General features: G+C 46.9%; 2 protein-coding genes and 1 pseudogene across 2 annotated transcripts; 1 reads left to right on the top strand and 2 right to left on the bottom strand.

The window, feature by feature from the left end:
• Nucleotides 1-18002: 18002 nt before the first annotated feature.
• On the top strand, nt 18003-35402 carry OXTR (oxytocin receptor). The gene is made up of 2 exons (XM_063115151.1): nt 18003-18930; nt 35155-35402. Exons 1-2 carry the CDS (start codon nt 18003-18005, stop codon nt 35400-35402), a joined length of 1176 nt encoding a protein of 391 aa, XP_062971221.1.
• A 6534-nt stretch (nt 35403-41936) lies between these two features.
• On the bottom strand, nt 41937-52345 carry CAV3 (caveolin 3). The gene is made up of 2 exons (XM_063114594.1): nt 52091-52345; nt 41937-42682 (listed from the first exon to the last, which is right to left on the bottom strand). The coding sequence occupies exons 1-2, from the start codon at nt 52202-52204 to the stop codon at nt 42341-42343; spliced, it is 456 nt and encodes a 151-aa protein (XP_062970664.1). The 5' UTR covers nt 52205-52345; the 3' UTR covers nt 41937-42340.
• Nucleotides 52346-59414: 7069 nt separating this feature from the next.
• LOC134391282 (large ribosomal subunit protein uL6-like) lies at nt 59415-59917 on the bottom strand (annotated as a pseudogene).
• Between the last annotated feature and the right edge of the window lie 10868 nt (nt 59918-70785).

Raw genomic sequence — 70785 nt, 5'->3', positions numbered from 1 at the left:
GAGAGTGGGCACTCTCATTTGTTCCTGATCTTATAGAAAAAACTTTCAGCTTTTCACCATTGGGTATGATGTTAGCTGTGGACTTGTTATATATATGGCCTTTATTATGTTGAGGGACATTTCATCTATACCTAATTTGTTGAGAGTTTGTTTTTTTTTTCTCATGAAAGGATGTTAAATTTTGTCAAATGCTTTTTCTGTATATATTGAGACGATCTTACAATTTTTGCAATTAATCCTGTTAATGAGGTGTATCATGTTTATTGATTTGCATATTGTGACACTTTGATATTTACATACTAGTTTTCATCCACATTTCCAGGCTCATGCTTCTCTCCAACCTTCTCCAGCCCTCTTTTTATCTGCTTCTTTTTCTCCATGAGGCAGGAAATTCTCTGACCTACCTTAGCTGATTGTAGGTCATAAGACCCCCATTCCAGAAGGGGCCCTGACTCATGCCCAGGAGGAAGGAATACTGCACAGAGAGGCCAAGAAGAATCTGAACACATAGGCCTTGCTGGGTTTCCCTGTTAGTGTTAGATCATGCCCTTTGTGCCCAATCACATTTCTACACGATTGTCCATGCTTCAATCATGCCTACATAATGAAGCTTCCATAAAAACCCGAGAGCACAGGTTTCAGAGAGCTTTTGGACAACTGAACTTATCCATGTGCTAGAAGGGTATCACACCCCAACCGCACAGGAGTGGAAGCTCCTGTGCTGGCGACCCTTTCAGACCTTGCCCTATGTATCTCTTCATCTGGGTGTTTCTTTGTATACTTTAAAATATCCTTTATAATAAACCAGTAAACATAAGTACATGTTTCCTGAGTTCTGTGAGCTGCTGTAGCAAACTAATCAAACCCAAGGAGTGGGTTGTGGGAACCCTGACTTACAACTGGTTGGTCAGAAGTTCCAGAGGCCTGGGCTTGTGATTGGCATCTGAAGTGAGGGGCAGTCTTGGGGACTGAACTCTTAACCTGTGGGATCTAATACTATCTCCAGGTAGGTAGTATCAGAATTGAATTGGAGGGCATCCAGCTGGTGCCTGCTGTGGAATTGGTTGCTTGATGTGCTGTGAGTGTGGAGGAAAGATGGTATTTTTCCCACTCGTACACTAGTTTGTGTTTCAGTATTTCACATATATTGAACCATTCTAGCATCCCATGGATAAATCCCACTTGATTATAGCGTGTGATTCATTTAATGTGCTGTTGAATTAGTTTTGCTAATATTTTGTGGAGGATTTTTGCATCTATATTTATCGGGAATATTGGACTATAATTTTCTTTTTTTATAGTGTCCTTACCTGGCTGTGGTATGAGGGTAATTATCTGAGTGTGAGCTAACAGTATAATGCTCACTAAACTAACAAGGTATCTGGAGACCAAAGAACAAAGCAGGCAGCTCCATATGGTGTACAAGGAGTCTATTATTATTATTATTATGATGATTACTATTGAGGGTGGTTACTTACAGGGATTGGGTGGAGTATTGATTCATCTGAGTGTGGTGCAGCTTCTTTCTCTGCACCCTGGGAATGGCGGTGGGTAGTAGAACTGAAACTTAAGGGACTTACAGACAAAAGTGGAGCTATGACAAATAGAAAGGCTGCCGAAGTGGAAGATTCTGCAGTCTCCTGTTGCTTATCTTTGGGGTTGCCTGTGTGGCTCCCCTTATCTTACAAGCATGGCATTCTTTTTCTGTCCCTCCCTCAGTTGCTAAGCAACTTGTGCAGGGGAAAAATTGTAACTATTGAAGCCATAGCCCTGAAGGCCACGACCATGGAGTGAGTTCTCACCAGCATTCTTACAGTAATGGAGGCCTTGTAAAATGCGTTTGGAAGTGTCCCTCCTCTTCTACTCTTTGGAAGAGTTTGAGAAGAATAGCCAATCATTTTTCTTCAAATGTTTTGTAGAATTTATTTGTTAAACTATCTGGTTTTGGACTTTCTCTATTGAGAGGTTTTTAATTATTGCTTCAATCTTTGTACTTATTATTGGTCTGTTCAGACTTTCTATTTCTTCATGATTCGGTCTTGGTAGGTTGTATATTTCTAGGAATTTATCCATTTCTTCTTGGTTTCCAATTTGTTGGCATATAATTTTTCATAGCAGTCTCTTATGACCCTTTGTATTTTTGTGATATGTGTTGTAATGTCTCCTCTTTCATTATTTTTTCATTTGAGTCTTCAAGCATTTTTCTTGGTTAGTCTAGCTACAGGTTTGTCAATTTTGTTTACCTTTTAAAAAAGCCAACTCAGTTTTGTTGATTTTTTCAATTGTCTTTTTAGTCTCTGTTTTATTTGTTTCTGCTCTAATCTTTATTATTTCCTTCCTCCTGCTAACTTTGGGCTTAATTTGTTGCTATTCTTCTGGTTTCTTGATGTGTAATGTTAAGTTGTTTTTGGAGATTTTTTTCTTTATGTAGGCATTTTTTTTTTTCCTATAAACTTCCCTCTTAGAACTGCTTTTGCTGCATCCCATAAGTTTTGGTATGTTGTGTCCATTTTTGTCTCAAGACACTTTGTGATTTCTTTCTTGAATTCTTCTTTGACCTACTGGTTGTTCAGAAGTATGTTGTTCAATTTTCACATATTTGTGAATATTCCAGTCTTCCTCTTATTATTTCTAGTTTCATACCATGGTGGTTGGAAACGATACTTGATATGATTTCAATTTTCTTAAATTTGTTAAGACTTGTTTTATGGCCTAATTATGATTTATCTTGGAGAATGTTCTATGTGTGCTTGAGAAGAATACATATTCTGCTGCTGTTGGATGAAATGTTCTGTATATGTCTGTTAGGTCCATTTGGTCTATAATCTTATTCAAATATGCTGTTTCCTTATTTTCTGTCTGTACATATATCCATTGATAAAAGTGGGTTATCAAGGTCCCCTGCTATTATTGTGTTGCTATGTATTTTCCCCTTCAGTTCTGTTAATATTTGCTTTATATATTTAGGTGCTCCAATGTTGAGTGCACACATATTTATAATTATTACATCCTCTTAATGAATTAACCTTTTATCATTATATATTTACTCTCTGTGTCTTGTGACAGATTTTGACTGAAAGTCTATTTCATCTGATATAAGTATAGCCACCCCTGCTCTCTTTTGGTTATCATTTGCATGGTTTTCTTTCTCTGTCTCTTTATTTTCAGCCTGTGTGTGTCCTTAAATATAAAGTGAGCCCCTTGCTGGATCTCGTTTTTCAATCCATTCATCCACTCTCTGTTTTTGATTGGAGAATTTAATACATTTACATATTTAAAGTAATTATTGATAGGTAGGAACTTACTATTGCCATTTTGTTAATTGTTTATGTCTGTCTTATAGCTCTTCTGTCCCTCTTCCCCCCTCGGGTGTCTTCTACTGTAAATTGTTTTTTGTTGTTGTTGTTGTTTTTGTAGTGATGTGCTTTGATTCCTTTCTCTTTACCTTTTTTGTATGTATAAGGGGTTTTTTCTTTGTGGTTACCATGGGGCTAACATAAAACATCTTTTAGTTAGGAGAGATGGAGAATCAATATGGTGGAATAGATGGTCCCCAGTGTCACTCTCTTTCACAATCAACCAATTTACAACTATTAAAAAGCAAAGACTGCCAAGCCGGGGCTGCTAGAGCTCAGAGGAAGAGGAAGAGAGATCTACACAGTTCATGAAGGCAGGAAAAACTGCGATGAGAGAAAGCAATTGCCACTCTGACCGTTTTGAGACCTGGCCATTTCAAGGATGGCCCTGGTGAGCACACAGAGCAAGAGCTGACAAAAACCACAGCTGTGCCCTTTGTGTGAAGTTGCTTGGAGACTGCAGGGGAGAAGAGAGCCTTTGGTGGCCCCCAGGCCAGCAGGACCACTGACAGAGTTCCCATGGACTGACATACAAGCAAGGGGCCACAAACAACTGAAAAAAGGAGCCACTCACAGGCCAGTGGGTCATTGCAAGGGACTGGTGCATGGCCCACCCCATGGGAAGTGTTTGGAGTGTGGGGTGGGGGAGACTGGCCCCCTGGGGGAACATTGACGCACAGCATGGACAGTTGACCTGCCCCTCCAGGCAGCACAGGCCTACACAGTGGAGATTTGTCAGGAATATAGAACTGCAGCAGGTGCAGTTTGCTGAAAAGACTCAGGCCCAGACCAAAGTTACCACACAATCCAGGTATACCAGACTTCACAAGACCCAGAAGTGCTTAAAAGGTCAGCAATTAAGACCCAAGCTACACAAAAAGCCTTCCCCAGAGAAGCAGCAGCAAAGCAGCAATTTAGTTCAACCACAAGGCTCAAGAGCTGGTTCCCACAGGAAGTTCCCCCGTTTTAGAAGTAAGAAAGGACAGCAAATTAGTTCCAGTGTAGAATTTAAGTGGTGTGGGTAGCTAATAATCCAATGCATAACTGAAAGAAAACACAAAAACCCACAGATCAGAGACAAAGTTCTGATATTAACCAGTAAAGGTCTAACACCAGCAAAGAACACCTATAAAACCTAGAGGAGCTGGAAGCCCCTTGGGCTCCTGAGCCAGGGTGGGAGAGGGTCTGAGGGCTTCAGCCATGCCTCCCTGAAATCCACATCCAACCCAGAAATGACCGAGCCTCCTCAGAAGCCTCAACTAAGCCCCCTGATGTTCGCATCCAGAAAGCCCCTGAGCTCCCCAGCCAAAGTAGGGGGGGCCCACAGGCCTCAGCCACATACTCCCACCCTCCACAACCAGGCCAGCAAAGGAGCCAGCCATGGGCCAGTCCCACCCCACATCCCACCTCTGTCCTTCCACCCCCCCCCTTTCCCCCTCCTACTGCTCCACGACAACATCTTAGAACATATAATAATAATAATAGTAATAAATACATAAATTTAAAAAAATAAAATAAATAAAACATCTTAGAATTATAACAGTCTGTTTTAAGTTAGTAACAATTTAACTTCAACTCTATAGAAAAATTCTACACTTGTACTCCTTCCCCTCACATTTTAAGCTATTGGTGACACATTTTACATCTTTTCATATTTTGTATCCATTAATAGATTATTGTAGCTATAGTTATTTTTAATACTTTTGTATTTTAACTTTTATACTAGAGTTAAAAGTGATTTACCCATAAACTTTACAGTATTAGAGAATTTGGAATTTGACTATCTATTTACCTTTACCAGTGAGTTTTATATTTTCATGTTGTTACTTAGCATCCTTTCATTTCAACTTTAAGAGCTCCTTTTAGCATTTCTTGTAAGGTAAGTCTAGTAGTGATAACTTCCCTTAGTTTTTGTTTGTCTGGGAATGTCTATCTCTTCTTTATTTATGAAAGACATCTTTGACTGGTTTAATATTCTTGGTTGGCATTTTTTTTTCTTTCAGCATTTTAAATATATCAATCCCCCTCCTTCCTGGCCTGCAAGGTTTCTGCTGAGTAATTCACCAATAGCCTTATAGAGGTTCCCTTGTATGTGACAAGTGGCTTTTCTCTTGTTGATTTCAGTATTCTTTCTTTGTCTTTGACTTTTGACAATTTGATTATAATGTGTCTTAGGGTAACCTTCTTGGGGTTGATCTTCCTTAGGAAATTTGAGCTTCATGAATCTGGATGTTCATATCCCTCCCAAAATTTGGGAAGGTTTTAGTCATTATTTCTTTAAATAAGCTTTCTGCCTTTCTCTTTCTCTTCTTGTATGACTCCCATGATGCATACATTCATTCATTAGATGGTGTCCCATAGGCCCTAAATGCTCTGTTCACTCTTTTTCATTTTTAAAAAATTTTTAGTTTTGTTTCTCCAACTGGCTAATTTCAAATAATCTGTATTTGAATTTGCTGATTCTTTCTTCTGCATGAGTTAGACTACTGTTAAATTTGAAGTTCTCTATTAAAATTTTCAGCTCTGCCATTGTGTTATTCAGCTCAGGATTTCTGTTTGATTCTTTTTTATGTTTTTAATTTATTAAGCTTATTTTATTCATGCATTGTTTTCTTGATTTCATTTAGTTGTTTATCTGTTCTATTACATCTCACTAAGCTTATTTAAGATGACTATTTTGAATTCTTTGTTAGGTAATCCATAAATCTCCATTTATTGAAAGTTAAATACTGGAGCTTTATTAGTTTCCTTTGGTGTGTCATGTTTGCCTAATTCTTCATGATCTGTGCAGCATTGTGTTGGTGACTGTGCATTTGAAGGAGCAAACATCTTTTCCAGGCCTTACAATCTGGTTTCATAAGATAATAACCTTTTCTTGTCTGGTCTCTAGGCTGATGAGATTGTCTTTGGGGTCATAGTGGAGCTGGGTTGGAGCTGGGTCATAGGGCTGTTGCTGAGCATGCAGTGGGGTCTGCAGTTGGTGGGCATGTTACCAGGGTCTTGGGCAGGCGTGGCTCCTTCCTGGTCCCTGCGTGGATTGGACAGTCTCTAGGACCTTGGTCAGTAGGGCTGGTTTCAGTTACAGGATCTGCTTCAGGACCTGCAGATAGAGTCACAGTTGGTGCCACATGCCTGCAGAGGTGTGGCTCCTGCTGGGTCACTGGGTGAGCTCATGGGCAGAATGGACTGACCCTGAGCTGTGGACGAGAGGGGCTAGAACAGAGTCAAAGTCTTCTTCGGGGTTCACAGCCAGGACCAAGGTCAGTGGGTCTGTTACCTGAGGTACAGATAGGCATGGCTTCTGCTGGTTCCTTGGTGGAGGCGCTGGTGGCAGGACCAAGGACAAACAGGGTTATAGTCAAGTTCACAGGGTTTTCCAGGTCTATGGCTGAGATCATGGTTGGTGAGCCTGCCACCCAGATGTTGGCCTGCCTGCTTTCTCAAAATGGTTCTTCTTGGTCTTGGGCTCCACTGGGATTTCAAAAACCTCCAACAAAATAACTTTTGTCTGTGGATGGCTGCAAAATTATTGTCATTGTTGAGGAATATGAGAAGAATGACTCCTGCTCCTCCATTTTGCTCCAAAAAAAATTTAGTTTAATGCTCTTCTGTCATTGTTTAGAAATTATTAATAGTGTTTGAGCAAGGAGTTCTGTATTTTCAATTTACACTGGGATCTGCAAATTATGAAGCCATCTTTGCCCTTGGGGATGAAACCAGGGATCTCAGCCACCATCCCAGTTCCAAGCTGTCCCTCAACCAACTCCTGAAGAGCGGGTGGCCCAGGCCCAGGAACCAGAGGGCTCATTGCCCAGAGTCCTCAAGCTGGGGACAGGCTGAACTTCAGCCATAGTGTCATGGCCCTCCAAGGAAAAACCAGGGCCAGTCTCAATCCCTTCTGGATCTCACTTTTATTTTCTGAGAAACAAAGGAATTGTAATATATGATTTCTGGAGACCTTTCTGGCCCCAACATCTAATGCCTTTATGGTTCTTTTGCTATCTTTGTTCCAGCTCTCTGTGGCCCCTCCTGTGCTATGTTAGGAGCTTAGGACTACTGGGATGTCCAGATGCTAGCTTGGAGTGGCTTGGGCAGAGCCATTGCTTGTCTTCTCTGTCATAGCACCTTGTTTTCCACTATTAGAGGGAAATTCACCACAAGGTCCCTGGTCAAAATATAAATACATCTGGGAGAAGTGATATTTGTGGCTACTTTAAGCTAAAATTGTAATAGCATGGTCTTCATGGGGGTTGGGAGGAGGAGACTCATTAAGGGAAGACAAACCTCCAATCATAGGCCTGGGGCTGGGCAGCCCATGTCCCCTAGGGTGGGCCAGAAGCACCATGGACTGCTGGGGAACATTTTTGCTGGCCAGGAGACATCTGACCTTCTCTTTCCAGGAGCCATATTGTGTTTCCACTGGCACCACAGTTTGCAAAAGTTTTTGTCCTCATTTTCAAGATGTTTGCTCAGTACTTCATGTCTTGTTTCTTTAGGACAAACACCCTTAGGTGTGGGACATTGGGCAATACTGTTGGGGTGGGGTGGGTATGTAGGGTGGGGGAGCACATGTGAGAAACTCACTAACATGGCTCTCTAGAGCCATGGGCCCCTGGTTCACTCAAATCGGTGTGACCATGAGGTGGACCTTGAGATTTTTTTGCTTGACACATAGAGGACAAACTCTAGCTTGATCTACTGGGCCTGGCCATTGGTTCCTAACCTGTGGCCCCCAGATTCTTGGGCCTTCTTATAGGCAGTGACTGCATAATAGCTACTATTTATTGGGTGCGCACAGTGTACCACACATCATTCTAGCTCTTATTTCATAGAATCAACCTGAACAGTGAAGTGACACGGTGTGATTGTGTATTTTCTAAAAATGGCATGGCAATGCTTTTGGTACACATGCGTCCAGCATCTTGCCACTCCCCTCAAGAGCTGGGGCCTATTTCTCCTCCTCCTGAAGCTGATGGGACTTTGTGACTATCTTTTTGAGTAGAATGTCGTAGAAGTGATGCTAGTAGGACTTCTGAGGCTGTCAGAAAAGGTGATATGGCTTCTTCCTGCATCTCTCTCTCTCTATTTCTTCTCTTTCTCTCTTGATGTTTGCCTTTGGAATCCAGCCGCCACCTTCTGAGGCAGCCTAGGAACTCTGTTTAGGCATTCTGACCCACAGCCCCAGCTAAGGTCCCAGCTGACAGCCAGAATTGGCTGCCACCTAGGCAAGAGATCAAGCCTTCACAAGCTGTAGGAAGATTCCAACCCCCAGCCCTTGCATTGCTCCAGCTGAAGTTGGACGGAGCAGAGATGAGCTGTCCTTGTCAAGTCCTACCCCAAATCATAGTTTCATGAGCAAGATAAATGTTTTTATTTGAAAACACTACACTTTTGGGCAATTTGTTATGCGGCCATAGTAACTGAGACACGTGGGTGTTGTTATCATCCCCACTTGTTGGCTGTGTTAACTGAAGCACAGCAAGACTGGTGCTGCCACTCCAGGCAGCACCACCAGTATGTGGCAGCACCAAGATTTTAAATCCAGGCCTGTGTGACTCCTCCGTGCAATGCTGATTCCAGGGGCTGTGCCATTTATCCAAGGTCAGCCTGAAAGAGCCAATTCACTGACTCTTCCTCTGTTGTCCTTAAACTTTAAGGGGTCCCTAAAGGCAGGAACAAAGAGGCCCTAAGGTGAGTGAGAGTTTCAGGAATTGACCATTTTGGAGGGAGCACAGAGAATGTCCACTTTTTAGCACCCTATTCCAAAGTTCCAGAAAGCACAGTTCTCAGAAAAAGGGTAACAGGCAAGGAGGGAGTCAGAGATCTGGTCTGACAGCGATTAGCTGAGAAATCTTAGGCAAATTGTGAGCCTCAGTCTCTCTGTCTGTAAAGTGGGTGAGGTATGGAATTTGATTGGGGAATGAGCAGGGTGGGCATTCCCAGCAAGGGGATGGGTTGAGTGTGGGTGTGGAGATGGAATGCGCAGGAGCGTTAGGGAGATTGCCCACAGAGCCCAGCCTGGTGCAGGAGGGAGAGCGGAGTCGGTGGAAAGGAGCCAGGGCTGTGCAGTGGAATTAAGAAGACTCGACTAAGGACTGGGAGCTTGGGCTTGTGCCTGATCGGAGAGACAGTTCAGTCAGTGGGGAGCTCCATCAGCACCCTGAGGCTGCGTTCGCCTCACATTTGTCAGGTGTGGAAAGAATGTAGCCCTAATGTTCTAGAATCCTGGGGTCTGTGCCCTTCAGGTTGTATGGCAAAGTGTGCCTTGCTCCCTCGGGAATCCCAGGCCAGCTCTTGTCGGTGGGAAGAGTTCCTGCACTGGAAACTGTCCCAAGCACACAGGCTGGGGCCCTTGGCTGTTCTGCCCTTATTTGGTACATCTTTCTTGTGAGGACATGTTGCTCGAGCTGGATACCTTTAAGAAACTATTTATGAAGTCCCATGAGCACCATATACGTGGAGGAGGGAAAACTCTGTGTGCGTGGCAGCCCCAGGAGGAGGGGGGGACGAGGAAGTAGCAGTTCTCTGAGTGGCCTTTGGAAGGGGGTGTCCTGGATCCCCATCCTTCACAGGTGGGAAGCCACCTCTCACTGGCTGCTCCTCCCCAGTGATCAAAGGTACTTTTTGACACTCAAGCCCTGGCTGGCTGAAAACACTTAAAGGGCACCCACTTTCCCAGCATCCTGGGGGACAGCGGGTTCCACAGTGAAGGCAGAGCAGGAAGGGGAGCTAGGGATACACATGCTGGTCTGTGATGAGGCTTTTTGGAAATAGATTCTCTTTTCATATTGCAAAAATTATCCATATGCATTGTGAAGCATCAGAAAATAGAGATAATACAAACATTTAAATCACCCATAACCCTACCATGTAGAGATCACTGCTGTTAATTTGTTTGTAATATCCTTTTTAGACCCCCCTCTGACTGCGTGGATTTACAAAAATGGCATCATTCTACCTATCCTGTTCTGTAGCTGCCCTCTTCGTTTCCTCCTCCTCCTCCTCCTCCTCTCTCTCTGACACACACACACACACACACACACACACACACACACACACACACACAACTTGTCCATGTCAATTAGCACAGAGCCATCCCATCCTATTTAACTTCTATAGCTTTCCACTGGATGTACATAATAAACACTCTTGTTCTTCTAATGCTTTTTCATGGTATCAACAATGCTTGATGAACATTTGTATACATACCTCTCTGCATTTTTGCCCAGTTATATTCTTCATCATTAGAAGGGTTAATTGATGTGTCAAAAGGTACTTACGTGTTTAAGGCTTTTGATACACCTCATCAAATTGTCTCCTTCCAAGGAGGCTTTTCCAAAATACATTTCCATCAGCAACGTTTGAGAGCACAGATGCCCGCAAGGCAGTTTCCTTTTTCATTTTCATCTGTCTGAGGGTAAAAAATTATGTTTCAGTTGTTTAAAACTTTCTCTCAGCAGAGAGCTTTAGACTTTCCCATATAGTCCATATTCATTCTTCCTACTAGTGTCTATCGAGCACCTACTATGTGCTGTGCATGCTCGATGTTGGGGATGCTTCATCAGACAGTCTGTTCTGCCCAGACTTAGAGAGTTGTAGAAGTTAGAGCTGCCAGGGATCTTAGAGATTGTCCAATTCCCTCATTTTAAGGAGAGGAAACTGAGGCCCAGAGAGGTGTGGGGATTTGCCCACAGTCACACAGGGAAGCAATTTCATGGTGAAATTTTAACTCTAAAGCAAAGATTCTGAACTTTCTGCTTGTTTTGATTTTCTCACTCTCTTAGGAGTACTGGTTGGTCAAATTCAACTCTGAACTGGTAGCACAGCCTCTCTGTGCTGAATTCAGGCGGTAACCTGATTGGGCGCACAGTAAGTGCTTTAGAATATATTTATTGAATGGATGTTGGTGCATATCAGAGCAGAAGAAATAGTACATTCTGTCAAATTGTGCTCAATATCCCAGGAAGAAAGGCAGACTTCTGTTGGGTCCCCTTCTGGGAAGAAATGCCTTTTCTTTCTTTTTTAATGAAAGAGGAAAATGAATGGGCTGTTGGAATTGATGGAGGAGGAGAGATGGGGCTGCCTGAGGCTTGGGACAATGTTTGTGCTTGGAGCTGTCAGGTCACTGGAATTTCCCTTAGGTTCCCTCACCCTACCAGAGATGGACTGATAGAAAAGGGACAGTGGCTAACAAGAGAAGAGAGCTTTGTTTTCTTTGAGTGATCCTGTATGAACCTAGACTGACCTCTCAAAACATTCCAGGGGACTGGCTCAAGTCATTGCTATTCTTCTCTTTGCTCGGCTCCCTCCCCTTTCCTCTACTGCACCCAAGGGTCTTTCCAGCTTTTACCTCCAGAACCTGTTCAATGCTGCTCAGGCCTTTCATGACACAGGAGGTGGCTGGGTCAATGGAAAGATGGCAGATACTTCTGGCTTTACTCTGGTGGTGGTGGGACTTTGGGCAAGTCTCCCGTCCTAGCAGGATCAACCCTAGCACCGCCCTGTTCTGACATGCCTGGATGCTGCCACAGAATTTTGATCGATTTGCCTGCTGCCTCCTTCCAGTCTGTGAGCCAGCAAACCCATTATCATGGAGCACATCATTCCTCCACTTAAAACCCCTCAAAGCTCCCCAGCCCTCTTAGAAGAGAGAGCAAAGTCCTTTAATGCTTCTACCAGGTCTGTGTGGTTCGGTTCCTGCTGACCTCTCCAGGCTCCTCCTGTGCTTTGCTCCAGCCACACTGGCTTCTTTAACCAGTTGTGGGGCCTTGGGCAAGTGCCTTCCCCTCTCCGAACCTCAGTTTCCTCATTGGTAGAACAGACATCATAAATAATCCCAATCATTCTGCTTGTTATGAGGATTACAACCACCTTTTACTTACTCTTAACTATTCTAGGCCCTGCTTCTCTGAAAGAAGCTACAAATTCCAAAGACCCTGATTCTCAGTAAACCTTTTCTTCTGCAAAAGAAGAGACTGTTTTATTCCAAGCTCTGTTATTCCTGAAGGAAGCTTTTTCTCTCTAGTTATGTCATGTTACGTCTTAACCTAGGCCAACAGTATCTACACATGGAGAATGAAATTATTTAAGCCAATTCATTAATAGGGATTGTGTTGTCACATCCACTGTCAATTGAAAACATGTTTATGGAATTAGGAGCCTCATGCTCTACCTCTGTAATCACTTCCTCTCAGAAAGAATGGCACACATGTAAGAATAATATACTTTGTCACAAAGAGCCCTCCTTCAGCTTGATTTCCACAAAGATATTGTTCCAGGAAGCAAGGGTCTGACCCTTGTGATTAATTTGCCAAAGGGTGTTCTTGGGTAATCCATCAACCATTTTCTCAGCACATTTTTATTGATAGGCATGTGTGATAGGAAAGATTGTGGGTAAATACATAAAGGGCCAAGTTACATGGGACTGATTCTAGGCACTTATAATTGGATTGGGGAGACCGAGTACATTCATATGATAAGTGCAGTCTTCGGATATGCTGTAGAGTCTCCGAAAATGATGAATTCAGTGGGCCGAGGTGGTCAAGAAAGGCTTCCTGGAAGAGGTGATGATTGAGTATTCCCATCACACCAGTTAGGGTTTGAAGGAGTTCCTTTCTTTGCCTGGCACAGTGACACACACACAGCCCACAAACAAACACAGTTTGTCTAATTAAATTGAAAAGACATATGAGCTTGATCTGGAAAGATTAATAGGATGAAGCCTGATTGGATGAGACAATATTGTCACGGGGTGGGGATTGTCAGCATGGGAAAAAAAAAATCCGTTTGTATGGTACTTAGCTGTTTGCAAATCACTCCTCATGTGCATTAAGTCTGGTTTATTCACATAGTCCTATGAGCTCAGCACCTGGAGAAACTGAGTCTCAGAGAGGTTTAGTAATGTGGCCATACAGGCAAAAACCCCTTACCACTGTGAGTTCAGAGCTCTCTCCAATATGAAAGCTTGTTTTTCTCTCTTTCTCCACTCTCCATGGAACACAGGAATGAAAACACAGGCTGAGAAGGAGTCCAAAATAACGCAGGCTGGAAGAAATACGTGAGTTATAACAATAAGCTGGCATCCTCATGAACTTGCTGGGTCACCACTCCACGTGCCCTGAATCCTGCATCTGGACAGCAACAGTAAATGTGAGATGGCCAGGCAGCAAGTTGCTACACTGTGTTCTCAGCCTTTATGCACAAGCGTGTCATGGACCCCCTCCTGGAGCTAGAAGCTCAAGCAGAGACTGGGAGGTCACCTGGGGGAGTGGTATTAGGGAGGGAGCAGACCTCAACAATAGAGCGAGTCCACCTGGGCTTGGATCCAAGTCTAAATGAATGTACCAGAACTGGAAAACTCCTGAGATGCTAAAACTCAGGACCCAGTTCCCAGATGTAGCAGTGGGTACTGGACAGGTCATTCCCTGGGCAGGACACCTTCCTCAGGTGGCTCTGTCCTGCTCTCAAGAGAGCAAAACTGGCCATGGAGACATTTATTTATTTCCTTCCTCCTTCCCACCTCCTCTCCTTCCTTATTTAATAAATATCTGTAAATGCCTATTTTACAGTGTCCTGGGCCTTTTGATGTGTATGTATGAACACTAGTCCTAGCTTCAAGATGCTTGGATGCTCAGACAGATGGGGAAATTTGTAAAGCAAGGATTGCTAAGACACCTGTGTGATGGTTAATTTTATGTGTTAACTTGGGCCATGGTTTGTGGCCAAACACTATTCTGGATGTTTCTGTGAGGGCGTTATTTAAATGGGTGGACTTTGAGAAAAGCGTATTGCCCTCAAAACATGGGCGGGCCTCATCCAATCAGCTGAAGGCCTATATAAAATGAAAGACCGACCTCCCCTGAACAAGAAGGACTTCTCTAGCAGATGGCCTTTGGATCTGAACTGTAACACTGGCTCTTCTCTGGGTCTCCAGCCTCCCAGCTCACCCTGCAGATTTTGGACTTGTCAGCCTTCATAATGCATGAGCCAATTCCTTAAGTAAATCTTTCTTTAAGTATATACACTGTAATGGTTCTGTCTCTTTGGAGGATTCTGCGAGGTCTCTCCCCTTGTCCATGCCTACAGAATTTCTTGCCTGCACCTCCAAGGGTCTCCCAATGCCGTTATCTCCTTCCCCATCTTCTCTGTGGCTACCAGAATTCTCCCACTAAAGGACGGAGCTGCATAGTTGTTCTGCTTACAGTCCTTCCATGTGCCCACCTTCCTCACCACTGTCCCCAAACCTCAGACATCCTCACACTACCACCTTCATGATTTTTGTTATATCAGACTTTCTTCTTGCTGAAATCAAAAGGAGAGAAATTGAACTGAAAAGAACAAAATTTCCTCACCTTATTATTCAGTACCATTCAATACTCAATCCACATCTTGGGTACCATCAGGAAAAGTATTCCATCCCAAATCTTGGGTTACAGAATAAAATCAATTCTCCTTTGCATGGCCTTCAAGGTCCTTCAGCATCAATAAGCATTTGTTGATGCTGAATAAATAAATGCTGGCAGTATGCGAGGCACCACGCACTTTATCCCAGCTACAGTGAATTCTTAGTCCCCTAACATGCCACCTATACCCTTGACCAGTCTCTGAGAAGTATTTTTTTTTTTTCTATGTTTCCTGGAAAACTCATTCTGGAGTGTCAAAATCCAGCTACCTTCTTTGTGAAATGTCCCCCAGGCACCCTCTCATCTCCCCAGCACTTTGCCCCATCCTGTATTAATATTTACAGTGGTCACACCGCAGATATGCAAGTGCTTTTCTCCCTGGCTAGAGCTCAGGGGGGTGGAAGCAGGTCTTATTCATTTTTACAGGTTTTCAAGAAAACCCCTCTTCCCCCCCCAGTAAATAGCACCTATCTTTCCTGCTTGGTTTTTGCACACATTGAGAAATAAAACAAAAGAGAGAAATGGGGATTACATTATCACCTTTATTTTTTTTAGATGAAGGCTAAGTTAGATAACATAGCTTTTGCATGAGACCAGATGGTCCTGCTAAGTGAATCCAGAATTAGGTGGTCTCACCTGCCACGCAAAAACTACATAGACTGGGCAGGCCTCCCCACATGGAATATAAGAGCCATCCCTGGAGAAGGGGCCCAGTAAACTTGCTCTCTGAAGACAGCTCTCTTCCAGGAGAAAGAGGGGCAGCTGAGTTCTGCAGGCCCAGTGTTTTCCTTCCCAAATTTACCAATTAGAGGTGCTTCAGGAAAATCCCTCCTCATGTAGCCATGAAGTGGGGCAGGGGTGTTTTACCTTCCAGGATTAAGCTCTCAGATGGCACAGACCATAAAATTTCAGAAAACCAGGATGCTACTTTGGACATTAGCTATCTTAACAAACTCTCTAATTTTACATATGAGGAATCAGAGGCCCAGGGAGAAGATGGGACTTGCTCAAGGTCACTTAATTCTCACCCAAGTGTTTTGTGACTTTAATTTGTAGTTCGCATGACAGATACTATTGATTAATATTGTGACACAACTCCCACGGAAAAGAAAAAGACAACTCTTTCCTCTTGACCCTTGACAATGCTGCCAGAACTCCCAGTACCATCCTGGAATAGAAACATGGGATCAGGGCAGCCCTGAGGGGTCTGCCCCTGGGATATCTTGGCTCAGGGCTGCAGTTGTGAATTCAGGAAACCCGGTCCTTGGCTAACTCAATTCTCTGCTCATAATTAAAAGAGAGAAATAAAATGTCAGGAGGAAATATGCATTTAATACATTTTAAAGAGCCCTGTTCATCTTTGAATTTTGGCTTTTTTCCCCCCTCTAATTCTTGGCCACTGTAAATTACTCCATAAACCGATTTTAGAACTTCAACAGTTCATCTTCCTTTGGCATCATTTAGGATTTTAATTTTGAAGGACGCCAAGGAGGCAGAAACGACTTCAGGCCACAGACAAGCAGAATCATTTTCGTTTAAAATAAGATAAATTTTTTTGTTTGAGAATTTCCCCTAAAACTACCTAAAGAATGAAGACCTCTGCCAGTGCTGCTTCGGATAGAAGGCATTTCTGATTCCTCATTAACGGGAATACGAACAAAAGTATTCCAAAGCGAGGACTGACGAGTCCTCGTCCAGTCCATCGAGCTGGGAGGTGGGGGAGAAGCGCTGGAATTAACCCCACGTTTGGGAAGCATCAGTTAAATGCTTTTGTAACTTCATCACTCAGCGAAGAACATTGCTATTCACGCCTCCTATTTGCCTGAGAGTCGGGAGCTTCTAAACCAAGAAAGGAAGAAACCAGGCGGGTTATTTACGAGTTCCTTCCCTCTCTCGGTTGTAAACCCCTGAGAAATTAGCCTGTTTGTTACCGCTCTGGGACCAGTACTGGGAGCGTTAATCCCGCTCCGCAGGGGTCGGCGCGACCGGCCTCCCCCGTCCCCTAGCGGGCGTATGCGGCAGTGCCGCCCCGGTCCCCAGCTGCGGAAAAGGCGGCCACCAGCAGACACCGCCGCATCCTGACGCTGTCGGCTCGCACAGCCTCGGTGGCGCTCCTCGCAACCCTGTCCCCATCCAGCGACCAGCAAGTCTGCGGGCGAGGGGATTCCAACCGAGGACCCATAGTCCCACATCTCAGCGGAGTGTCAGCCTGGGTGCCGCCTGCAACCATCCCAACCCGGGCCGGGAGCGCACACGTCCTGGGGGCCCTTGGCGGTGGCGCTACACCCCCTGGAGCTAACTTTCCGCCAACCTGCGGACCTGTGCAGGTAACTGGGGCCTGCTCGCGGGTGGACGGGAGGCTAGGGCTAGTGGGGCCGTCGGGACCCGAGTGCTGCTCGTTCCCGGAGGCTTTTGGGGTGTTCCGAGAAATTGTAAAGTGACTTCTCGGCACTGAGACGCGGGCTCTTGACTGCTGGGGGCCAAGACGTGCGTCGGGTTCCCGAACCTTCGCGGCTGCTGCTCCCCGTGGGAGGTGTCGAAGTCGGGGGTCCTGGGGTCCGGGGTCCTGGGGGTAGGCTTTGAGGCAGGGGTTCCTCCGTCTACGAGACGGGACTGGAGTTCCACGGAAGCCGCTGTTACTGAAGTGCAGGGAGTGACGCCTGAGCGTCCTGGAAACAGGTTGAGGGGGACGGTCCTGAGCTGGGGTTTCCCAGGCAAGCGGCTGCTTAGGGATCTCCGAGGAAGTACCCGGAGTGAGGTTTAGGAAAGGGGCCGGTTTGCGGGTCCCTCGGGATGTGGCTGTGCGGAGGGTCCTGGGGGTGGGTAGACAGTTTTGGGATCCCTGGGGGAGGTGGCTGGGTTGGTCCCAGTCCCTCGGGAAAGTGGCTTATTATGACCGTCTCCACCAGTGGAAGCGGCTGGACATCTCAAGGAAGTGGCGCTGGGGTAGAGCATCCTCGCTCATTTGCAGTGGCACAAAGGACGTACTTCAGACGGGGATCTCGGGGTGGGCGGGTGAGCAACTCCGGGGTCCCAGATGACTTGGGGGACGTGCGCGCCCCACGTGCGTCGTTAGAGGAATGCGTTGGTCTCCTCACCGAGCTCCCGGTCTGTTTCAGGTGGGACCCGGCAGCTCGGCCCGCGGGATCTCCGGGAGCGCAGCCACAAGCGCCCCCAGGCACGCCCCGCCGCGCCCCGCCTTAGAAGGCTCCAGGACCCGGGGCGCACGGCGGCCGCCGCGGTCATGGAGGGCGCGCTCGCAGCCAACTGGAGCGCCGAGGAGGTCAACGCGAGCGCAGTGTTGCCGGGGGTGGAGGGCAACGGCACCGCCGGGCCGCCGCGGCGCAACGAGGCCCTGGCGCGCGTGGAGGTGGCGGTGCTGTGTGTCATCCTCTTCCTGGCACTGAGCGGCAACGTCTGCGTGCTGCTGGCGCTGCGCACCACGCGCCACCAGCACTCGCGCCTCTTCTTCTTCATGAAGCACCTGAGCATCGCCGATCTGGTGGTGGCCGTGTTCCAGGTGCTGCCGCAGCTGCTGTGGGACATCACCTTTCGCTTCTACGGGCCCGACCTGCTGTGCCGCCTGGTCAAGTACCTGCAGGTGGTAGGCATGTTCGCCTCCACCTACCTGCTGCTGCTCATGTCGCTCGACCGCTGCCTGGCCATCTGCCAGCCGCTGCGCTCGCTGAGCCGCCGCACCGACCGCCTGGCCGTGCTCGCCACGTGGCTGGGCTGCCTGGTGGCCAGCGCGCCGCAGGTGCACATCTTCGCGCTGCGCGAGGTGGCCGACGGCGTCTTCGACTGCTGGGCGGTCTTCATCCAGCCCTGGGGACCTAAGGCCTACATCACGTGGATCACGCTCGCTGTCTACGTCGTACCTGTGATCGTGCTCGCTGCCTGCTACGGCCTCATTAGCTTCAAGATCTGGCAGAACCTGCGGCTCAAGACGGCGGCGGCGGCGGCGGCGGCGGCCCAGGGGCCTGGGGACGCGGCGGCCGGCGGCGGGGCGCGCGCGGCCCTGGCGCGTGTCAGCAGTGTCAAGCTCATCTCTAAGGCTAAGATCCGCACGGTCAAGATGACTTTCATCATCGTGCTGGCCTTCGTCGTCTGCTGGACGCCATTCTTCTTCGTGCAGATGTGGAGCGTCTGGGATGACAACGCTCCCAAGGAAGGTAGCGCTGGGTGGGGACACGGGATGGGGGTGGCGTGGCCGGGCGAGGCCCCAGTCCTGCTGTCTTCGAGCTTCCAGGGTTCCGGGGGCGAGTCTGAGTCACGGCTCTATCATCCCCTGGCCAATTGACCTTGGGCAAGCAACCTCCCTGATCTTCACTTCTTCCATAAAATGGCAATAATGATAAAAGTAAATGAGAAAACGTGCATAAAGCCCTCGGCTCCATCCTTGGGTTACACGTGGGGTGTATGGTTCCTTATTATGGAGGAGGAAAATGAAGTTCAGGTGACTTGTCTTTGCCACACGATTAGCAGCGGAGGAGGTAAGTTTCCAATCCAGGTCCAAGCTCAAGCCCCTACTTTAAGTTCATTTTAAATTGAGCTTCCACTTTCAGTTCAAGTCTGCCTGAACCTATGAGATCTGGTTTGGGTAAGGGTAGTCTCCTGAGGAGGTGGGTGCTTCGTCCAACCAGGCACTGAGAAGGTGCCAGCTGGGGCAGTGGGAAGGAGAAGAGAGATCCCTGAATCTCTCTTCTAATGGAAGTGATAAGCCTCACCAGGGAACAGCGGGTAGGCACCGGGCTGGGGGTGCCCAGGACCTAGACTTGCTTCCGTTTGGGAAAAGGGAAGGGAGTTGGAATGCAAACTTGAAGGTCTGACCCAGAGGCTGGGTGATCTCCGTAGGTGGGGGACGCGCCCTCAGGGCTGGAGGACTGCTAAGGTTAGGGTGAAGGGTGGCGCTGTTGTCCATTCTCAGCCAGTGTCCAAGGGCCAGGCAGCGGGGGTAGGATGAGACTATCTGGGGGAGGAAATTTAGGGGAACAGAGAGTAGCCCAGGGCTGCGGGGCTTGTGGCTGGTGATGGGCAGCTGCTGCCAAGGTAGGGAGCTCCAGGCAGCTTTTTCTTATTCCCCCAATTCCAGTAGCTTACTTGGGAAGAGCAGGAGTTGCTGACCATTGGTGGCCAAAGACTTATACCTTTTTGTTTGAGGGTAAGCACGTAACACACACTGGAATTCTGGGGACTTCAAGTGCTTGTAAGGAAAGACCAAGGGGTTTACTTTCACCATTTCTATCCTCCAGACCTGCAGATGCCCCATTTCTGGAAATAATCACTACTGCTCCCAGCAGTCTCAAAGACATCCATCCTGAGAAGCTGAAATCTCAACATAATCTGACTTAATTCAGTTTCGTAACTTTGCTCTGGTCCCTTCTGGAAACCACAGACTTCTGGCTTTACTGAGCCCTTCCAATTAGCCCAGGTTTGCCTTAGTGGTCAAGACACTTGTCATTTCAATATTTATTCAGTGCCTGTGGTATGCCAGGCAACTGGGGCAGTGTGGGGTGGGGACTGATGTAAGAACTCAGCAAAGCCAGCCTGACTTCATCTCGAAGCTCTTTGTCACACCTTACAGAGGAGTTCTAGGGCCCAGAGAGGGAAGGCATTTGCTTCAGGTCACACAGCAAGTCAGAGGCAGGACAGCAACTAGAGCTGGGTTTCCTGTGCCAGGCTTCTTATGAAGGGCACATGACTAGGAACCTCGGTTGGGCAAAATCCAGTGGTGGATGTTTCTAAATAAGGCCTCATCAGTCCATGCCTGTTTCCTGGGCAGGATCTGAAAAGACCAGACCCAGGTCTTGAGAAGCTTGAGCACTACTGGTGAGGAAGCAAGACCAGCACCTCATTGAGCAAATTTTGGGGAGACCTGGGATCTAGTCCTGGCTGTGCTGTGGGATGTTGGGTGAGGGATCTCTTTACCCCTCCAGACTCTTAGTGTTTTACTTTTAGGAAAAAGACGTTTCAGCATTCAATTCATTAATTCAACAGATCTTCTCACGCTTCTCTCTCTGGGGTTCCCTGGCCTCTTCCATTCACTTCTTGAGTCCTGGGCACATTGTCTGTCTCCTTCTTCGCATCCCCTGCATGGCTTCCTGTTGCCCAGCCCCTCACCTGTGCTCGTCCTTCTCACTTTCTCTCCTCTCTAAAGAATGAGAATATATGGTCTACACGTGTCATAATCACGGAGTAAAGTTTAGATATTTTCTACACTTTAGAAGTACATCAAAAATTAATTTCTCTGTCAGAGAGAGAGAGACAGAGAGAGACAGAGAGACAGAGGGAGAGATAGATATCCCAGCTAAAGTGGTGGCGAGAGGTCTGAGGATTTTTCTGTGGATGACACCTTCATTGGAGACTGGCTCCTGCTCAAGCTCAAGGGGCAGGGAAAGAAATGGACTTTAAGAGCTTAAGGTCCTATTTCCCTTTGTTCTTTGCTTCTTTACTAACTTGCAGGAAAGGTTGGGTGTCACATGGAAAACCCAGGGCTTCTCTCAGTCCTCCTCGGCATTCTGTCCTGGGTGCTAAGAGGAGTACGAATACAGACCTACGGGGGCTTCATGACGCTGCTGAGCTCCAGCGTGCCTCCAGGGGTGGGAGCCCGGTCCAGATGCAAGAGACTCATTGATTACAGAGGTGAGCACTCGGGCTCTGGCCACCCGCCTGGCCAAGTCATGTCTCAGCCTCAGAGCTGCAGGTGTCAGCGAGGATGTGGGCTCAGGCCGAAAGTATGCGGTATGCTCACTTGGCCTTAATTTGGATAACTGCAAGCAGCCGGCTCGGTCATCAGAAATGATGGTGTTTGCAATCATCTTGGACACACGACTCAATCTAGAGGTTGTTAGCAAACGTTAAGGAAGGAATAAAAGAGAAACACACCAGCTACTCAAGAGATTTTGATTGGGAAAGTGGAATTAATGCACAGCCCCACTTTCCAAGAGGAAGAGAATTAACAAGAGTTGCAAAAATATTGAGACCAGGGCTCCTTGCTCTGCTCATCCCCTGGGGATTCACAAGTGGACATCCAGGGGGCCCGCTGCTAGCCACGTGACGGCATCCAGCGAAGCCCGTGTCTACAGCAGGGTTACACAGAGGCAGAAGGAGTGGGGCGAAGGTGGCATCTGTTCCTGCCGGTGGCTTCACCATGAAAACCTGGGGAGGACGGGAAGCTGAACTGATGATGGCCGATCAAGGCTAGCCGAGCGGGTTGGGACACCATGCTTGCAATGGCTGCAGATCTTGTGGCCCATCCTGGGACGGAAGTCCCTCCATCCACCAACACTCTCTCTTTTCCACCTCTCTCCCTTGGACGACTTCTTTCCCCCGTGCGTCTTCACTCACACCAACCGCTGCCTTTATGGGTCCAGAGCTCACCCTGTTCCAAACATAATTTGAGGTGGGGCACAAAAATACAGGCACCACAACAAGATAAAACAGACAGGAGGAAACTGGAATGGAAGGAGGAAAAAGGATAGAAAATAATAATATTACAATAATAGTAGTCTCAGTGTGTATAGGCAAGCTGCACATGGGGAGGAAAACCAAGAGGAGCATCTGAGTAATTTAATGGGTCTCCCCTGCAAAGCTGCCAGAAGCTGCCGAGGCCCCGATCTGGTGACCAGACTCCCCATGGCAGGTTATGACAAGCCCTATATGTGTCCTTCAGGATCAAATTCTACAGCCGAAGACTTGGCAGCAGCCTTTCCCTTGAACCCAGTGGAATTGGCTTTGCTGCCAGCGCCAGGAATTCTGACCCTGGGGAAATTCTGGGGGAGGATCTGCAGAGGAAATGGGAGTACATGGAGTGTGTCTGTCTTTCCAGGGGGTGGCTGGTATGGGTTGGGGGCGGTGGGGATGATTTTGAGTCTCTGTCTCTAGTTTTCCCTTCTGGTGTCTCCCTGGTGAAATGCACAGTCCAGTGGGCAGGGGCGAGAGAGGAGAGGGGGCCAGCTGACACATAGATGGAGTTCACTCCTGCTTACACCAGAGGTGAACGTGGCTGTGTGCACCACTCTCAGATGCCTGAGAGCTATAAGAGAGATTTTGAATGAAACAAAATAAAACCAAAACTCACGTCATAGATGAGCCATATTCATCTTTCATTATAGTGCTCTCTTTTCTCAAACTTGCTGATTTTCACTGGAGTGAGAAAATGCCCAGAGAGAACAGGGTGGGATCTCCACTGCATAGACTGCGAGGGGACGAGGGGTCGAGCCGGTTGGCCAGGACACTGTAGAATCCCAGGTCTTGGCTGCAGGGGAAACGCAGGGGCGTTGGTCTCATGGCTGGCCTGTGTTTGGAGCCTGCTCTGCCACTTGCTGCTGTGTGCCCTTGAGCAAGTTCACCTCTCTGAGCCCAGCTTCCCTTCTGTGTAATAAGGACAGCGAAGCCTACCTTGTGGTGTTGTTATGAAGATTAAGGGGTGTGATCCATGGTACTTGGGGCCACTTGATCAATGTCACTCTTTTCCTCCTCACTGCATTGTGCGTTTTGAAAGTTTTGTTCACATTCTTGGGATTGACTTTGAGAATCTCAGCAGTTATTCCTGATGGAATAGCTGGATGTTTTCCTCTTGAGCCTGGTAGAGGGGAGTGGGGGTGGAAGCAGAGCCTATTAGACAATAGGTGGCGTGTGCAGGGAGGTGGAGGAGAAACTTGTGGGGGAGAAGCTTGTTAAGGGTGGTGAGCCCTGCCGCAGCAGGGATGCTGCCTGTCCTGTTCACTGGTGTGTGCCCAGTGCCTGGCACAGGACTGGGTACCCCTCGATAGCTTAACCAGTGCTTGTCAAATATGTGGAATATGGGACGAGAAAGGTGCTTGGGCTGGGCGGGGATGGGTGTGAAGTGCAGGACTCAGGAGGAATAGGGACTTTCTAAGTAGCTCTCCAACAATAGCTGGGTCAGAGTGAGCGCCCCATGCTGGGGGCAACCAAACATCTGTCAGGGGTGTTAGGCCAGGAGGAAAGCTGAACCACACAGGAGCCTGGTTTTAAGTGTTCCCCCATCTGTAGGATGAGCTTCCCAGCCCCTCCCTGTTTCTGTGGAACTGTGGACCCTCTGGTGTGTCCTGTCCACCTTTCCTTCCTGTGGACACTGTGGCCGGGGTGGGGGTGAGGGGAAGGCACCATGGAGGGGCTGCTCTTCAGGTGACCAGCGATGTGGAGAGCAGTGGGGGGCCCCTCAAGCTTGGCCCTTCTGAGAACACATCGCCATTAGACAGTTACCAACCTCGCTCTTGTCTGATTGAGCAATTGTGAGTTCTTTTATGTTGTTGGCTAATGGTAATGTTTTCACCTTGGGTTTCTGCCCCAAGGTGACCTCACTCTCTGTCCCCTTCTCCCCCAAATGTTTGACTAATAAAAGAAAAAAAAAAGAAAAAAGAAAAAGAAAACGGTTAGGTGAGGATTTGCTGCATGTTTTTCCCATTTGATGGATGACTGAGGGGGTTGTGGGGGGCAGGTGAGGAGGTGAAGTGGGACTGTGGAGGTCCTTGGATCAGAAGCAGATCAGCCAGTCGTCCTGGCTGTGTCACATTGTCTGGGAAGGCTGGGCTAGGCCTGGGCCCGGGTGCTGGCACATCTGTGTGTGGTCTGATGATCCCACCACCTTGCACTGGCCACCATTGGAAGCAAAGAGAACCCCAAAGGACTCACTCCAGGGGCTGGGCTGGGTGGGGGCTTACCTATACTCCTCTAGACCCTGGGTGTCAGGCTCCACCTGCCAGAGCCCCCAGCCCCTGGGAGACAGCATTGGGAAGCCTTAAGAGTCCCCTTCAGAGACCTGGTCTCGCTGCCATCTGTATGATTTGGGGCATGTCTGTTGATAGTTTCTGGGCTTCTGTCATTCCAAGTAATGGGGATAACATCTCGTAATGGGATGCTACACCCTCTCTGGGCACTTGTTTTGGTGAAGTGAGGAGCTGGATGAGTTGATAGCCACAGCCACCATTGAATGCATACCGACTGTGAGCCATGCCCTGTGCCTGGGTCATCTCTGATCCTCACCCAGACACAGCAGGTTAAGGGGACATCATCCTCCTTCTCCACATGAGGAAACTGAGGCTCAGAGAGGCACAACTGGCCTGAGATCACCATTGAGTAAGTGGTGGAGTGGAATTTGAACCCAGGTCATCCGTGCCAGAGTCTGACCTACTGCATCACCCTCCTTCCCCAGGCCAGCATTTTCTGGCATTGGGATCTCCTGGGGCGCTTGGTCAAAAGCTGACTCCTGGGCCCACCCCAGGCCCACTGAAACAGAGCTCTGCACCCTCTTTCTGGCCCTACCATCCAGACTTCTTGGGCTCTTCTGTAACGCCTATGCACACAGCCCGTCCAGCCACACCTCTGCCAGTGGCACTGACCTCTCAGCACTCTGGGTTCAATGCCACGTCCCTGGGACTCCTCCCCGTGTGCAGCAAGTCCAGCATCTTAGCTGCACCAATTGTCTCCTGTTGGTACATTGCTTTCTTTTTCTGTCACTACCGTCTTAGTTTAGAGCATGGTTATTCAACTTTAGCACTACTGACATTTGGGACTGGCTAGTCTTTGTTGTGTGTACGGTGTGTGCATGATGCGTGTGTCACACAGTGAGGCTGTCCTGTGCACTGTAGGATGTTTAGCGGCATTTGTGTTCTCTACCTCCTGCATGCCACTAGCACCTCCCTGCTAGTTGTGGTCACCAGGAATGTTTCCAGACATTGCCAAATGTCCACTAAGGGGCAAAATCGCCCTTGGTTGGGAACCACTGGCTTAGACCCATTGTGTAGGCCTGGCCTGAACTCATACCCAACAAATGAGGACACCAGGTTACCTTTGCCCTTGGCTCAGGCCAACCTGCTTAATGTGCCCTAGCCAGGCCTGCTGACTCGCCACTCCCCACAGTTCCTGTGGCTTTGCCACCTTTGCACTACAGGATGCTGTTCCTGTCACAGTAATGCCACCCCAGTCTCTTCCGTGGAGACCCATCCCCTGAAGCCCAGTACATGGTCTTCTTTGTGGCACAGCTCTGGGGGGTGCCTTTTATCTCATGGTCTGTGAGAATGGTGCTCCTAGGAGCTGGGCAGCACACATCCCAAACAGCTGGACATGGCAGCCTCACCTAGTCTCCCTGTTGTGAAGCCGTCCCTCTTTGCCCCAGTTTGGGGGTCTCTATCCTCAATGAATTCATTCCACAAACAGTTATTGATGGCCTCTAGAGTCCTGTCCACACAACCTCTGCTTTGATCTGTCAACCCTCTAGTGAGGAGAATTTGCAAGGAGCCCTGCCTAGGCCCTCACCTGCCTCCTGTGGCCAGCAGCTGGCATGCATAAACGGGGACAGTCAGATTAAGGTTGGTCACAGAGGTCTGGCTACATCCACAGACCTCTCGGAGGGACGTCTCCCCCAGTTTCTGCCAGGCTGGTGTCACGGTTTCGTGTCCCAAAGTGCATCGAGGTGGAGTATCAGCACTCACAGCGGGTGGGCGGCTGACCCTGCCCGCAGCTCAGTTTTCTGAGGTGAAGAATAGGGCTTAGGATCTGGGGAGGGTGGGATGTGCCACTGGCACTGGCACAGTGCCTGGCACGTGGTGAGTGTGGCATAAGATCTTGCTTTTTAAAAAAGGGAGAGAAATTTCAGTAAGTGTCAGGGTCTGGGAGTAGGTCAGTGCAGCTGAGGGAGTGAGAGTCATTTTGGGCACAGGAGTAGCATTTTAGCAAAGGGTCTGCAGTTGCAGTTGGGGGCAGGGGGTGGTAGCAAGCCCAATGATGAGATGCTGGGAATGAGAGTGTTAGGAGGTAAGCACCTTCTAACCTACCTGGGGGAGGCGGTGGGAGGTGAAGTGGAGAGGTTCTAGCTCTGGTTTTGGAAGTGCCCCGGACTGGATCCTTGCATGAAGGGTGGGTGGAGGGAGTGTCCCAGCCCCAAACCCCAGTATTAGATTCCTGATTCCTGTGCTCGTGATTCCTGGCCACTGTGGGGTAGCCTCTGCCAGTGTGTCCTTTTGTGCTCAGCTGAGAGTGGGCACTTCCTTCCCAGTAGCCAGAGGCTCCAGTTCCACCGGCCTCTGCCCTCCTTGGCCCACGTCTCACCTGACACTTAACTCTTGCTCCTCCTGTTTCTCTCCCTTTATCCCACCTGACCTTGCCATCTGAGTGTGAACTTAATTTCCTAGAGGGATTGCATTTCAGCCCAGTCACCTTGTTAGGAGGCCATATCCTGTCGCTGAGCAGAGAAATGATCTACTTGCTTTTCCAGAATGGTGGCAGCTGATTTATCAGGACTCCATGTCTGCTAATTTTATGCTTAAGTTCAATTCAGTTCCTTGTTAAACTCTTCCTATTTTCCAGTCTCTCTACCAGCAGCCAGGGATAGGGCCACAAATGAGACACTGCCCCCAGCCAAGGAGTATAAACAAAAATATTATGACAATATGATGGGATGATGCTGTTACAGAGGTGTTTATTCATCAGCACTGTGAGTGCCCTGAGGAGATGGTAGTTGGCTCTGTTCCTCTGGGGAAAAGTTAGGAGGGTTTCAGGAGGAAGCAACGTTTGAAAAGGGTTTTAAAAGATGAGTAGGAGCTTGCTGCACAAAGAAGCAGATTCATGTTTCATGCTGAGGTCATTGAACAGTTAATTTATCTCCTCTTCCCTGTCTTCACAATGTGAGCCAGTGGGAAGGATGCTTCTCAAACTGTACTGTGCACACGAACCACCTGCGGCCTGGTGAAAATGCAGATTCTGATTTGGTAGGTCTGCAGAGGGACCCCAAGAGTCTGCATTTTTGACAAGCATGCAGGCAATGCCTGTGTGGTGCCCATGCAGCTAGCCCATTGGCTACACTTGGGAGTAGCAAAGCTTTAATAAGTTATCTCTTTTACCAAAACCTGCTATTTGCCTGTACACATGTGGCCCTAATTGGCTGCAGGGCCTTGTCATTCCTGGAAGTGGGGGAATGGCTGGGCATTTGCAGGAAGGCCCTGGCTTTTTTCTTTCCAAAATGTGGTTATTCCTCAGGCTCAGCCCAGTGAATCTAACACGTCTGCCACATTTGAGCAGTGCCATAATAGAAGCCCATTTTGAAATTCTGACTTCTGATACATAGGGTGATCACACCTCTGTGATTTTTAGAAAAATCAGAGTTGTAAAATTATGGTCTTTTCAAAGAAGGTGCCCTGTAGTGTACTAGGGTACTTCAAAAAGATCATGGAAAAATAAAATTAAAAGATAATATGAATCTTTCCATGAGCTTTTTGAAGACCCTCGTATGTTGAGACTCAATCTTTATATAAGCATACATTCAAAAATCTTTTTTTTTATTTAAAAAAAGAAGGCCTCTGTAGACTGGCCCCCAAATGCCCACACAGTTCCTGTAGGAATAAGGGGCTTACACCTGAATTCCTGATACTCCACGGGGAGGCCTTGTACCAAGTGAGGGAGGACTTGATCTGACTCAGATGAGATCAGCCAGATGGCTTTGAATTGTATATGAAATGTATTAGTTGCTTGAGGAACAAGAGGCAGCTGAGAGGCCTGGAGAGGCCTGGCGAGGCCTGGCCAGCTGCCATCAGCTGCTCTGAGCTAATTTGGGCCTTCAGTGACCTCGGAGGGAGTGCCGGGGAATCCGTAGGGGAGTGTTGGGGCCTGAGTAGAGTAAAGCCAGGCTGGGCAGGATGGGATGCCTGGTGCATGCCGTCCTGGTCCTCGTCCTCCCGTGGCCCCCTGCTTCCCTCCCTCCATGAGTCATGGTGCTGAGTGGAAACACAGAGCAGATTCTTGTCTGCTGGGTGCAGAATCGCCCAGCTGGTGATGTTTGCTTTTGGTGCACGGCTACTTCTGCTTGGCACGTAGGAGCACCCAGTTGAAGATCACCCCTAGTCCTCAGCCTTGTGCCCACCAGTCCCTCCTCCAAATGCTGCAAACCCCATTTAGTATTGTGCTGGTCTTTTACCTCTCTCTTTCTCACCATGAATCTGTGAATCCCTGAGGGCAGGAACTTGATGGGTCCATTTAGGTCCCCAACACCTACTTCAGTGCCTGGCATAGAGTAGAGTTGGCATGAAAGGATGGACAAACGTCTGACGTCTTCTTACTCCAAGAAATGCCATCTGTGAAAGGTCAGCAGCTCCAGGACAGGCTGGGTGGACCAGTGCCTTGCTCTTGCCTCCCTTCCTGGCAAGGATCAGAGAGAACAGGTCTGTGGTCCAGGTACTCACTCAGGGCTTGCTCATGGGGAAGGTGTGACTTCTACTGTAGGCAAGTGGGAGACACATGATTTGAATTGGCCCTTCCAGTGAAGACCCTGAAGTCTTGCTCTTGCTTGAGGTTGCTGTAATCTTCCCTTGTGGGTTTCTTAGGTCACTGGCAGAATAAGTTTTTCCAAACTGGACTGTCTAGGGTTCCTTTCTTGTCACATCATCCAGTCCTAGGGCTCTGGGTTTTTCATTTTTTGTTTTTAATTTTTGGGAAATACTGGCATAAAGAGCTAAAGACAATTTCTTTAATTGACTTGGGATCAGGAGTCCCCAACCTTGGACTTTAAAAAATTATTGCAGTTCATCTTATCTCATATCCATTAATGATAATAATCACTTTAATAAACACTTTGCCATTCATGAAGTCCTTTTACGTTCTCTTTTTTAAAAAAAAATTTCTCTTTTCTCAATGTCCTTGTGTCGCCTCCATTCTACAGATGAGGAAACTGAGGCTCAGACAGTAGATTTGGCTCAGAGACTGAGTGGGTGAGGGGGGTTCAGGCCCCAAAGGTTTGTGTCTGAATCCTGTGGTCCTGGTTCCTCCTTCCTACCTCTGAGCCTTTCTTCTCTGGGCCTAGGGGCTTCCTCTGTGATCCCAGAGAAGGTGCCAGCGGCAGACTAGACCTTTCTGCATTGGAAACATTCTCACTTCATCATTGCTCTGCTTGGTGCAAAGTGTGGTGGGAAGCCAGTCTCCCAGGGAGCATGGGAGCTGGGATGGCCCTTCAGAGAAGCTGGGATCAAGGCAGGGGGTCTGGCCTGTGTGCATCTGCATCGATTAGTCATCGGATGTGGCACCTCCCTGTGGCCAAAGGCAGTGGCCCGAAAGGACCTCAGCCATGGGCATCTCTGGCAGCTGGAGGAATGCATGCCCAGGTCCTGAAGGGGTGGGGACAGCACAGCATTCACTGCAACCTGCTTGACTCAACTTGAAGTCAGTGACCACATCTAATTGACCTTTTCGATCAGTGCCCCCTGTGTGCTACCCAGTGGGTGTGTGTGTTTTGAAAGAAGACAATAAACATGGTAAGGATTTCAGTGTGGAGGAAATGCCAGGAGGGTGGTGTGGTCCTAGAACTTCAAGTTGGAATGCGGGTGAACAGAAGGGGGAAGGACGATCTTACAGGTGTGGAAAGGAAAGACAGCAGCTTCTCTCCGCTGGAGCGACCGGGCTAGCATGCAAGCTAAAACAGAAGTCCTTAGCCCCTCACTCCCGACCCAGCCCCTGAATTCTGCAGGGCAAGATCAGATATTTCCAGGACCCCAAGTAAGACAGAATGAGACAAGGACATTCTTATCTAACACTAGTTCCTTATTTGTTCTAGCCCACTGTTGACTCTGTGGAGCTCAGACATCCCTCTGCCCTCCTTAAAGATGGCCCATCTTTCAGTGTGTTTAAACCTGTGAGGAAATGACAAGCTAGCTGAGAGCCAGCACAAGAATCTGCTTATCAGCCAACCCTGGCCATACAGTCTGGCTCAAGAGCCACACTGGACAGACACTGCCATATGGCAGTGAAGCTTCTGGAAGCTCAGCCAGTGGGTCCCACGTACTATGCCCCACCCTGTGCTGCTTCAGATTCCAAAACATACCCCAGCCCAGGGAGTGGCGTCTCCCCTTTGTTTCATGCACATGGCATTGACTCTGTTATTGATAAGGAAAAAACCACTTATTGAGCACTTAATACATCATTGCGGTAGTGATGACATTAGCTGAGCTGTGTTACACATTTGCTGTTACTGAGTGACAGGAATCATGAACAGTACTTAGTATCCTATCTAAGGTTTGCAACAATTCTGTGAAGAAGCTCTTTTACTATTTCCATTTCACAGATGGAGAAACTGAGGTTAAGAGAGATTAGGTGACTTGCCCGAGAACACAGAGGTGCAAAGTGCAGCGCCAGGATTTTGCCCAGGTCTGGGTGACCTGAAAGCAAAGGCACCACATGATGTAGGATGAGGAGAAGTGGCTGAGCTTGCCCTGTGGGTCTGCTCCTCCCATTTCTGTGCCCTTCCCCACCTGCTTGTCAACATCTGTGACTCCTACAGGCATCCAAATCAAGGACTGGCTAATTTTTTCTGTAACGGGCCAGACAGTACATATTTTAGGCTTGCATGGTGTCAGATCCCTGTCACAACTACGCAACTCTGTCCTTGTAGTGTGAATGAATGGACAGGGCTGTGTGTCAATAAAACTTAATCTACAAAACAGGCAGCAGGCAGGGGTTGGCCAGGGGGCTGTAGTTTGCTGACCCTGGTCTAGACCAGGAGACACTTCTGCCAGGAAGGATGGTGATCTGCTAGGAGGCACTGTTTCCCCTCCCAGGTACACTGGATTTTAAAAGAGCACCGCTGGGGAGTGGGCAGTGCTTACTCTCAGTGAGGGACTACATTTATTTGGGGAACAGGGAAGTTGTTCTCTGTCCTTCAAATCACACCATGAGGGCAATTGCTCAGCCAGCCTGTGTCTTTGCTTTAGGACTGAGAGGATTCACTAATAGGAACCAACCTGACATGCAACAATGCGAACCTATTTTTAAAAGAAATTAGACTTCATTACTTTTAGGTGAGGACACAGAGAACTTGCTGTGTGTCCCTGAGGAAGTCATTGTCCTTCTCTGAGCTTCACTTTCCTCATCTATAACATGGGGATAAGGCTGCTTTGAAAACTGTATTGTGCTGGGCAGGCTTGAGGGGTGATTCTGATGGTCAACATTGCTGGCATTGTCATGTGCTGTTTTGGAAATAGCATTGTGAAATGCAAGGACAATATCTGCCATACTTTGTTCTGTTCTGGCTCCTCTGTAAACCTGTAAAGTCTTGATGGCCATCAGAAAGGAAAATATTGTGGCCTAAACAAGATACAGTAAGTGCAGGTTGAAATGGAATCAGTCACTGACCTGCTCAGAAACTATCAATGGCTCCCCATTGCCAGCAGTGTGAAGTGCAGACTCAGCCTGGATTTGAGATCCTCGAAAGATAGTTTAAAACCCAGGGTTCTAAGCTATCTTTCCCTTCTCTCACGAAACTCCCTTTCCCCATCTCTTGCTCCCCTGGCGGTCCCTGAGTGCTCTTAGATATGCCTACCCACGACTTTTAGTCCTGCGGCTTCCTCCCTTTGGAAACTCCATAGCCCCCGTTTGTCTGTTTATTTATTTATTTTTTATCAAGACATAATTGATTGTACATATCTGTGGGGTCCTGCATTGAATATCAATACCTGTGTGCAATATGTGATGCTGAGATTAGGGTAATTAGTATATTCAACATTACACAATGTAGTTGTTTTTTGTGGCCCTTTACCAATTTCTTGCTAACCCCCCTCTGCCCCCTTTTTCACCTCTGGTAATGTCAGTTCTGTTCTCTCCTTTTGAAAGTTCAATTTATTATTGTGATTGTTGTATCTTTCTTTCTTTTTATAAAAAATGTATTTGTTTATTTTTTTAGCTTCCACTTGTGAGTGAGGACATGGTGTATTTCTCTTTCTGTGCCTGGCTTATTTTACTTAACATAATTTTCTCTAAGTTCATCCATGTTGCTATGAATGGCAGAATTTCATTCTTTTTTATGTCAGAGTAGTAATCCATTGAGTACATATACCTCAGTTTCCTTATCCAGTCATCTGTTGATGGACATTTAGGTTTGTTCTAACTCTTGGCTATAGATATAACATGGGAGTGCAGGTGTCCCTTCAACATGATGATTTCCTTTCCTTTCCTTTGGGTATATGCCCAGCAGTGGGATTGCTGACAAAGGCACCAAGAATATACATCAGGGAAAAGGCTGCCTCTTCATAAGTGGTACTGAGAAAATTGGACATCTATATGTAGAAGAATGAAACTAGACTCCTACCTCTTACCATAAACCAAAATGAACTCAAAACGGGTTAAACACTTAAATATAAGACCCAAAACTATAAAACTCCTAAAAGAAGACATAGGGAAACACTTCAGGAAGTAGGACTGGACAAAGATTTTATGAATAAGATGCCAAAAGCACTGGCAACAAAAGTAAAAATAAAGAAATAGGATTATATCAAACTAAAAAGCCTCTGCACAGCAAAAGAAACAATTAATAGAGCAAAAAGACAACCTACAGAATGGGAGAAAATATTTGCAAACCACGCAGTCAACAAGGGATTAATATCCAGAATATACAAAGAACTCAACAGTAACAAACAAGTAACCCTATTAAAAAATGGATAAAGGAGCTGAAGAGGCATTTCTCAAAGGAAGACATACAAACGGCCAACAGACATGAAGTAATGCTCAGCCATACTCAGCATCAGGGAAATGCAAATCAAAACCACATTGAGCTATCATCTCACCCCAGTTAGAATGACTGTCATCAAAAAGACAGAGAATAACAAATGCTGGTGAGGATGCAGAGAAGGGAGAGCACTGCTACACTGCTGGTGGGACTGTAAATTGGTGCAGCCATTATGGAAAACAGTGTGGAGGTTCCTCAAACAACTTCAGACACACCTGCCATAGCCCCTGTTTCATTCCCAAAGAGCTCTCCTCCTGGCTGATGACAGGGTCTTGACATTTCACTGCTGGGGATTCATGTCTTTGGATGATTAGGATATTGCTGAATTAAAAAGAAAGCCAAATGTGTCCTTAATGTTGGTGATTTCACATGAGCAGGTTCAGCTTTGAGAGGGTCACTCATCCCCTGTGGAGCCAGGCCACTCAGTCATTCCCGTTTGTGGCTGCCAGGTGGGAGCAGAGCCATTGGCCATAGACCCAACTCTTCCCACCCAGGCTGGCCCCTTGGAGGCCGAAAGACTTGTGGGGCTACTTAGGAATTCATTAACTATTTACTCTTTCATTGCTAATGTTTCTGTAGTTTTTCTTTTTTAAAAATAGTATAAAAGAATTAAAAGATCCAAATGTAAAGAGTGAGGCAAATAGCTTACATGGACAGAGAAGATTAGACCGTAGAACCAAGTACAACTAGGTAAAATTTGGTGACTTTCTGTCCAAATGTGAACTTCATTTGTGATATTTCCTTCTGTGTGAACATTATCTGTTAGCCAGAGATGTCTGCAGTTTGTCAGATTTAAGGCCATTGAAAGAAACCCAGTTTTTCGCTCTTGTGCTTGGCAGTACCTAGATTAGAATTTTTCTTCCCTGTTGAAGCTTAAATTTGTGACAAGCATGTCTTGAAGTTAATTTCTATCTCTAATCTTGCTTGAAATTCAATGAATCCTCAGTATCACAGCTTTTACACAGTGCCTCAGATAACTTTAGTGTCACAGTTGGTTTTATATTTTTCCTGTGTCAGGCTTCTTGTCATGCTGAAGCAGTGCTCTTGGGGTTACCTTCACAGAGACACTTGCAATTTATCAGCCATGAGGATACCATGCACTTCCTTGCCACCAGGTCTTTGCCTGTGCCACTCCTTCTACCCGGAGCAGGCTTCTTCCCTGCCTGGAAAACTCACAAGCATCTTCAAAAGTCAGCTCAAATGTCCCCTTTCTGGGGGGCAGGTCATGATTCTCTCTTGGAGTGGCACACCTTCTTGTGTGCCCCCCAACCCACAACCTGTCCACATTGTGGTGTTTCTCATTTTGTTTATATTTATGTCCTCAGTGCCAGGCCTGGTGCCTGGCATGTGGTTGTGAAAGCAGGAACCATTTATTAGGCACATGCTGAGTGCCAGGCACTCTTTAATTCTTGCATCATTCCCAGGAGGTTTGGGTACTCTCATTATCCACGTTTAAAGATTGGGAAACTGAAGATTTTGGGGGTGTAACGCAATTGGTCACTGGTGGGGCTAGAATGCAAAGTAGTTCTGGCAGTTCAGGACTCTGTGCTCTTAGACACTCCAAGTCATAGGCGCTCAATTCTTGCTGGTTGAATGAGGAAGGAGAAGGTGGCCGTGACGCATGTAGCTACTGCTGAGGGGAGGGGCAGGGAGTAAGCTTTTGATGAGAGACAGGCAGGGACAGTCACAGGCTGGGCTGAGCCTGGGAATGCATGGCGAGCAGGTGGAGGGTATGTCCAGAGCAAGGATGCCTCTGTAGTACCCCATCTTGCGCCCCAGAACATGGTCCTTGGGAAAGGCTGTTGCTCCCAAAACAATGATTGGGTCCAACAGGTCTGGGAGTGGCTTAGTAGTGATGCCCTGTTTGCCTTTCTCTCTGTCCTGCCCCTAGCCTCAGCCTTCATCATCGCCATGCTCCTGGCCAGCCTCAACAGCTGCTGTAACCCCTGGATCTACATGATCTTCACGGGCCACCTCTTCCATGAACTTGTGCAGCGCTTCCTCTGCTGCTTCTCCAGAGACCCAAAGGGCAACCGGCTGGGTGAGACGAGCATCAGCAAAAAGAGCAATTCGTCCTCCTTTGTCCTGAGCCATCTCAGCTCCAGCCAGAGGAGCTGCTCCCAGCCATCTACCATGTGACCCTCCTGCCTGGGCCAGGGCTGTCTCCCGGGGCTTGGGCTGTGTTGATATGGACAGTCCACCCCTTGGTGGCTGTGTACGTATGTGTTTAAGGTACTTATCAGTCTCCATCCCTCCATACCTTGGGGTGGCTTAGGTGGGATGGGTGATTCTGACATGGGGTGGGCAAGTGGTCTGTCTGGAGGAAGATGATAGGGTGATTCAGCCATCAGACAGTCCCCTGGGCTCCCACATGTACTTCTGCTACCCTGACCCACTGCTACCTTGGGCAGTGGGTGAGTAGTTTTTTCCCTTGGACCTGTAATTTTACTCCAGTATCTTTTTACTCCTTTATTCTGGGATCTTGTGAAAGGTAGTAAATGTAGGATTAGTGACCAATTGGATCAGGAAGTCCAGTGTTCTGGACTTGGGGTAAGGAGTGGGAATGTGACCATAGATGGAGAGGGTGGCACTGATATCCTCTTGACCTCAGGGTTTGTTTGCCTTTGAGTGTCTGAATCCTAGCATCTTTGGGGACCAGCTCATCAGAGGGTAGCCTGAGGAGCAGGGGATTACTCTAGAAGATCAACTGGCACAGGGAGCCAATTAGAACTTGGGTTAAAAATGTTTAAGAAGCTAATGTTTAAGAGGCATTTGGGAAAAAAAGAAATAAAGGCATCCAGATTGGAAAGGAAGAAGTAAACTATTTGCAGATGACATGATTTTGTATATAGAAAATCACATGCATGTGCGCGCGCGCGCGCGCACACACACACACACACACACACACACCCCTATCAGAACTAATAAATGAGTTCAGCAAGGTTGCAGGATTAACAAGATTAATACACAAAGATCAATTGTATTTCTTTACACTAGTAATGAACAATATGGAATGAAGTTGAAAAATGATTCCATTTATAATAGCATCAGAATAACAAAAGAAGTGCAAGACCTCTATCCTAAAAACTACAAAATATCATTGAAAGAATTTTAAGAAGAGTTAAATGGAAAGACATTCTGTGTTCATGGATCAGAGACAATATTTTTAAGATAACAATACTATCCAAATTGATGCACAGATACAACGCAACTCTTATCAAAATCCTTGCTGGCTCTTTTTCAGAAATTGATAAACTTATCCTAAAATTTAGAAGGAAATGCAAGGGACCCAGAATAGCCAAACAAACATCAAAAAAGAAGGACAAAGTTGTTGAATTCACACTTCCTGATTTGAAAGCTTGCTATAAAGTTACAGTAATTGAAACAGCATGGTACTGACTTAAGAACAGACATACAGAGCAATAGAGTAGAATTAAGAGCACAGATATAAACCCTTACATTTATGGTCAATTGATTTTTGGCAGGGGTGCCAAGACAATTTAATAGGGAAAGAATAGTATTTTCAACAAATGGTGTTGGGACAACTGGCTATCAACATGCAAAAGAATGAAGGTGGGTCCTTACTCACACTATCTACAAAATCACCTCAAAGTGAATCAAAGACCTAATCACAAAAACTAAGCTATAAAAGTCTTTGGGAAACATAGGCATAAATCTTTGTGACTTTGGATTAGGTAATGGTTTCTTAGATATGGCACCAAAGACACAAGCAACTAAAGAAAACATAAATTGGACTTCATAAAAATTTAAAACTTTTGTAATTCAAAGGATACTATCAAGAAAGTGAAAAGGCAACCCACTGAATGGGAGAAAATATTTGCAAATCATGTATCTAATTAGGGACTTGTATCCAGAATATGTAAAGAATTCTTACAATGCAACAATAAAAAAAAATAAGCCAATTAAAAAATAGGGAAAAGATTTGAACAGACATTTCTCTAAGGAAAACAAACAAATGGCCAATAAGCACAGGAAAAGATGCTTGACATTATTCACTAGAGAAATGCAAATCAAAACCACAGTGAGATTCCACTTCATACCCACTAGGGTAGCTACAATCAAACATCTGTACAATAACAAGTGCTGTTGAGGATGCAGAGAAATCAGAACCCTCATACACTGCTGGTGGGAATGTCAGTGGTGCAGCTGCTTTGGAAAGCGGTTGGGCAGTTCCTCAAATAGTTAAACATAGAATTACCTTATGACCCCAATATGCAGTTCCTAGATATTTACCCATGAGAAATGAAAACATGCACACACACACACAAACTTGGACACCAATGTTCACAGTCCCATTATTTATAATAGCCAAAAAGTAGAAATAATCTAAATGCCTATCAACTGATGAATGAATTAATAAAATGTGGTACCTCTACATAATGACACATTAATTCAGCTATACAAAGAAATGAAGTACTGATTCATGCTACAGCTTGGGTGAACCTTGAAAACATTATGCTAAGCGAAAGAAGCCAGTTGCAAAAGACCACATGTTGTCTGATTCATTTATATGCAAAGTCCAGAATAGGCAAATCTGTAGAGACAGAATATAGGTTCGTGGTTGCCAGGGGCTGGAGGCTGTGGAAAATGGGGGTGACTACTGAAGGTGTGGGGTTTCTTTTTTGGGTGATAAAAATGTTCTGGAACTAAGGGTGATGGTACACAATTTTGAGAATATACTAAAAACTATTGAACTGTATACTTTAAAAAAATAAATAAAAGAAAGTTCAGCAGCTGAATTCAGAGAAGGCCAGCTTGATGAATGACTTCCTGAATCTCTGCCTCCACAAGGTTTTCATTCACTATGTCACTCACCACTTCAAAGGGATCCCATGGGTTTCTTACTCGGTTTTTCTGCAAGAGATGATGTTTCCATTTTGGCCAAAAGTAACAGCAGCGATAATCCCCCATCTTGCTTTAATAAAGATACAAGTGATGGCTTGCCGTTACGGACTGTTAAATTTTAGTCAGAGTAGCAATTCATGAATGGTCTCAAAGGTTTTTCTTACCTGGTAAACATGTTCTCAAATGTCCTCTCAGCCTTGAGGATAGGACTTGACCGTGTCTAAGAAATACCTTTAGTCATTAAATGCAAGATACTGTTGATCAGAAGTTTTCTGTCTGGGACCAGCCAACTCAGTGCACACTGAAAGGGCACATTTTTAATTTCCACACATATTTTTGGATTTACTGAGATACAGTAAGAGCACTTCTCTAAAGCCACAGGACCACTCTCTCTTTCCCTAACATACTTTCTTCTTCCTCCTTCACGCTGCAGTACACACACACACGCACGCACGCACGCACGCACACACACGCACACACACCACAATGAGCTAGCGTGGTGTAGATGTTTGGGGAGAAGAGAGGCATGCGCTGAAATGTCCCTGTTCAAAGTCTAGGACTTTGGTACAAGATCTTCAGTACGAGCTGGAGACTAAAGGCAACATCATCTTTGAACTCAGAGGCATTGCACAATGTTGCTGTGACATGCACTTAGAGCGTCAACGCCAGCCAGTCCTTGCTCTTTAGGAAGCTAACAGGATGCTGGGTTGGGGTCTCTGTGCCTGGGGTGCTCTGGGTGCAAATGCAGTGGGGGTGGGATCTGTTCGCATCCGTGCCTCACTGCTCACCAGCCAGAAATGCCCCAGGTCTCTGCTGTTCCCAGGGTAGTTGCCATCCTAGCAGCCAACAGAGGGCACTAGAGACCCAGGGGACAGTGACTCACAGTAGATTTTCTGACTGGGGTTCAGCCTTCCAGGGAACCCGGAATTGTGAGGTTTTTGGCATCAGCATTGACTGGGACGCTTCTGTCATTCTCTTCGTGTGAAAGCTCTGGCTCGTACCTTGGGTCTCATTATGGCCCAGGGGTCTGTGTTCTATGACAAATAAGGGACATTTGATTTCAACAGCACCACTGGATATATGCTCCTCCCTCCCAATCTCATCCTTGAGCATATTTTCACTGTTTCTTAGTCTTTCCCCAACCAAAGCCTAGAAGAGTGAGTGCAGGGTTCCAAGACGCTACCTCGAGCTCAGTCATCTTTGTCCCCCCAACCTCTTTTCCTGCAGATTCAAACCTGTTTACAAATCATGCGCATGGCTGGAGGTGCCAATAAACTGGAGCGTTCAGGTTGTTTTCTGGAATGTTTCATGGTTCTGATCATTAGAAGTGAATGTGTAGACTCTGAGCCTTATTTCTTTAGTCCCTGAAAAAAAAATCTATCACATAATTTGATCTCCTTTTGGGATGAGTCTATATGTCACCCCTTCAAGACACATAAGGAGACAATACAGGCTGCGTTTTATGAAAGTCCTGGTTTCAAAGTATTTAACCTTTTTTGCATTCAATTGCAGTGAAATGATGCTTAATACAAACTATGAAATCCTTGATTTTGTTCTACTGTGGTGACTTTCTGTGGTGCCCTGTGTATATGCCAATTGGTGGGTGATGTGGCCAATCATGAGATGTCTGTTTCATTAGCTGCTTTATAAAAGGTACACTTAATAAACATTTTTTTTTTCATACATTGCTTTGCCCTCTTTTTCCTGCTCAGAAACAGTGACCATAGCTGATGGCTTGCAGACTCCAGTTCTCCTGAAGGGCTCCAGAGCTCTGCCTGATTGTGACAGGTGCATGCACTGTAAGCACCTTAGAGGTTCTAAGATTCAGGAATGAACCTCTTGTTTGATGTCCCCAAACCCACTATGTGTCAGAATCTAACTCTGGAGATAGTAGGATTCTAGATTGTCACTTTAAAAGGACCCTAACAAATATTACTTAAAGGAGGATTTGGAGACCACCTGCAGAATCACAAATGGGTTTGTGTTAAAATGCAGATTCCTGGGCCCCACTACTGAATTGGACTCTGGAGCTGGGGCCCCTAGAACCTGCATTTTAAATAAGAGTCGCCCATGATGCGTACATAGTGCATGAGAGGGAGTGTGACTCCCTTCTGCCTCACCCCATTCTCACTACACCTTCAATGCACTTTTCTGTGCATTACTTCTTAAGGAGATTCCTGAAGAAAACAGAACTCCTCAGACGTACATCCCTCTCAGATGTGGGTCCTTTCTCTAATTCTGCGAACTTCTTGGGTAATTGAGCACTTGCCACAGTCTGCCCTTGGAGAAAGGGTGGACTTGAGAAATTGGAGTCATAATAAAATGCAGTTCCAGTAAATAACAGGATGGTGAAGATCTCTGCATAACCCAAGATTCCAGGTCTGAACCTGATGGCCTAAGGATTCCAAGAGATATTTGGAAGGGCTGGTTCTTCGAGGAGTCTATAAGCAAGACTGGTCTTAATCCTTTTCAGCAGGAGGAGCCTGGGCCACTGGCTGGCTGTGCACCTTTTGGTGAGTCTGCTGACCTCTCTGGGCTGCAATTTTCTCATCTACAAAAACAAGAGTTGAGTGGTGAGGTGTTTAGGGGTCAAAGGTACTGATGTCTGCAACTTATTTTTTAAAAATGCATAAAGAAAGATGAGATTGGAGAGTTGGACAGAGTTGTGATGAAGCAGAGGCAGTAAAATGTTAATTGTAGAACCTAGATGTGGGTATATAGCTGTTCACTGTGAATCCTTTCAACTTCTCTCTGTGTTTGAAAATTACATATGATGTTAGAAAAAACAAAAACGGGCAAATTTTAGAGCTGAAATGGACATTAGAGATCATTTTATGGATGATCAAGTTGAGGCCAGAGAAGGCAACTAGAAGCAGAGGCAAGACTAGAACTGAAGCCCCCTATGTCCTAGCTCCCAATCCACGTGTGCTCTACTCTGCCACACTGCCCCCTGCCCCCTTCAAGACCCCTTGGACTCATGGCCAGGAATCAAAGAGAGGACACCTGAAAACTTGAAAAGTGCAGTGGAACCTTAATTTTATGAGACTTAAATGAGCGTTGCATAAATAAAAGAGAAAAGGTAAGAAAGGGTTGGGGGATACTGGCCTAAACAGATTTCTTTACTGCAGGACTTGTCAGAGCCTTTAACGTGCTAATGTCTATTGAAAACCTCTGAGAGAAATATACAGCATTTGCAAACAAATTTGACCATACAAACTCCCCTCTCCCCACTTGGGAAAAGCAGCCCTGAAGAATGTACGATTGCTGGGTTTTGTGAACTGTTTCTTTTTGTAGGGGGAGGAGATGGACATGTGGTTTCTATCACTTTCTGTTTCCACAGTGAGCCCACACTCGCACGAGTTGGACCATATGCCCTCATCACATGTCCGAGGGCTGAAGGCGTACACATGCCAATGGGCAGTGCCAGGTGTGTCAGGGGCTCGGTGTCTGGTGAGCCAATGGGGAAGTTCAGAGAGGTTTGAACCCAGTCCCTGCCCTCAGTGGTACTCAGAGAGGGTCACCTGCCTCTGCCAGCCCAAGGGCCATTTTCCTCCATTGGTGGCCATTAGCTGGCACAGAGGCAATGGAATTCATTTGGACATAATCTTCCAAGAAACACGGAGGAGCAGATACCCAGTGAGTAAGTGGAATCCCAAGAAAAAGCAAACTCAGTTCTGGTTCTTGGATTTGGCCAAGGAAAGGGACAACCAACTTTCTCTGTTTCTGTGTCTCGGGGTAGTAAAATATGTTGTTGGAGCTGGTCAGAACACACACATAGCAACCTATGAACACAAACAAAACACGGCATTCCCTGAATGCTGCCAAAACCTTTTATTGGAACCATCCTCCTAACGCCGTCACTGGTCGCTGTTCTGGGCGTGCGTGGACAGGCGGCCCCGGGGGAAGCTGAGTGCTGGTTTCTGCTGTTACAGTACAGTGAGCGCAAAGACTTGCGGTAGCTGCCTCTTAGCAACGGTCCTCCCTCACGACCGGGCACAGGGCGTGGTGGTCGGGCCGGGGCAGGGGGAAGGGCCATTGTGCTTCTGTGGCTGGGCTGTCTTTTCTTTCTGGCTTTCCTACACCACGTGCTTTCATTTTGGGGGGAAAGGAGCAGTCCCTAAGGAGAAAGAGCTCGCCAGCAGCCTCGTAGAGCAGTACCGGGGCCAGCCTGGCCTGACTGCCCTGCCCCACCACCCCTTGCCCCACCTGGCTCAGACTTCCTTCCGCAGCACCACCTTGATGCTGCTGCAGATCTGGCCCAGGGCGGCAAAGAGCGGGTTGCAGAAAGTGCGGATGCAGAGTGAGTAGATGTGGCTGATGCACTGGATCTCGATCAGGTAGCTCTTAATGCATGGCACCACTGCCCAGATGTGGCAGAAGGAGATGCAGGCGAACAGGAAGCCCCAGAGCAGGGCCAGCGGGACGCCCAGCAGCGTGGACAGCAGGCGGTAGCACCAGTACTTGGAGACGGTGAAGGTGGTGTAGCTCACCTTCCACACGCCATCGAAGCTATAGGTGCCCACGGGCTCCGCGATCACGTCTTCAAAATCCACCTGCAGGGTTGAGAAGGGGAATCCTCAACTCACAGTATCCACCCACTTCTAGAGCTTTTGCATGGGTATGTCAGAACCCCAAAGGGCTTGTTAAACCCAGATGGTTGAACCCCACCCCCTGCCGCCGCCCACAGGGATTCTGACCCACCAGGTCCAGGGTGGGGCTTGAGACTGCATTTCTCAGAAGCTCCCTACTGGGCTGCGCCACACTGTGCTAGAGCAGGAGGCACAGCACAGGCCTGTCCAAACCTCTCATTGTGTGGATGGACAAACAGGCCCAGGGAAGTTGAGGTGCTTGCTTAAGGCCAACTGTAAGTTAGAGGCAGGGCTAGAGCCACAGCTGTCACATTTTATTATTTTACGATCCTAAGGGAGCTAGAGAGTGATATTCGTCCTGAGTGCCTGTGGATAGATGGTGAACAAGCACAGGTTCCTGAACTCGTGGAGTTTATGGTGGGCAGTTACACCACACTGGTAAGTGCTCTGTTAAGGGGGAATCAGAGGTCTGTGTTCCACAAGAGGGTCATTTAATTCAGATCAGGGGTAAAAGAATCCTCCCTGGTGGAACAGACATCTTAACTAAGTTGTTACCTGAAAGTGGCCAGGTGGAGGGACAGGTGTGGGCAGGAAAAGAGTGTTTGGGGCAGGAGGAGCTGTAACTGGGAGGAGCTTGTGGGGTAGAAGTGTGGGCCCTCACGGAGGTGCAGGCGCTTTGGGAAGGCCCAGTGCAAGCCCAGAACAGCCGGAGCGAGGCTGGAAGGGGAGGCCGGATGACTTCCCTGTGATGGGCCCTTTGAAGGCTTTTGCACAGGAGTGACTTTGTCAGATCTGGGTTTTGAGCAGTTTGTTCTGGCCATTGCAGTTGGGGCTGGGAGTGAGGATAGGAGTGAGGCGCACAGCTCTGGGAGCTCTCCTGGCATGTGGCAAAGTGAGGGCAGTGCTGTCCCCAGGACGAGCTTCCCTAGCTAGGAAAGGTGTCTGGGATCTGCATGTGGTAGAGCGGCCTGAAGAACCTTGAAGAGGAGGCTGAACTTGTTTCCTTGCCCTTGTCAGCCAGAGAGTCCTTCCCCCAGGCAGGGCCCAGGGCCCCTTCTCCCCAGCCACCTGCCAGCTCCTAGGGTCAGCCATTTCCCCAGCCCCTGTGCAGCCCAGCTTTCTTTGTAAATGTGTTCCAGCATATTCCTCCTTTCAACACTTTTATCTGTGCCTGACCTCTCAGAGGTAACAGAGTGGAGAAGGGCCCTGGCTCTGGAGTCACACTGCTGAGATCTGAGTCTGCATGGCTGCTCACTGGCTGGGTGACGGGGAGCAAGTTACGTAGCTTTTCTAGGCCTCACTTTCCTAGCTTTGTCTCATAAAGATTGTTGGAGGGTTAAATAAATTAAGACATGTAAATATGCAGAATGGTATCTGGCACAGAGGACCTGAGTAATTACTGTTAGCTGTGGGTGGTGGAGGAGGTCGTTACTGAGGGCTTTCTTCAACAAGAAGCTCCAGCCTCAAAGGTGGGCTTGCAGACCAGTGCTGTTGCTGAGCGGAGGAATGACTCTGGCAGGTCACTTAACCTCTCTGAGTTTCATTCCTCATCTGTAAAAATGGTGTTGCTATTTCTTATAACCTTGTTGCGAGGAATAGAGATATTTTTCCTTCATCTATCTATCCATCTACCCACCCATTCATCTGTCCACCTGCCCATCCATCCTCCCTTCTATCCATCCATCTATCCTTCCATCCATCCATCTACCTACACGTTCATCTATCCATCTATCTACGTACCCATCCATCCATCCATCTACCTACACATTCATCTATCCATCTATCTACGTACCCATCCATCCATCCATCTATCCATCCATCCATCCACCCATCCATCCATCCATCCATCCATCCATCCATCTATCCATCCATCCATCCAAACAAACATTTATCGAGCATGCACTTTGTGTGAGGCACACCACCTCTTGGGCAGTGCTTAGCACAATATCTCAGTGCTCAGTGACAGTAATTATTTGTTCAAATGCTCTGAAGTTCCTATGAAAATATACTTCAGAAGTTCTGAAACCTGAGATCACAACTAGAATAATTATCCAGCCTACCTAGTCATAAATGTGTGTGTGTGGGTTTCAGTCTGAGCTGATAAGATGGATGGAGTCTTTCTTTCCTTCATTTTTTTCTTACAGTAATAATCCCACCCCCAAAGATCTCTCTGTGGTGTCTTTTAATTATTGTGTTTTCACAGAAGCCATTGGTGCTGACATTTGAATTACTTCCAGGGATTGCCTTTGAGTGTTATGCATGGGGCACCTGCTCTGTTTTGTGTGACTCAGAAAACAGCTATCAGAGGGCTGGGCTATGCAAGGAGAAGGCAGCTGCCTCCCTAACTCGGATTTGGGCATCAAGAGAGCTTTGGCCACAGTGTGCTAGTTTGGGGAGATATTTATAAGACCCGGCTCAGGTCTAGGCAGCTGTGCCAGTGTATCAGAAGCCCACACAGTGACTTCACTCCTTAATTCCTTTCCAGAAGTGGAAGGGAGTTGTTTTTTTCTCGGAGGGTGGTGGGCTGAGGGGCTAGATCCACTGGCTGAGCCTCAGGGCTATGTGTGTAGCTGGAGAGAGGGGCTGAGGGTGGGAGGAGGAGAATGACGGCCTCTCATTCAGCTGGTGTTCCCTTCTCAGGCATATTTATTTTTGGAACAGCAAGAGGGCCAGTTGGTTAATGGGAACCAGCCAGTGCAGCCGCTGCAGTCACTGAGAAGGTGGGGAAGTTGCAGGACACCAGGGCCAGGCATTGCTTGAGGATGTTGGGGTGGCCAGCAGCCACCCCCTGTCACAAATACCTCCCCCAGCGTCCTGCATGACTCAGTCCTTGGACATCCAGGCCTCTGGACAATTCAGATAAGGTATTTGTGGGTGGGGGAAATAGCTCTGGCAGGGGGATACACACATGGTTTCAGTCTTTATTTGGCCATTGAGTTTACTGTGTGATTTGGGGAGTGGCGCTTTCCCTCTCTGGGCCTCTGTTTTTTTTTTTTTTTTCTAACTCTACTCAGAGAGGATTGGGCCAAGATCCCTAGTGACAGAGGGTTAGCTTTGGAGTCTGAAGACTCATGCAAGTGGCACAGTTTTACTGGGTCCCAGTTTCCTTGCCTATTATTTTGCTACCTAAAGGTGGCCCACAGTCAGTGCCCCATCCCCACTCAGACAAGGGGAGTACAGAAGGTGAGAGCAAGGCTTTAGTAATATTCATAAAAATTTAACATAGTAATTTTATGTTTGTCGAATCTAATAATAATAAAAAGTAAAGCTTATATTTGCAGGCCTGTTTTTCATTTCATTACTATAACAATTAATTTTTATTGTATTTTACAAAAATATTGGTGTGCAAGAGATTGGTATAATAATAAAATTGGCCCTTCACTGTAGGAAGCTAAAATGAGGCGATAGCTGCAAAAACAGCTGAAAAATGGCAATGCTTTGCTTCTTTTGTTATATTTGGTAATAACAGTAATAGAATTCTGTTCAACTGGGATGATGACCATAGTGACACCCACAATGCATTTGGCCCTCATGGGTGTCAGTTTCTGGCCACGTAGCTCATATTTGTTATTTCACACGGCATGTAGGGGGCAAGCAGAGTGGAGCCCATGGCAGCCTGACATCAAGGCGTGTGCCGAATCCTCTCTGCAGCCTCCTTGCCCAGGGTCATTGCAGGAGCTGAGGCACAGAACACAGCACAGGCTGGTTCTGATGGGGGAGGGGGTAGCCAGGCATTATATGAAGCTTGGGGTCAAGAGCATCCTACCGAGGTATCTGGGGCATAAAGGGACTTGGGATCATGGAAAGGAGGAAGAAGAGACTGAGATAAGAGAGGGCTGCAAGGAGAAAGAAAGGAACCTGCCCTTCTGGGCATCAGCATCTCAGTGAGCCTTCAGGAAAGCTGGGGCAGGCTGGAGTGGGGGAGTGGAGGAAGTACCCCAGGTGGAATTCTAGGCTTGGCTGTGCACCAGCTCTGGTGGGGGACAGAATTATAGTTTCAACCTTCACTTGGCCATTGAGTTACTGTGTGATTTTGGGTGGTTGGCTAGTCTTCAGAGATGACCCCATTAGTCATGCCTCTCAGTGTTTATGTCCTTGGGTAGTCTCATCCCATCTTGAGCCTGGGCTTGCTCTGTGACTCACCTTAACTACCAAAATGTGGAAGAAGGGATGCTGTGCCAGTTCCAGAACTGAGCCTTAAGAAGGCCTGGAAGCTTCTGCTTTTGGGAGCCCTGAGCCATCATGTTAGAAGTCCATGGCTTTACCCTGCTCTAGAGACTGGTGGAGAGGCCACGTGAAGGTAGAGGGCTACACAGAGATAGAGACACAGCCATCCCAGAGTCCCAGCTAAGCCTTGCCTTCCAGCTATCTCTGCCAATGCCCCAGGTATATGAGTGAACCATTGCGGATATTGGCGCTCAGTGGAGCCCCAGGTGACTTTGGCCCCACGGAGCCAGCAGGACCGCCTAGCTGAGCCCTGTCAACCCATGGACATCACAGAGTGGCTGGTGCTTTAAGCCATCAAGTCTTGGGATAATTTGTTAGACAGGGGTCAAAACTTTATACAGTGTGTCTTCAGGGAACACAGGTGATGACTCTGTACTCCAGGTTTGTCCTCTGTAGGTGAGGGGCACGGGGGCAAATGCTCACCAGCTTGGCTGAGTAAGAACTTCTGTTGGCCCAGGACTGCATTTTGGAAAACTTTAGACCATTCGAAACCCAGGAGCCTCATGACACTAAGTCTTAATACCTCAATGTGGGTCCAATGCAGCCCATCTTAGAGATCATCAATAGAGGGCAAGACATGTCCAGAGGAAGGAATTGCCAGCATGGAATGACTGGTGGGCTGGATGACCCTCCATGATCCAGCCTCAGCCTGTTCCTCCCACTTTCTCTCCCATGAATTCCCTTGCAGATGCTTGGTCCTAATCCCATTTGATAATTCATTGTTCTCCTGAAGACAGAGCAGTAAAAAGGTTCTATCTGCTGTGCCAGCTCTGACTAGTTGATGGGGCTTGGCTCCCTGGAATGGTGCTATGATCCATCAGCAATGTCTGCTGTGAACACAGGTGGGGCAGGGACAGGGCCTGCTCCTCACATTTTCCAGATCTGCCCAGCACTTCCCAGTGCTGTGAAAACTTCTACACCTTGGCTTACCCTGTTTCTTCTTCTTGGAAAGACTTGTCCCCCCCATCCCACATTTTAAATTTTTCTTATTTTTAAATGCACCTTAGATACCACCTCCCCATAAAGCCGGCTCCTGATTTTCTCAGGTGAAAGTAAGTTCTTCCTCCCCTAACCTCCATGCCAGTTCATCTGGCTCTAACTCCTTGTGTTCAGCACCTTCTGTGTGTGGTCACATTATTGCAGTCTCACCCTCTCTGCTGGGCTGGATTCTTCTCAAGGGGAAGTAGCAGATCAGGTTCATCCTCATGCAACAGGGTGGCCCACATGGACCCGAACTGGGAGCAAGAGTCTGCAGAAGCGATGGGCTGCTGCTTTGTCTGGGTGTTTATTAGCTGCAGCTGATAGGCAAAGGGTGTTTGTTTTTATGAAGGAGGAGGGTGTTTTGTGGTGGATGTGGGTTGGAGGTGGGGTAGGAACTAGTATAATGAGACCATGTCTGTCTCTCTGCCCTGTTGGAAGGCCAACATGGAGCACCTGAGCAGAGAGGAGTTGAATCCAGAAGCTGAAAGACCTGCACGACCTTTTGGGCTCAAGAACCGCTGCTTTAGGGCTGGGGTGCTTAAGTGTGAGTTGGGGAGAGGGAACGGTATTGATGAGCCAGCCCTGAGCCCTCATGGAAATCACTCAGGAGGACCTTGGGGTGGGCTGGAGTCCTGAGGTGCTCGTGGAGGAGGGTGCTGGAGCCTTTCCAACTAGGGTCAGAAGGGAGAGGTGTCCCCAGGTGCACTCCCTGGCAAGCTGGAGTGCCCCAGGGATCTCGAGCATGCATTCACACCCTGAGCCCAGTGTGGGGGCTTGCACACAGTGGGTCTGTCCTGCTCATGTCCATGGCCTTAGAGACAGCACAGTGCCTGGCACGTGCCAGGCACTCAGTAACAATCTGTGGAATCAGTGTTGGTGAGAGTGGTGGGTTGGGAAAGGGAATTCCAGCTCCTCAGCTCTAACCTCCCCTGACCTTCTGTTCTGCCCTAGGCCCAGCCCCAAACTTTGGAGACCATAGTTTAAGTCTATTGGTGTATACAGGGCTCTCTGTCTTAGGCACTCATTTTCCAGCCTGGGTTCAAGGGCAGCGCCAAAAGGGACTGCCTCCCCTTTGCTGGAGGTCGAGTCCATGGACTTGGTGGGTCTATCTTCTACTCAACGTCCTTGACTTTTCTGTGTGAAACCTCAGCAGCTGGTGGCAGCTCCACCCAGCATCTATCTGCACCAGGGACTCAGGCCCAGAGAGGAAAAGGGATTTTCCTAGAATCACATAGCAAATTAATGTTGGGGCTGGGATCAGAACTGGGGTCTGCAGCATTGTTTCTGTGTCACTCATTCTAGCCCATAAGAAACCTGCTACCCAGACAGGTGCCGCCCGGGGCCCTGCCAGGTCCTTCTGAACCTTCCTGTGGGCCTCAGTCTTGTTTTTCTTTCTCTCTGTCTCTCTCAATCCCTCATTCCCTCTTCCTTCCCAGTCCCTCTATCCTGTCTTTCCCCAGTCGATGACAGACACCCCGGCGGTCCTGTTCAGACAGCTCCCCCACCCCTCCCAGCTGCAGTCCTCTCTCCCTTCCTCCTTTTCGCTATTCTTTAACAGATCGTAATATAAACCTGAAGTCTACTTGAACCTACTCGTGGTATTTATCTGACTCTGTTTTGTGATCCCTGTTCTGTATTTATAAACTTTTCATTTCACACTCATTAAAAACAAAAGAAAGAAAAAATCAAATAGCTCCCCAAACTAGAGAATGTCCAAAAAATACCAAATAACAATCTCCTCTGGGCAAAATTATTCATGGGGCTTCTTAGTTTTGTGCTGTTTTTCTGGGGCTCGGGGCCTCTAGGTGAGGACAGCTCTCAGCCCCGGGGGAGGCTGCCTAAAGCCACCACATCTGTGTGTCCGCCCCCGCCTCTCCCTCTGGATTATAATCTGGGCCTGGAGCCTGGAGTCAGCTCCCTTCTGGCTCGATAGGACCCAAGAGTCCCTCTGCACTAGCTGCCTATTGTGGGTCTCCTTTAGAGAGCACGTCTCCCAGGGGGTCCTTTCCTCCACCCCCAGTGGGTGACCTGGCTATAAATGCTGGTACATGGCTTAGTTCTCTTGTCGTCTAGACTGCAAGCTCCTTGAAGCTCCTATTCAGCTCCTATTTGTCCTGCCCTTGCTGCGTGCCGGGGGCTATGTCAGACACTTTCAACTCCCTCGTCTCATTTAATCCTCACGTTATATTTCTATTGCACAGTCTGAGATCCATTTACATGATGGAGGTTAAAGATATTTCCAGGGGAAACTGAGGCTCAGAAAACTTCGGTGACTTGTCCAGTGTCATTGTTTTTAGGTACAACAGCTGTTAAAGTCAAGTTCAGGACTATTCCTGATAGACCACACTGCAGAAACCATGACAAATAATAGTTTACATTTACACAGTGCTTTATATTTTGTAAAGTTTGCTCCCTAATTTTCCCCATTGCAGCATTTCACCCTGTGCTGTGATATATATCCTATCCCCACCACTGATGGTTTGTGTAAGTGTAACATATAGCATAACAGGAGCTGCTGTGCAGAGATGCCCCGAGTGAGGTGGGGGCACAGAGGAGGGTGCAACTGATTGCCTGGAGGAGTTGGGGAAGGCTTCCTGGAGGAGGTGACATTTGAGTTGGCCCTTGAAGGCTGAGCAGGGCATCCACCCATGGAGGAGAGGAGGCAGGCACTCCTGGCAAAGGCACAGTGTGGGGGCTGGCAGGTGGACCCAAACCAGGCAGAAGTAACAGGTTGGGCCAGACTATGCTGGGTTTGGAAAGCCAAGTGGAGAGGTTAGACTCTACCCAGCATGGGAGATGCCCCAGTGAAGGATGGCAACGCAGGGGTGGGGCTTTAGAACAAGCCCTAGCCATGTTGTCTAATCCAGTGGCCACAAGCTTTGAGCACTAGAACTGTGGCTGGTGCAACTCAAGAATTCTAAATTGTGTTTCATTTTAATTAAAATGTAAAAGCCAATACTTGATTCCGTTATTGGAAATCTTCTAAGAATGTTTGGAACAATTTGGGCATGTGAATTGGTTTTCAACTACAAATTTTATGAAATTGAATACAGAACAAATATTTCTGATAAAAATTTGGAGTCTGAACTAAGATGTACCGTAAATTACAGACTGAATTTTGAAGATGAAGAAAGACTGTACAATTGTTTGTTGGTAATTGTTTTATATTGATTATACGTGGAAATGATACTATTTAGGATATATAAGGTCAAATAAAAGTATCACGAAAATTAATTTCCTTTGTTTTTCCCTTTTTAGATGTAGTTGCTGGGAAATGTAAAATTCCATAGGATGATTGCATCCTGGGCCGCATTCTATTTCTATTGAACAGCGCTGACCTGAGAATCTGATGTATTCAGTAGGATCTGGGAGGCCCCCAGGACCTACCCCTTTAAGAGCCCCTCCGTGACTGCTGCTGGTGGTTGGGGACCCTGCTATGAGGAATTCCACTTTAGAAAGATCCCTCTGGCCACTGAGTGGAGGTTGGATTGAGGATGTGGGCCTGGAGGCAGCCAGGCTGCTGGAGTCATGGGCCGAGGAAAGAGGCCTGACTTCAGTCAAGGACCGTGGGGGAGACTCCCAAAGGCTGGACAACTCTGAGCATTCCCTTTCAGGGACCTGGTGCCCTCTGAGAGGCCTCTGCCCTGTCCTGGCTGCCGGACCTGGGGTGAGGTGAGGAGCTGGGGTGAGGCTGGCGTGGTGGCCCCCACCCCCTAGGGGAAAGCAGTGCTCTGGGGGAGAGAGTGCCCCTTCCAGGGACCACCACCCTGCTGGAAGCCGCCGTCTGGGGCTTAACCCCAAGTCCACCATGGAGAACACAGAAATGCCCCCTGGCCCAGAAAAGAGCCCAACTTGGCTGCCTATTCCTGTTCCTCCCGGGACGAGGGCCAGGACTGAATGGCAAGCGTCTCAGAGTAGTAAGAAGGCACTTTCTCTGTGACCCGTTTCCTGTGTCCTGATCAACACGTGAGTCATGTATATGCAGCTACATTTTTGCTCTTGTTTACATTAAAGGTACTTTGAGGGTTTACAATGATGTTTTTTTTTTGAAGGGTTTGGAGGAGACAGAGTAGCAAGTCTCGTTTCAGGGAAGCTGATGGCGCCTGGAGCAGAAGCCCTCCCCTGCCGAGCACCCGGCCACCGAGGCAGGCCCACAGAGCCTACCTTGACGATGTCCTCGTTAATGTTCTTAGGGTCCCGGTTCACCAGGTCAATCTCCTTGCAGTGAATGTCCTTGACGATCTGGGCCTCGAGATCTGTGTTCTCTTCGGCCATCATCGCGGAGCTGGGGGGACCTGCAGGAGGAGATCCGAGCTGTGTGGCCGGCGGGGCTGAAAATACTTGGGGCAGAGAGACCAGTTCAGTGTCCCCAGACTTGTGGCCCCGCCGGCTAAATAGGCCCCACCCAGCATGCCGGCTGACAGCTGTCCTACATAACTTCGGCCTGCCTCTCGATAAAGCCTCCCGTGGCAGGCCTCCAAGCTAAAATTAAGACTGGAGCTCTTCTGGAAGGCCGAGCACTCCTTAAAGGGGGCTGCCGCCGTACTGGCCTCACACGAGCGCGCCGAGGGCCTGGTGTTCCCTGGGCACTGCTGAGGTGGGTGACGGCCACCGTCGGGCCCCTGGATTTGCCCCACTGCTGTCAGCACTTGGGCTTCTCTGGGAGCAGCCGCCCAAGAAGAAAAGCAGGGTTGGTCCCAGCTCTGCCTCATGCCCGTTGTGTGACCTCAGGCACGGTTCATGTCCCTGGGCCACTATGTGCCCACCTGTAAAATGGGGACATGATAATAACAACAGGACTCTCCCTACCCTGGTGGAAAGGAGACTGGCTCACACGCGGGAACGGGTTTCAGGAACCAGCCAGGATTCTCGTTACATTGTTGCGACCTGGTCCTGCTGTTTGGTTGCCTGGAGCAGGTCTGAGGTTTTCCCATTTCTGGAGTTTTCCCCTGGAGGCGTGGCTGCTGTCCTGTGCTGTGGGGCAGGGCTGGGGATGAGACAGGGGAGGGGACCACTGATGAGGTAGCCCCCCTCATTGCCTTACTGAAGCACAAGCCTGTGCTAGGATGTGCCACGTGGAGGGGATGTGCAGCTGCCCTTGGTCTTGCCCCCAGTGACAGCTTTTGGGGTATCTCTGGGCCCCAGACACCCACATAGATCAATGGTATGCACACTTCTTAGATGCCTGCCCAGTTTTCCTGTGCCCCCTTCCAACTCAGCCATCACTTGAGGCCCCAGCAGCATGAAGGATGAACATTCTGAATCCCCAGGGGCCAGGGTCTATGCATCCATTTAGCTGTTCATCTGCTCATTCGGGATTTGCTAACAGCTATGGATAAACAGACCAATAAAGCTCGGTCCCTGCCTTGAGGAGCTCCCAGTTTAGGGGGACAGACCAATTAAACAATAAATGATGATAATACAGTGGTTGATAACACAGCGTGGCTACACATCAGAGCTCTTTTACGAAGAGCTCACCTTAGAAGTCCGTAGGAGGCAATGGCTTACTCTGAGAGCATCAGGGAAGGCTTCCTGCAGGAGGTGGCTTTAGAGTTAGGTGCTGAAGTGCCAGCAGGAGTTCACCACATGGAACACGTCAGGTTGCAGGACCACAGATGTCGAGGAGTGGTGTAAACAGGAACATTGAGAAGCATGAAGTGGCTGGTACACAGGGGTCTGGGGGGTGAAGCAGGTTGCGGCTCAGCCTGGACCTGGGTTTGAAGTATCCCAAGTGTCAGGCTAAAGAGGATGGATGTACCTGGAGGTGCTGGGAAGCCATGGAAGGTTTCAAGGCAGCAGAGGGTCATCATCACATGTGTGTGCGGGAAAGACCACTGGTGGCCAGGGGGAGGGTGGATTGGAGCTGGGTCAAGTCTGAGGCAGGAAGGCTAATCGGGAATCTGGAGGTAATAGGGCTTTATCAGTAATTGTGCTTGGCTACTAACAATAAGGATGCCAAATAAGAGTGGCTTGAACGAGGTAGGGTTTCCTTCTTTCTCTCTCACTTAATACAAATAGATAGTTCAGAGCTGCTGTAGTGGTTGCATGATGTCCTCGGGCATCCAGCCCTCCATCTTTCCTTTCTGCTACTCTCAAAGCCACCTCCTGAGCACAATATCGCTGCTGCTTCTCCAGCCATAATATCTGAGCCTGGACAAGAAGAAAGAGGCAGGGGAAGGGGAGGAAAAGGCATCTGCCCTCTGAGTCGGCTCCAGTAGAAAGCTGTCCCAGAAGTCCAACCCAACCGCTTCCGTTCATATCTTCTTGGCCACCCCTCTTGGCAAAGGAAGATGGAGTTGTGTGCAGCTGAGCACGTTGTCAGCCCCCACGGTGTTCCTTGGGATAAATAGTAGACAGCTCTGTTGCTAAATGTCCTAGGAGTTAACTGGTTTTTGTTTGTTTTTTTGTTTGTTTGTTTTTCATTCCCCTGCCTGAATCCCCAGACCCCCTGGTCCTAGGTATATGTATCTCCTCCTGCAAAGAGATTGTGACAAAGAAAGAATGTTGCTGCTTGTGTTCATGTGGGATGTGGCAGGATCTGAGCCTGAGCTCAGGCTTTGTCCTCTGCAGGACCAGATATACATGGTGAAAATGTGGGCCAGCCCAGGACAGTGTTGTCACATGGAATGGAGAGCCACTCAGAAGAAACTTCTTCTCAAGGTGAAGTGATGGCAGCAAGATGATAATAATGATTATGGAAGACTGTATTTTCCAAAGATGGCCCCATCTATGCTTTTACAATGGGACTGACACTCCTTTCACCAACAGGAAAGGTCTATCTTCCTTCCCCAGCCAGCTTTCTGGCTCTCTCCTCTCAGGATTCTTGCCCTTGGAACTCAGCCGCCATGCTGTGAGGAAACCCAAACCAGCCCATGTGGAGGGACCACATGGAGAGATACTGAGGCCCCAGCTGCCAGCCAGCGTCAGGCATGAGCATGAACAAGGCTTTGGATGATTCCAGACCCCAGCTGTCAAGTCACCCCTAACCTTCATGTCTTCCAGCTGAAGCCCCAGACATCATGAAACAGAGATGCTGCTCTCTCTGTGCCCTGTCTGAACACCTAAACCACTAAGTCCATGAGCATAATCATTTCTTGATGTCACTGAACTTTGGGCGGCTTGTTTCACAATCCTAGTAAGTGGAACAATGAGTGAGAGCAGCAGTGGCGACTAGTGTTTGTTGAGACCCACCCTGTGCCAGCCTCCACGCTCAGGCACCCTTGGTGTGTCAGTTGGCTCATCTGTCCTGGGAAAGGGTCGCTGCCTCTAGCTGGTGACCAGTGCCAAGGGAGGCAGGGAGGCAGCTAATACACATTTGGTATTTCAGTAGAAGGAAGTGCACTTCAGCTGGGTCAAAAGGATGGTTGGTATCAGAGAGGCAGAGAGCAAAGGGGCCAGATGCCAGAGGCAGAGAGAGTCATCTCTCGTGTCCTTATGACAACCCTCTTTCCAAAGACGATGCTACTGGAAAGAGAACTTAGGCCAGGAACTGTTAGTCTTTTCTTGGCTGAGTCACTAACCAGCTTTGTGACCTGGGTCAGCCATTTACCCTCTCCGTGCCTCAGTGTCCTCACTGTTCAAATGTGGATAGTAAAACCTGCCTGCGTTCCTCACGTGTGAGTCTGTGCCTCACACACAGTGGGAAAACCTACTGGGACACCAAAGGGCCCATCTACCCATGGAAGAAATGTCATGAAGAACACGCTGAAAGATGGAATGTTCGAGTCAACCCTGGGGTGATACTTCTAACAAGAGAACGCAATTAAGGAGTGAGAGGGACTTTCCAAAGCCCATTTTGTGTATGGGGTTTTATGGAGGACTCTGCGTTCTTATTTTAAAGGCACCTTGTTGTTGTTGGGCTTTAGGGGAGAGAGAGACAAAATTTTTGAAAATGGGATGTGTGGGAAGACAAATTTGTGGAGAGTGAAAAGGGAAAGTAATGGGAAAGGGAAAGATTACATGGGCTGCCTCATCGACTCATCGAGAAAGTCATAGCACCATGGTCTGAAGACTCAGTGAGCTGTCACATGTGGGGCCACCCTTAACCAGCAAGACCAATTACTCATGCAAATGTGTCCGAGGCAGGTAAGGCTGGAATGATTAGCAGAAAAGGAGACCTTTTTGTTTTCCCTGGGAGTTTTAGATCTAGGCAGGGAGCTTCTATTTTCTTGATGACTTGGCTTTGGGGTACTATGGTTAATGATTAATGCCATTTGGAGGGAGTGAGGTTAGTTATCATGGGAGTGAGTTTCTGATAAAAGGTGAGCACGGCCCTTCCTCTTGCTCTTTCTCTCTCTCCCTTGGGCCCCTCTCTTGCCACGTGACACCTTCTATCATGTTATGACATAGCAAGAAGGCCCTTGCCAGGTGCAAGCTCCTCTTTCTTGGACTTCCCAGCCTCCAGAACTTGAGGAATAAATCTCTGTTCTTTATATATTACCCAGTCTGCCGTATTCTCTTGCAGAAGCACAAAATGGACTAAGACATGGTGTCTGCATTTAGAAAACAATTACAGCATGCTAGAGCCGAAAGAGACCTAGATTTTCCATTTTACAGATGAAGACACTGAGGGCCCAAAAAGTCTTGGTTAGTGGAGGGGAGAACTTAGGATTTGGAGAAGAAGTGCCACATGCCCATGAGCAGGCCACTCCCTTCCAAACTTAAATTTACTCATCTGTAGAGTGAGCATAACAGCATCTTTTCTTCCTGCCATCGGAGGTGTTGGAGTGTTTTAGAATGGTCTCCAAAAGGGACAATGTGATCTCAGGATGCATCAGTAATTATGTACCATCTAGAACGATGGAGGAGACTGTTCTGCTCAGCTCTGCACTGGTCAGACTGCACTTGGAGCCTTGTTTGGGCTCCATGCTTAAGAGGAGTCTTGGGAAACTAGCTCCTGTCTAAGGAGGGTAAGATGGCACAGGAGCTTGGAAACTGTCTTGTGAAAAACAGAACAGTTTTGGGTTGGGGAAGAGAAGACTCAGGGGGTGGGGGGCAGAAATCTTTGCTCAAGTCTCTGAAGGCTTAAAGGACTGGATTTATTCTGACTGATGAGTAAGTGGCAGGCTTTGGCTCGGCTCAGCCCAGCACCTTGCTCACCGTGGACCCCTCAGTAATGAGAGCTGACAGTGTTCCTGTGAAGGGTGCCAGGAGGAATGGACTCCCAGTGTTCCAGAGATGTGATAGGCTGCTGCGGAAAGCAGTGAGCTTCTTGATGCCAGAAGCATTAAGGAAAAGAGTTAAAAGGAGTCAAAAATTGGAAAAGTAGAGGGATAGGCAAACTGTAGAGCCTCAGAGTAAATGTTTTTGGCAGGAACGTCTACATAATTTGCAGGATTCAAGGCAGAACAAAAATGTAGGGCCCTTGCTTAAAAATGATTAAAGATTCCAAGATGGAGAAACCAAGCTTGTGGTGTCTCCTAAGCATGGCACCATATGGGTTGCATCCTGTGAAGCTGGCCCCGCTTTTAGGCTCTGTGGGCCATGTGGTCTCTATCATGACCATTCAACTATTTTGCCTTTGTAGCATGAAAGTAGCCCCGGATAGTACGTAAAGGAAGGAGCACGGCTGTGTTGCAGTAAAGTGGCAGCCAGATCACAAAAGTAAGATTTTGGCCCATGGGCTGTAGTTTGCAGACCCTGTTTAGAGTCCTGAGATGGGTCATCAGAGCCATCTCAGTATGACGCTGCCCCGAGCCATGTCTGGCCAGCCTCAGTCTCATGTTGGAGCCACTGGGGGTTTACTCTCCTACCTTCTTCTCCTGCCAGGAGAAAAAATGTCTCTACTTTCCATCAGAGAATGAGGATGAGTCAATAAGCCCCAAGCCACTGCCTTTCCCTCCAGGGGCAGAAGCCAGGACAGGGGAGACTGGCCGTCGCCTTGTTCAGGTGGACTCCGCTTTGCCTCCCAGGTGAGAGAAAAGAGGTGGAGGCTTGTCCAGCCTCAGAACCTATAGTGAAAACACACTGTTCAGAAACCCACTGGTGCAGGCTCCGGGGAAGGGGCTATGCACATGTGAGGATGGGAACAGCATCTGCTGTTTTCTTCGGGACCCAGGGCAGGCCTTGGTCTCTGAGGACAGCAGGAGCTTTGGCATTCAGTGCATCTTCCTTAACTCACAGGGACCTGACGTTTGGAAGGGGTTCTGCAGGGTGGGATTTCTGCATCTCTCTTTGAGCTGCATGGTGGCTGATCTAGACCCTATTGATGTTCCAGAGACTGGGTGACCTGAAGGTGAACCCCCCACTTCTATCCTAAATCTCATTCTGCTGAATTTACTAGATGGGGGGACAAGAGAGAAGTCACAGCTCCTACTGGTCTCTGTCTTCTTCCTCTCCCAGAGGATGTCGGTCTCTGCTTCAAAAAGAATCGGCTCTAACTTCATCCAGCCTGAGCCGCGGGTGCAAGCTGTGCCCGATGTCCTGGCCGTTCAGAGCTTGCCCCGCCTCATACGCCATACCTTGTTCTCAGACAGGTTGAGCTCAGCTCTTCTGTGTCAAGGGAAGCTTTTCTGGAGCCATATTTTCATTCAACACACACCACCTTGGCACTGATGTTCTTGCTGGGCTGGGGAGATAGGGAATGAAGATGAATAATGCATTATTTCAACAAACACAGTGGGTGTGCAGCGCGTAGCAGGTGCTGAGGATAAAGTAGTGAAGAAGTCTCAGAACCCAACCTGGTGGATCTCACAGTTCCACTGGGGAGACGGACAAGACAAAATGATGAGAAACAGAGGGCCTGTCAGGCTGCCTGCACAGGTGGGCAGGTGGCAAATGCTGGAAGGAAGTTGCAGGAATACACACTGGCATGGTTCCTGCCTGGGAGGGTGGCTCGGTCTTGTAGGGAATGCCAAGGCACTGAAGCACCCATAGATCCCTGCAGAGCGTGCTGAAGTCACAGTGAGTGGCTGTGTGGACACAGTCCCAAGCTTTGGGCATTTGCTTCCTGGGCCCACTGCAGTAAGCTAGCAGAGAGAGGAGAGAGGAAGGGAAGGATTATCGAGCTCCTCCCCTGGGATCTGTAAAGGAGGGCAACTCTTAGGAGTGACAGAGTGTGAGGGATTGAACTGTGTGCCCTCAAAAGATGTGGAAGTCCTAACCTCAGTACCAGTGAATGTGACTTTATTTGTAAACAGGGTCTTTGCAGATGATCAAGTTAAGATGAGGTTATCAGAATGGGCCCTAGTCCAATGTGACTGTGTACGTACAAAAAAGGGGAAATTTGGACACAAAGACAGACACACACATAGGGAGAACATGATGAGGAGGTTGCAGTTAATCTGCCACAGGCCAAGGAACCACCAGAAACTAGGAGAAAGGCCTGGAACCGATCCTTCCCTAGCTGCTTTCAGAGGGAGTACGGCTAAGCCCATGCCTTGATCTGGGACCCCCCCCCCAAATGAATAGGTCTTTTATTCCATCACTAAAATTTACAAGCATGACTTGGGAATCATCCTTGTTTCTGTAGCTGGACAACTCTTAGATCTTATTTGTCAGCCTGCTGAACTGTTCCTTTTTCAGAGACATAGACACCATCCCCAAATTTTCTGATATCCTTGTTTGTAACTGTTGTTGCTTGTTGAATCAAAGCAGCTGAATTTGAAGCAAGTTCAATGTCATTTCCTTCAAGGATTAACTCATCTTTCTGGGCTTGAGACAGTGAACAAGCAACACCTGGCCTCATTCGAACCCTGCAGATGTATTTTTTACCCAAGAAATTTTGGATTTCAACAAGAGACCCATTCTCCTTAGTAACAACATTGATGGGGAAGTGAGCACACACAGACCTCATCTTGTGACGGAGGCCCCGCGTAACACCCTTGATCATGACCTGTACATGACTACAGATAGTGTGAACAGCAGCCAGTTCCTTTCTATTTCCCCACCATTTGTCAACCTGGAGCCCTTCACTATTACTGTGCACCCCTTCAGAGTGATGTCGACATGTTCTGGAAGGTCCACAGTCTGATTGCTGAGAATGGTCTTCATTCTGTGCCACTGGCTTTCCCAGAGCCGATGGCTTCAGATTCCCAGGGCCCACCGAACCCAGAGGCATCCTCACCTCCTTGATGTGGGACTTCTGACCTCCAGAACTTTGAGACAGTAACTTTCTGTTGTTTAAGCTACTCTGTCTGTGGTACTTTGTTACGGCTGCCTCAGCAGGCTAATGCCCAGTGGAAAGACTGAACTTCATATTAGTGTCCTATTGTGTGTAACAAATAGCCACAAACTTATTTTAAAGTAACAATTTATTCTCTTACAGTTCTGGAGGTCACAAGTCCTAAAATCGAGATGTCGCAGGCCAGCGCTCCTTTTGGAGGCTCCAGAGGAGAATCCATTTCCTTGCCTTTTCTAGCTTCTAGAGGCCACCTGTATTCCCTGGTTCATGGCCCCTTTTTCCATCTTCAGGTGCATCCCTTCAACCTCTGCTCCAAATCAGGAGCTGTGATCCAGGCTCTCACCTCCCCTCTGCCTTCCCTGTGCCCCATGCAACCCCACCCCGCTGGTCCCCAGGGGTTCCCGTGCCTCTTGCCTATGGGCTTGCAAGTACCTATTTCCTTTCCAGCCCTCAGCAGCTGGCTCTGTGTGTTTCTGGAGCGCCACCTCCAGGGCAGTCTTTCCAGACGGTAAAGACACTGTTGGCCCCCGGCTGGGCAGAACCTGCTGCTTAGCCAAAATGTATCTGGCCTCAAACTCTCTTTCTCTCCCTCTCTTTCTACATGAATGTTATGTTTGCAGCTGAGGAGCAGATCTGGGGCTTCATATAAGGAGGGACTGTTCAACAGTCAGAGCTCTCTGGTGATAGAGTAGGGTGGAGTACGAGGATGGCTCACCTGAAGAAGGCAGAATCCTATAGACCTTAAGAACTTCGGCTTCTGAGTCAATTGACCTGTGAGAATCTACCAGTCCCGAGTTTTATGACCTTGAGCCTCAGTTTTCTCCCCTATTAAATAGGAATGATATTAATAGGGTGTAAGTGAGGACCATAACAGAGTCATAAATTTAAAATACCCTCAAGGTAGGTGAAGGAAGCCAGCCTGGTAGAAGAAATGCACGGCCTTGGTGGTCATCTCTCTTTTGATAGACCTCGGGACAAGAAACACACCCTTTTTTGAGCTGTAGGAAAACTGACAGGGCAAACATAGTGATTATAGCAAGGGACACTCAGCCTCAGTGTGGGGAGACAATAAGGAGTGGTGGGGACTGTGGAAAATTGGAGGTCATGTGTCCAGCTGACTCAGAGAGGAGTGGGGTGAGGAAGCTTGGGGATGGAGCCGAGCGGCTCAACTCAAGAGAGGAGGGGGTAAGTGGACGCAATACTGGGCTACAGTCCTCAGGGGCCGTGAAGAATCCCACTGTCCAGGTCTCACCCCAGATCAGGTACATTAGAATATCTGGGTTAGAACCTGGGCATCAGTAGTTTTTAAAGTGTCCCCTCCCAGTGATTCCCAGTGGGGAGAGAGAGAGACTGAAGAAGAGAAGGACTTGGTGATGGGGACTGGGGCTGCAGTGTAACTTCCAAGTCCTGACATGCCTGTAGTCAGTCATTGGATTTAGGGGAAGGGGCTGAATTTAGCATCAAAATAACACAGGCTAATATAGCTTCTGTGAATCAGAGCAGCTGACTTACTAAGGCAGAAAAGGCCAATATTCTTGTAAAATTGCCTAGTCGTGGTCAATCTTTTACGGGAAACAGCACACCCTTTCAGAACTCAGGCAAGAAGAGTTACCAAATGTATATCTATACTGAGAAAGAATCCTGGCGAGTTGGAAATTAGGAAGACAGAGCTCTTGGGAGTTACAGAGCAAGTGGCTGGTGTTAGGAGTAGATGTGCAAGGTTAGCTGCTGAAGATCCAAAATGAAATAAAATGTCCCAACCTCCCCAAGCTTGGTAAATACTAGCTTAAAATTTAACCCTGCCTCAAAGAAGGCAAAGGTAATAGGCTGTGTAGGAAATGACTGTCGGAAGTTTAATGGAATGTTTTAAAATTGGGACCTTGGCCACCTCAAGAAAAAATGTTGAGACATTCAGTAGGATCATTAAAGTGAGGCAGCAAAGGAGAGTGACCCAGGAGGTTGCACTTACCTGATGAATTTGGCACCTGCCCGGTAAATAAAAACCATTCTCACTGAAACAGAGCTTTTATGGCTTGTCTGTGTTCTTTATCAGCTCTCCAGGAGATTATGATACACGCCAAAGTTGGAGAAGCATCAGGGTAAGAGAATTTTTAGTGTGGCAATGCAATTTGGTTGAACTATATGCCCTTTATATTCTATACCTATTTTCCCCTTTCCTGTACCTTTGCAACTGAAAAATTTGGCTCATTAGATTTAGAGTTGGGCTAATTTCAGGGTTCCAGGAGAAAGGCGGGAGCTGAGAGCCTCCACTCAGGAGAACAAGATAGTTAATGGGAGAGCATGAACCCAGAGTGTTTTCTTGTGGGCACGGGACTGAGTTGCTGAGCATGGACTCTTGGAGCCACTTCTACAACACGAGGGTCTTCTGAGTGAAGAGACCAGCAGACCTCTCTGGTGCTTCTTGTAACAGATTCTGGGTCACAGAATTAAAACCATGACTCTGTCACCCCAGGATCTAAAGTCAAGCATGTCAGGGGTTTGAATCCCATGTGGCCTTGGGCACAGCACTTCCTATCTTTGTGCCTCTGTTTCTTCATTTGTAAAATGAGGACAATAATACCTTACAGGGTCCGAGTGCAGTGATATAAGTGGTAGAGCTTCACAATAGTAAAGCCTACAGACATACTTCTTTCCTTTCTGGCTCTAGGCCCAAGGAGTCACAGATTTGTGAGCTGCCTCCAGCCATCGATCCTTCTGCTCCCAGCCGTTGGACACAACGGTGGAAGCAGCAGCAGTGGCCAGCAGTGTCTGGAGTTGTATTTTATTTTTATTTTTCAGTTTTATTTATTTTTGTGAGGGACAGTGCATTGTTTCAATACCTGCATATAACACACAATGATTCACTTAGGGTAGACAGCATAGTTTTGTACCCGTTAGTCCACCACTTCTCCTTCCCCACACCACCCTCCCCTCGCGGCCTCTGGTAACCATTATTCCACTCTCTACTTCTATGACAACTGCTTTCCCCCCCCCTTTTAGATTCTACATATGAGCGAGGTCATGCAGTGTTTGTATTTCTGTGCCTGACTTACTTTACTTAACATGGTAGTTTCCAGTTCCATCCACGTTGCAGCAAATGGTAGGATATCATTTCTTTTTACAGCTGAATAGTATTCCATTGTAAATATATACCACAGGGTTTTTTTTTCTTATCCCTTCATCCATTGATAGGCATTTAGGGTGATTCCATCTCCTGGATATTGTGAATAGCGTTGCAATGGACATGAGAGTGCAGGTGTCATTTTGATATACTGATTTCTTTTCCTTTGGGTATACACCCAGTAGTGGGATAGTTGGGTCTTAGGATAGATCTGCTTTAAGTTCTCTAAGGAAACTTCATACTGTTTTCCACAATGGCTGTACCAATTTACATTCCCACCAATACTGTAGGAGAGTTCCCTTTTTTCTACATCCTCACCAACATTTGTTATTTTTTGTCTTGTTGATAACAGCCATTCTAACTGGGGTGAGATGATATCTCAGTGTGGTTCCAATTTGCATTTCCCCGATGATTAGTGAATTGAGCATTTTTTCATGTGCCTGTTGGCCATTTGTATGTCTTCTTTTGAGAGACAGGTCCTTTGCCAATTTTTTAATGGGGTTATTTGTTTTTTGCTGTTGAGTTGTTTTGAGTTTCTATATATTCTGGATATTAGCCCCTTGTCTAATGTGTACTTTGCAAACACTTTCTCCCATTTCGTAAATTGTCTCTTCACTTTGCTGGTAGTATTCCTTGCTGCTTAGAAGCTTTTCAGTTTGATGTAGTCCCATGTATGTATTTTTTTTATTTGCGTTTAACTTTGTGGTCTCATTCAAAAAAGTATAGCCCATTTCCACTTCATGTAACATTTTCCCTATGTTTTCTTCCAGTAGTTTCATGCTTTCAGTTCTTAAACTTAGGTCTTTCATCCATTTTTTAGTTGATTTTTGTGTATGGTGTGAGATACGGGTCTAGTTTCAATCTTCTGCATATAGATATCCAGTTTTTCCAGCACCATTTATTGAAGAGGCTGTCCTTTCCCCACTGTATATTCTTGGCACCTTGTTGAAAATCAGTTGGCTGTAAGTGCATTGGTTTGTTTCTGGGCTCTCTATTCTGTTCCATTGGTCTACTTGTCTGTTTTTTTTTTTTTTTTTTTTTGTCTTTGTTGTGACGGGCACTCAGCCAGTGAGTGCACCGGCCATTCCCATAGAGGATCCCAACCCGCGGCGGGAGCGTCGCTGCGCTCCCAGTGCCACACTCTCTCGAGTGCGCCACGGGCTCGGCCCTACTTGTCTGTTTTTATGCCAGCACCATGCTATTTTGGTTACTACAGCTTTATAATATATTTTGAAGTCAGGAAGTGTAATGCCTCCAATGTGGTTCCTCTTGTTCAAGATTGCTTTAGCTATATGGGGTCTTTTGTGGTTCCACACAAATTTTCAGATTGTTTTTTCTATTTCTGTGAAGAATGTCATTGGTATTTTGATAGGTATCACATTGAATGTGTAGATTGCTTTGGGTAGTATGAACATTTTGATGATGTTAATTCTTCCAACCCATGAACATGGGATATCTTCCCATTTATTTGTGTCCTCCTCAATTTTTTTCACCAATGTTTTGTAGTTCTCACTGTAGAGGTCTTTCACCTCCATTGTTAAATTCATTCATAGGTATTTCATTGTTTTGGTAGCTATTTTGAATGGGATTACTTTCTTCAGCTATTTCATTACTGGAGTATAGGAAGGATGATGACTTTTGTGTTTTGATTTTGTATCCTATCACTATATTGAATTAATTTATTAGTTCCAGTAATTTTTTGGGGTCTCTAAGGTTTTCTATGTACGTGATCATGTCATCGGCAAATAGGGATAGTTTGACTTCCTCCTTTCTGATTTGCATGCCCTTTATTGCTTTCTCTTGCCTTATTGCTCTGGCTAGAATTCCCAGTACTATTTGGAATAAGAGTGGGGAAAGTGGGCATCTTTATCTGGTTCCAGATCTCAGAGGAAAAAACTCCAATTTTTGTCCATTCAGTAGGATATTGGCCATGAGTTTGTCATATATGCCTTTATTGTGTTGAGGTACATTCTTTCCATACTGAGTTTGTTGAGTGTTTTTATCATGAAGCGGTGTTGGATTTTATCAAATGCTTTTTTTGCATCTATTGAAATGATCGTATGGTTTTTTCCTTCATTTTGTTGATGTGATGTATCACCTTTATTGATTTGCATATGTTGAGCCATCCTTGCATCCCTGGGATGAATCCCACTTGATTATGTTGAATGATCTTTTTAATTGTTCTTGGATTCTGTTTGCTAGTATTTTGTTGAGGATCTTTGCATCTGTGTTCATTAAGAATATTGGTCTGTAGTTTTCTTATTTTGTTGTATATTTTTCTGGTTTTGGTATAAGGTTATTGTTGGCTTCATAGAATGAGTTTTGAAATATTTCCTCCTTTTCAGTTTTTTGGAATAGTTTGAGAAGAATTGGTATTAATTCTTCTTTAAATGTTTGGTAAAATTTGACAGTAAACCCATCTGGTCTAGGGGTTTTCTTTGTTCAGAGACTTTTTATTATTGCTTCAATCTCATTACTCATTGGTCTGTTTAGGTTTTCAAGTTCTTCACGATTCAATCCTGGTAAGTGGTATGTGTCCGGGAATTTACCCATTTCTTCTAGGTTTTCTAGTTTGTTCACATGTAGTGTTCCTAGTAGTCTCTTATGATCCTTTGTATTTCTGTGGTATCAGTTGTAATGTCTCCTTTTTCATTTCTGATTTTATTTATTTGAGTCTTCTCTCTTTTTTATTCATTAGCCTAGCTAAAGGTTTATCAATATTGGTTATCTCTTCAAAAAAACAACCCTGTTTCATTGATTTTTTATATATTTAAAAATCTCTAAGTCATTTATTTCTGCTCTGATCTTTGTTATTTCTCTCCTTCTATTGATTTGATGTTTGGTTTGTTCTCATTTTTCTGGTTCCTTGAGGTGTAATGTTAGGTTGTTTATTTGAATGTTAGGTTGTTTATCTTCTTTTTTGATGTAGGCATTTGTTGCTATAAACTTCCCTCTTAGAATTGCTCTTGCTGTATCCCATAGGTTCTGGTATGTTGTGTTTTCATTTTCACATTTTCATTGTCTCCAGAAATGTTTTAATTTCCTTTTTGATTTCTTCTTTGACCAATCCATCATTTAGGAGCATGTTGTTTAATTTCCATGTGTTCATATGTTTTCTAGTGTCCCTTTTGTTGATTTCTAGTTTATTCCATTGTGGTCAGACAAGGTAGTTGATATTAATTCAATTTTTAAAAATTTGTTGAGGCTTGTTTTGTGACCTAACATATGGTCCATTCTGGAGCATGTTTCATATGCTGCTGAGAAGAATGTGTATTCTGCAGCTGTTGGATGAAATGATCTACATATGTCCATTGGGTCCAATTGGCCTAGAGTAGAGATTAATTCTGATGTTTCCTGATTAATTTTCTGCCTCAATGATCTGTCCTTTGCTGAAAGTACAGTTTTAAAGCCCCCAACTATTATTGTCTTGGAATCTATTTCTCCTGTTAGGTTTAATAGTAATTGCTTTAAACAACCAGGTGCTCCAGAGTTGGGTGCATATATATTTAGAATTGTCATATCCTCTTGTTGAATTGAACCTTTTATCATTATATAATAACCTTTCTTATCTTTTCTTTTAACTTTCCTTGGCTTGAAGTCTATTTTATCCAATATAAGTATAGCTACTTGTGTTCTTTTTTGGTTTCCATTTGCACAAAATATCTTTTTCCATTCCTTTACTTTCAGAGTGTGTCTCTAAAAGTGAAGTGAGTTTTTTGTAGGCAGTATATTGTTGGTTCTTGAGGCATTCTGAGTCTTTAAATTGGGGCATTTAATCCATTTACATTTAGAGTTATTATTGATATATAGGGGCTTGTTGCTGCCATTTCGTTACTTTTTTCTGGTTGTTCTCTTGATACTTTTTCCTTTTTTCTGATCTTACTGTCTTCCTTTGTGATTGTGTAGTTTTCTCTAGCAGTGTATTTTGATTTATTGCTATTTAATTTTAGTATGATTGGTAAGTTTTTGTGTTATGGTTACCATGAGGCTTACAAAAAACATGTAATAGTTAGAATATTTTAGATTAATAACAACTTAATTTTGATACCTAAGAAAAAAAGAAAGAATCAAAGCCTACTTTATACTTTGGCATCATTCCCCCCTACTTTTTGACATTTTGTTATTTCAGGTTACATCCTTTAATATTGCCTATGTCTTATATGGTTGTTGTGTTTGTTATTGTCTTGTTAAGTTTGTCCTTTATATTAAGGATGCAAGCGGTTTATTCAACCCCCCATCCCCTTATGACACTGGAGTATTCTGAGATTGTCTGTGAACTTACTTTACTAATGAGTTGTTAGTACTTCCAAATGTTTTCTTGCTGCACTTTAGAATTGTGTTCTTTCAGATCAAAAAGTCCCTTTAGCATTTCTTGTAAGGCAGGTCTACTGTTGGTGAACTCCCTTAGCTTTTGTTTGTCTGAGAAAGTCTTTATTTCTCCTTCATATTTGAAGGTTAGTTTACCTGGATAGAGAATTCGAGGCTGACAGTCATTTTCCCTCAGCACCCTGAATATGTCATTCCATTCTCTTCTGCCCTGTGGGGTTTCTACTGAGAAATCTGCTGAGAGATATATTGGGGCTCCATTGAATGTTACATGTTTCTTTTCTCTTCCTACTTTCAGTATCCTTTCCTTGCCTTTGGTTTCTGATAATTTGATTATGATGTGCCTTGGGGTTTTCCTCCTTGGATTAAATTTGCTTGGCACCCTCTGAATTTCCTGTACTTGGATGCTGTCATCTTTCTCCATGGTTGGGAAATTTGCAGCGATTTATTTCCTTGAATATGCTTTCTCCGTCTCTTCCTTTTTCTTCTCCTTCAAGTATGCCAATTATGCAGAGGTTATTTCACTCAAGGGGGTCCCATATATACTGTATTTCTGTTTCATTTTTTCTTATTCTTTTTCTTTTTCTCCTCTGATTTCATAATTTCCTATGTTTTACCTTTGAGATTACTGATTCTTTCCTTCATTTGATTAAGTTTGCCTTTGGAGATTTTTATCAAGTTTTTCAGTTCAGATAATGTATTCTTTATTTCTAGAATTTCTATTTGGTGTTTCTAAATTGATTCAATTGCTTTGTCAAATTTCTCATTCTCCTCCTGGATTGTCTTCCAGATATCATTTAATTTTCTGTCTGTATTTTCTTGTGGCTCCCTAAACATCCTTAAGACGGTTTTTCTGATTTCTCTGTCAAACATTTCATAAGTCCACTCTTCCTCTGGGTCTATGGCTGGTGCTTGGTTTGTTTCCCTTGATGGTGTCATATTTCTCCATTCTTTCTTGGTCTTTGTGTCTTTGCACTGATGCCTGGGCATTTGAGGATACTGCTACCTATGTCTTCTAGGTTTTATAGATGTTCTGTGGTGGTGTGCAACCTTTACTGGTTAATATCAAATCTTTGTCTCTGATCCATGTTTTTTTTTTTTTTTTTTTTTTTTTTAGTTCTGTGTTGGATTTTTAGTTACAACCACCAACTTAAACTCTGCACTAGAACTAATTTGTTGTCCTTTGGTTAATTCCACAATTGGGGTAACTTCCTGTGGGGACCAGCACTTGAGCCCTGTGGTTAAGCTAAATTGGTGCTTTGCTGATGATTCTCTGGGGAAGGCTTTTTGTGTGGCTCAGATTTTAATTGCTGGTCTATTAATCACTTCCAGGTCTTGTGAGGTCAGATATACCTGGGCTGTGGGGAAATTCTGGCCTGGGACTGAGTCTTTCCAGCAAATTGTACCCCCTGCAGTTCTGTCTCCCTGACCAGTCTCCACTGAGAGGGCCCATGCTGATTGGAAGGCAGGTCAGCTGCCCACACTGCACCCCAATGTTTCTCCAGTGGGCCAGCCTGCCCTGCACTCTAAATACTTCCTGTGGGGTGGGTTGCATGCTGGTCCCTCTGAATGACTCTTTTCTTTGATCAGTTGTGGGTCTTTACTCCTATGTGAATCCACAGGAACCCTGTCAGTGGTCTTGCTGTCCTGGGGGCTGGTAGGAGGTGCTCTCTGAGGCTCTCCTCTCCCCTGCAGATTCCAAGCAACTTCACATAAAGGGCACAGCTGTGGCTTTTGTCTGCTCCTGCTCCATGTGCTATGACTTCTTCCTGCCCCTCACTGGGATGGTCCTGGAGTATCTGGGTCTCAAAATGTTCAGAGCAGTCCCTTCTTTCTCTTGCTGCAGCTTTCCCCACCTTCATGAACTCTGCGATCTCTCCTCTTCCCCCAAGCTCCAGTGGTCCCAAATTGTCAATCTTTTCTTTTTAGTAGATGTAAATTGATCAGTTGTGGGAGAGAGTGATGCTGGGGACCGTCTATTCTGCCATCTTGATGATGTTTCTCCAGAGTTGAATTTTAAACAATTGTAATAGCAACCAAATCCTGCAGGCCCCATGTGTTGATTGTTGGTAGTATTTTTTTGAACCCAGGTGAGATTCCTTCTGGGGAGCCCCAAATATTTGGGATGGAGATTGGAGTGGGGGGAGGGGAGAGGAGGGAGGGCTGGCATTCAGCAAAATCATTCAATGTCAGAGAAACATGGTAAGCACCATTGTTCCCATTTCACAGGTCAAGATATAAAGGCCCTGAGTTAAAGCAACCTGCCCAAGGTCAAACTGGTAGAAAGTGAAAGAACCTGCTTCATTGAATTCAAGTCCCACGATCCTTCCACCTCTTGAATTGGCTGCAAATCCATTCAGCAGGATTGCAGGCTCAGATTCATATGTGGATCCAAGCAGGGTGGAGGGGTGGGGGCATGTATGTTGATAGGGGATTAAATGTGATACGTGTTATAATCTTCACTGAGGCATGCTGGGGCTTCAACAGGGCAGGGAGCCGCTGGCTGGGACCAGGGAGGCTGTGGGTCTGCATCTTCTACCCTCCCTCCCCGAGGGTGGGTGAGGATGGGAGTGGATGTGGTCCCCTCTCAGAGAGCCTTGGGTTCCGTCAGGCAGTGCTCTTTTGGTTGCAAATGACAGAAAATCAAACCCAAACTGGCTTAAGAAAAAAAAAAAAGGAGAAGGCAGTAGACTTTATTGGCTCACGGAACTGAAGAGTCCAGGGATGGTTCTAGCCTCATGCGTGCTTGAATCCAGGAGTTCAGGCAATGTCATCAGGGCTTCATCTCTCAGACAGGCTCTTTCTCCATCTCTCTACGTGGCAGGAAGAACATTACCTGCTTACCAACCCCAACTGAAGAGAATGTCCCCCAGCCCACCCCATCTCCTAGCAAGGCACAAAGTTCTCAAGGAAAACCCCAACTGGCCTAGCCCCCATCAGGGACCTTTCACCCCCATGGCAGGAAGTGGAAGGAGCAGTATTCAGCTTCCTTGTAATTCATAGAATGGGGTCCCCACAGGAAAGAGGGGTTTGGTTATTACAAGAAGGGGGAAGGGAAACAACAGAAAAACCCTATGGGTTCATTCCAGGCGAGGGGTATTCCTGGGTGTCTGAGGTGGTGTCCGGAGTCTCTGGGTGATGGACACGTTCAGGGTCCATCAGTGCCTGTCACTAGGTGGTCCATCCTGTCTGGAACAAGAATTCCAGCCAGTGATGGGGGGTGGGGATGGGCAGGCTTAATGCCCATGGGAAGGAGAGGGGAAAAGGGGTGGGGGCTGAAAGAAACCTGTG

Source organism: Cynocephalus volans, chromosome 11 (assembly GCF_027409185.1).
Source record: "Cynocephalus volans isolate mCynVol1 chromosome 11, mCynVol1.pri, whole genome shotgun sequence".
NCBI lineage: Eukaryota > Metazoa > Chordata > Mammalia > Dermoptera > Cynocephalidae > Cynocephalus > Cynocephalus volans.
The sequence above is the reverse complement of the archived record's forward strand: the minus strand, read 5'-3'. Positions and strand labels throughout refer to the sequence as shown.

What these genes read in the sequence shown, in the direction of transcription:
- OXTR (XM_063115151.1), top strand. Translation starts at nt 18,003, where the DNA reads ATGGAGGGCGCGCTCGCAGCCAACTGGAGCGCCGAGGAGGTCAACGCG. An exon ending in TGACAACGCTCCCAAGGAAG is followed by an intron (nt 18,931 to 35,154) that starts GTAGCGCTGGGT and finishes TCCTGCCCCTAG; the next exon opens with CCTCAGCCTTCATCATCGCC.
- CAV3 (XM_063114594.1), bottom strand. Translation starts at nt 52,204, where the DNA reads ATGATGGCCGAAGAGAACACAGATCTCGAGGCCCAGATCGTCAAGGAC. An exon ending in TTAACGAGGACATCGTCAAG is followed by an intron (nt 42,683 to 52,090) that starts GTAGGCTCTGTG and finishes TCAACCCTGCAG; the next exon opens with GTGGATTTTGAAGACGTGAT.